The sequence below is a fragment of the Lithobates pipiens genome, unplaced genomic scaffold (genome assembly GCF_037356315.1).
Source record: "Lithobates pipiens isolate NorthernLeopardFrog02 unplaced genomic scaffold, aLitPip1_a1.2 Scaffold_13, whole genome shotgun sequence".
NCBI classification, from domain to species: domain Eukaryota; kingdom Metazoa; phylum Chordata; class Amphibia; order Anura; family Ranidae; genus Lithobates; species Lithobates pipiens.
Window position 1 is genome coordinate 123,354,122 of NW_027507718.1, and position 72,089 is coordinate 123,426,210.

Sequence of the window (72,089 nt, forward strand, 5' to 3'; positions counted from 1 at the left end):
GCCATGTATCAGGAAGTAAAGGCGGGGTGCCTGGGTCAACACCAAATCGGGGTGAAGTTGAACACCTCTGCGTAGAAGAGCTCGCCTTTAGGCAGGATGCATAGAGAGTCCAGCCGAAGAGGTGCGGTGTTTGCGGTTCGCCTTACGCCATTGAGCCTCGAGGTTGTCCACCACGAGTGGGAGAAACTCCTGCCAACCTGGGAGGTCCGGTTGGGATATGTTCAGGGACGCACAGAACTTCTCCAGGTCCTCCGGGAACCTAAGGACAATCGACCTGCCGTCTACGGTCGCGATTAAAGCTGCAGGGAAACCCCACCGATACTTGATAGATGCAGCTCGTAACAGGTCAGTGAGTGGACGCAGGGCCCTGCGCCTGTCCAATGTTTCCCTGGCCAGATCCGGGAAAAAGGAAAGCATAGCACCATCAAAGTCCAATGGGGATGCCACTCTGGCCTTCTGCATAATAAGCTCCTTATCAGGAAATTGATGGACCCTGCGCATATAACGCCTCGGGGAGCGTCTGTTCCAAGGTTGCGGGGACGGAGAGCCCTGTGGACTCTATCGATTTTCAGAGTATCACCCGCCGGGCGGCCAAGCAGGGTATTGAAAATACCTGTAATGGATGGGAGTAGGTCTTCATCCCCCGTTGCCTCGGGCAGGCCTCTGATCCGAATGTTATGGCGTCGATTACGGTTTTCTTGGTCCTCGAGTTTGTATAACGCCATCCGGTGTGCTACGGCAAGTTGGTGTGTGGTTGTCTGCAGTGCTCTAATGGAGGATGCGTGGCGATCAAGCCGGTGCTCAGTTTCCTCTACCCTGAGCAGGACCTGCGATAAGTCCGAACGGACCGCAGACACCTCCTTCTTAATAACTTTCTCGAGGTTCAGAAGCATAGCAGCCAAGTCTGCTTTAGTCGGCAGATCACTCACCAACGATGCCACACCTGTGTGTTCAGGATCTCCATCCTCTCCCTCTGAGCCACCCGAGGAATTCGGCGAGCAATGTCGGCGTTTGGATCTGGACTTGAAGGAGGGGCCTACCCCAGCCGGCGTGCCACGCGGCGAGCGGCCTAGGCCGTCCTGATTCGCAGACTCGGCCGGTTCAGCGGACATGTACCGCTTAATCTAGCTGCCAGCGTCCACTTTCCTGGACAGGGGTCTTCCCGATCTCTTCCCCATCATCAGCGGAGGTCGTTGTTCATTTCGGTAGTCTGTAAATGCCGTTTAGAAAATGCTGGCGGCGGAGCTCACACGGAACACGTCCGCTCTAGTGCATCGCCGAGACCACGCCCCATATCAGAAAGTATTCTAAGAAACGGATGGATAGATATGACAATCAGACCATCTTCATCCTTTTGGCAGTGTGTGAAAGTGAGTTATTGGATTTCAGTCTGAGTTTTTCCATTCAGATTTTTCGATTTTAGAAATTGTAGTGTAGTTTTGAGGCTTTTTTTTTTTTTTTTTAAACCAACACAAAATGGCCTTCTCCTCATTCTTCTCCCATTTTATACCCAGAAAGCCATCACATTAAATTGGAAAAAGCCCTCTGATCCCAACTATTCCTTTTTGGAAGCTCTTGGTGAATTCTGCTTTACCGTTTTTGCCAAGAAACCTACAGAAATGGCAGTTGCCCAAAAAAAGTCAAAGTTTGTGCAGTTTGGTTTGAGGACCCCTCTACAGCTACTCTACCTTATGTTCAATTACACCTTTAGCTGTGATTGAGTGTGATTACCATGTGGTCACTGTATGCATTGTCAGTCTTGCATTTGCATTATCTTACCAATTTTATGTGAGCCATGCACCAGTTTTTTTGCATTTTATGATTTACTATGCTTGCTTTTTGATGTTTCTTGGCAACAGGATCTTCGCTTTGCGCCCTGCCCTTGTGAGAGGCAGGGTGTACAGATTTTTTGCTAGTTCTTCAAAATCACAAAAAAAAAAAAAAAAAAAAAAAAAAAAGGAGTTGAGGGTTTTTCTTTTGTATTTTGGCAGAAGATTGCCCGGCCATTCACAGCGCAGCTCGCGCATGTCTGGCAGCCATTAGCCCACAGTAAGAATGCCAGCGCTGTGGAGAGTGGGGCTTTGTACACCCACATCGCTGGACCGTGGGACAGGTGAGTGTCAGATTATCAAAAGTCAGCAGCTACACTTTTCGTAGCTGCTGACTTTCATTTTTTTTTCAGCTTTAACAACTGCTCTTTCCTACAACTTTTTGCGATATCAAACATCTAGTGAAAAAAAGTGCATGCTTAAAATATGTAATTAGGTGAATACACAGATAGCTAGAGAAAAGTTGTCCACATACTGGTGCCTTTTCAGCTAGCATTACCTGAAAATGTGCCCGTTTAGGGAAAATAGGATTTTTGTACCGCAAAATCCTTTTCTCTAAAGTTCATTGACTGACACAGCACCTTTAATCTTGACCTTAGGGTTATTTTGCCACCTTTAGGAGAGAACGAGGCAGAACACATAAAAACAGAAAAGCTGTACAGTACCGCCCAGGGGGCGGTCCTACTAGCTATAACCCCTTACTCTGCTACCAGCAGCTCAGTTCATAAAAAGGCAGTACAAAAATAAATAGGAGGGGCGGGCGCTGTGTCCGTCAATGAAATTCAGAGAAAATAGGATTTTTTGTACTCACCGTAAAATCCTTTTCTTTGTAATTCACCGACTGACACAGCTCTTCTCTTTAGACCATTGGGTTGTTACTCCACCTTTAGGAGAGGACTAGGCATAACATGTTAACATGTAATAAAAAAAACTCAGAAGTTCTAGTTCCGCCCGAGGGGCGGTTCCTTAGGTAGCAACCCGTCAGCCTGCCATGCAGCTTCAGTACGTCAACAAGCAGTATAACAAAGAAAAATAGGAGGGGCGGGTGCTATGTCAGTCGATGAATTACAGAGAAATGGATTTTACGGCGAGTACAAAAAAATCCTATTTTCTCTTTTATTCACTGACTGACACAGCTCCTCTCTTTAGAACATTGCGGCGTCCCCAAGCAGTGCCAAAATGAGGGGTGGGAAAAAACAGCATAAAACTTCATCCATCGTGGCATGTGGGAACTAGTATAAACTTTACGCACAAAAAAAAACAGGGTGTTCCTCAACAGAGAGGCACTACCCTCAAACCGCACCAGAACTGCGATAACAGATGCAACAGTGCATTTACTTAATGGTACTGTGTTTTTTACCCCAAAAAAACAGCAAAAAATGTATGAGCAATTGCAATTATACAGCCGCCTGCAAAACATTGCGGCCAAAACAGGCATCAGCCGATGCACTGACATCTACCGTGTAGAATTTTGTAAGTGTGAACAGACGACCAAGTCCGGGCTTTACACACTTGAGCGACAGACGCTTGATGTCGAAAGGCCCAAGACATTTCGATTGCCCTTGTGGATTAGGCCATAACCGGAAAGGGGGGCACCCGCCCCTTCAAGGCGCAGGCCTGTATTACAATCTGTCTGATCCACCTGGAAACTGTGACCGAGACCGCCATGCCTTTTTTCGGACCAGCCACCGAAACAAACAAGGAGTCTGACTTCCAAAATGGAGCCGTTGCAGACAAATACACCCTCAGAGCCCGAACCACGTCCAGGGCATGAAGGGCCACTTCCTTAGGATGTGTCGGCTTAGGACACAGAGATGATAACACAATGTCTTCATTCATGTGGAATACCGAAACCACCTTCGGCAAAAAAGAAGGTTGCGGACACAACACCACCTTATCCCTGTGGATAACCAGATAGGGCGACTTGCAAGACAAGGCCGCCAGTTCTGAAACCCTCCTGGCCGATGTAATGGCCACTAGAAAGACCACTTTCTAGGAAAGAGTCAACAGGGGAATCTCTCTGATATTTTCAAGTGGCGGTTTTTGAAGCGCTGATAACCCCAGGTTCAGATCCCACAGGGGTAACGGTGGACGCACCGGAGGAACCACATGTCGGACCCCTTGAACAAAAGTGCTCACTAGAGAGTGAGACACCAGGGGTCCCTGAAAAAAGACAGCCAAAGCTGATATTTGTCCTTTGACCACTTGACCACTGGGCACTTTAACACCCTTAATAACCAGACCAATTTTCAGCTTTCGGTGCTCTCACATTTTGAATAATTACTCATGCAACACTGTACCCATATGAAATTTTTGTCCTTTTTTTCACACAAATAGAGCTTTCTTTTGGTGGTATTTAATCACCGCTGGGTTTTTAATTTTTTGTGCTATAAAAGAAAAAAGACCGAAAATTCTGTAAAAAAAAATTATTTTTCTTCGTTTGTTATAAAATTTAGCAGATTAGTAATTCTTCTTCATAAATTTTGGCCAAAATTTATACCACTACATATCTTTGGTAAAAATAAGTACAAATTGGTGGATATTATTTGGTCTTTGTGAAAGTTATAGAGTCCACAAGCTATGGTGCCAATATCTGAAAATTGATCACACCTGAAGTACTGACGGCCTATTTCAATTCTTGAGACCCTAACATGTCATAAAAGTACAAATACCCCCCAAATTACCCATTTTTGGAAAGAAGACATTCCAATGTATTTAGTAAGAGGTATGATTTTTTGAAGTTGTCATTTTTTTTCCCCACAATTCTTTGCAAAATCAAGATTTTTGTTTACTTTTTTTTTTTTTTCCACAAAATTGTCATATCAGTTTATTTCTCACACACAGCATATGCATACCACAAATTACACCACAAAACACATTCTGCTATTACTCCCAAGTATGGCGATACCACATGTGTGAGACTTTTACACAGCCTGGCCACATACAGAGGCCCAACATGCAGGGAGCACCATCAGGCGTTCTGGAGCACCCAGGACAATTCTGACATTTCTCTCCTACATGTAAAAATCATCATTTATTTGCTAGAAAATTACATAGAACCCCAAAACATTATATATGTTTTTTTTTAGCAAACACCCTAGAGAATACAATGGTGGTTGTTGCAACTTTTTATCTGGCACGGTATTTGTGCAGCAATTTTTCAAACGCCTTTTTTTGGAAAAAAAAAACTGTTTTGTGCTTTTAAAAAGCAGTAAAGTTAGCCCAATTTTTGCATAATGTGAAAGATGAAGTTATGCTGAGTAAATATATACCTAACATGTCACGCTTCAAAATTGCACATGCTCGTGGAATGGCGCCAAACATCGCTACTTAAAAATCCCCATAGGCGACGCTTTAATTTTTTTTTACTGGTTACATGTTTTGACTTACAGAGGACGTCTAGGGCTAGAATTATTGCTCTCGCTCTAACGTTCGCAACAATACCTCACATGTGTGGTTTGAACACCATTTTCATATGCGAGTGGGACTTGCGTATGCGTTCGCTTCTGCATGCGAGCACATGGGGACAGGGGCGCTTTACATTTTTTTTATTTTTACTGTTCATTTTACTTTATTTATTTTAGCTTGACATTTTTTTTCCCTAAAAATAATTTTTTTGATCACTTTTATTCCTATTACAAGGAATGTAAACATCCCTTGTAATAGGAATATGGCATGACAGGTCCTCTTTACAGTAAGATATGGGGTCAATAAGACCCCGGCATCTCACCTCTAGGCTGGGAAGCCTGAAATAAAAAGGGCGGCAGGAGGGGGACGTCTATGGCTGGGTATTGCAGGGTATCTCCGAGTATGGCTGGGTATGGCAATTTATGGCAGAGTATTGGCAGGGTATTGCAGAGTACTGGCTGGTATTGCAGAGTACTGGCTGGTATTGGCAGGGAATTGAGGGGTTAAATTCGGTGAGCAGCGATGTGGGCACTGCAGATGCAGCCCACAGCGCTGCTGACACCGATCTCTTCCCCCTCCGCTGTACCGATTGGTACAGAGAGGGGAGGGAGGAACCGACGTCATAACATGAAGCCGGTTTGTTTACAAGTGATCACTCCGTCATTTGATGGAGCGATCACATGGTAAACCGTGATGCGCCGGGTCCTGTGGACACGGCGGTCACGGCGGTCACGGATACTCTCGAGTGCGCGCCCCCTGGGGCACGCAAGAGCAGAATTCTGGGAGGATGTCATATGACGGCCTCTCAGAGTTAAGAAACCGCCCTGTAGCCGTCATTCAGCTATGGGGCGGTTGTTAAGTGGTTAATGGTGCCTAAGGCCAATTTCTGGTATACTCTTTGCTGTAGAAACAGCAGCATCCTGGATATATAAAAGGAGCGTCGATGCCATCCTTTCTCCTCACACATGGAGATGTAGGCCTTCCAGGTACGATGGTATATCTTCCGAGAAGAAGATTCCCATGTTCTCAGCATAGTTGGGATCACTGAGTCCGAAAGACCCCGGTTCCTCAACACCTGGCTCTCAATAGCCATGCCGTTAAAACCAGCGATGGTAAAGCAGGATGGAGAATCAGACCTTGAGACAGAAGGTCTTCTCTACGGCAGTCGCCAAGAGGCGTCTGCGTACCAGGGATGCTGGGGGCAATCACTGTTACTGGAATCCCCTCGGCCTCCACTCTGCGAAGCAGACGTGGTAACAGTTTCAGTGGAGGGAAGGCATAAATCAGCTGGTACCGATCCCACGGAGCCACCAGCGCGTCTGACGCGTCTGCCCAAGGATCTCTTGTCCTGGACACGAATCTCTGCACTTTCTGACGGCAGGCCAGAAGATCCACATCTGGTGTACCCCATCGCAAGCACAGCAGCCTGAACACCTCCAGATGAAATGCCCATTCTCCTAGGTCCAGCATCTGGCAACTTAGATAATCCGCCTGCCAGTTCCCCACTCCTGGGATGTAAAGGGCCGACAGGACCTGTACATGTTGCTCTGCAGATGTGAGTGACCTCTCGTGCGGCGGCCAAGCTTTTTTCCTCCTTGGCGATTGACTTATGTCACCGCCGTGGCGTTGTCTGACTGGATCCTGATCGAATGCCCTCGAAGTCTTATCGACCACGTGGAGAGGCATAGCCTGATCGCTCTCAGTTCGAGCAGATTGATCAGCAACTTGGATTCCTCCACTGACCAGAGGCCCTGGGTCAACTGATAAAAGCAAGGGGGTTTAGGTCGCGCTATGGATTGTGGTTCGGGTAAGAGCGGCCCCTATTTTAATTCCAACCCAATGAGGGTGGGAACAAAGATAAAGTAGGAGGGGAGAGAAATAGGCTTAGCGCTATACCCTTTAAAATGTAAAAAATTTGAAATTTGAAACTTAGGTACACAATTAGCAAGAAATTTCCAGCGTGCTGGATAATAAAATGAATTTGAATAAATGTGTGTGTGTCAGTAAGTGTCAACAAACAATTATTATATCCTTAAAGACCATAAGTGTCATAAAAAATCATAAATTCATAAACCATAAATCAATTGTAACAGCATGCAGTATGCAAATGCAAAATATAAAGTGCAAGGTGCTGGTGAACAAATTGCAATCACTGGTGTTGTGACAGAACTATATGAGTGGGAAGTAGAGCTCAATAGTATAAAGATTAAAATATATAGATATAAAAAAAAAAAAAAAAAAAAAATATATATATATATATATATATAAATAGTCCGTTTATCTGTTATATATATCGGGTCCTCACATAGTGCAACTATGGTAAAAGGTAAAGGTAAAGGTAAAACATACTACACCATGGATATGCCTCTTATTCATTACATATAACCGAGCACGGCATATGAACGGAGGAACGAGGGTCTCCCAGAACCGCAATAGAGGCAAGCCAGAGAGCAACACAGTGGCTGATACTGTGAAGGCTGATCCACCCCGGAAGGGGTCATATCTCTGGTGAGAGCAATTGCATAAGTGGTCACAGAGCACCGGGAGCAACAGTTGAAGCCACCTTCCCTCTTCACTCCACTTTCACCCAAGAGGACACCCCACTAATTTATCACCATTTTTTCTTTTTTGGACACTAATCTTTTTGGGACATTATTTACTATCTTTATCTTAATCCCTACCTCTACGTTTTATTTTTATTTTTACTTACATTTTTATATCGCCATATTTTTCTAGAAAATTTTACCACATTTTTTCACTTTTTTGTACCTTTAATTATTTAATATGCACCTTTTACCATAGTTGCACTATGTGAGGACCCAATATGTATAACAGATAAACTGACTATTTATATATATATATATATAATTTTTTTTTTTTTATTATTTCTATATCTATATATTTTAATCTTTATACTATTGAGCTCTACTTCCCACTCATATAGTTCTGTCACAACACCAGTGATTGCAATTTGTTCACCAGCACCTTGCACTTTATATTTTGCATTTGCATACTGCATGCTGTTACAATTGATTTATGGTTTATGAATTTATGATTTTTTATGACACTTATGGTCTTTAAGGATATAATAATTGTTTGTTGACGCTTACTGACACACACACATTTATTCAAATTCATTTCATTTTATTATCCAGCACGCTGGAAATTTCTTGCTAATTGTGTACCTAAGTTTCAAATTTCAAAATTTTTAAATTTTAAAGGGTATAGCGCCAAGCCTATTTCTCTCCCCCCTGGGTCAACTGAACTCCCATTACTCCACCCCATCCGGATAGGCTGGCGTCTGTTGTGATCACTGTCCACTTCAGGAGGTAGGAATGACTTCCCAGACCTAAGTGCCGGGGACCTCAGCCACCAGATCAGGGAATCCCTGACTAACTGGCTCACCTGAATCTGCCGATCCAGGGACAACGGAGATTTGTCCCATTTTGTCAAAATCTCCTTCTGCAGGACTCTGGTGTGAAACTGGGCATATGGTACTGCCTCGAAGGAGGCCACCACGAGTCCCAGGACTCGCATGCAGAAGCGTAGCGATGACCACCTGCAGTTCATCAACAGCTTTACCGCGGCTCTGAGAGTCTGAAGCTTGTCTGAAGGGAGAAACACTCTCGCTTCCATGGAGTCCAGCAGCAAGCCTAGGTACTCCAAATGCTGAGTGTGTACAATCACCGACTTTTTTAGGTTCAACAGCCACCCAAATTCTTGCAGGGTCTGCATGGTGATTGCCACATCCTCCTCTAACTCTGAGGTGGAAGAAGCTCTCAGGAGGAGATCGTCTAGGTATCCCATGGTCGCGATCCCCTTGATGGAGCGCAGCGACAACTGAGCGAACTGATTCCATTCTGAACCTCTGTACTTTCACAAAGTTATTGAGGGCTTTCAGGTCCAAGATTGGACGTACCCCTTCCTTTTTGGGGACTACAAACATGTTTGAGTAGAACCCTTGGAAACGTTACGATTCCGGAACCGGTACTGTCACCCCTACTCAGCAGGTCCCTTACCGCCCCCAAAAGGGCCTCCCGGCAAGCCAGGAGTACGGGTATGCTGGAGGGGAAGAATCTGTTTTGCAGCCAAGAGAGGAACTCTATCTTGTAGCCTGAGGAAATCAGATCGCAGACCCATTGGTGGGACAGCCGAGAGGTCCACCGGGCTGCAAATTCCCGAAGCCGACCCCCCACCCATGTTGCGGGCGGGGGCAAACCTTCATGCGGTAGCACTTTTGTTCACAGGCTTGTTCAGCTTGCGGTTCCAGGGACGCTTTGGTCCTTCAGAGGTCGTCCTGTTGGGTTGGGGACGCTTGGTCAAAGCCCCGGGCGGACGAAAAAGCAATTTGAGTGGAGAAAGAGGGCCCTTGCCTACGACGTGGCTCCTTAGCCTTCCTGGCCTGTGGGAGTAGTGTACTCATACCACCTGTGGCATTTTTAACAATGTCATCCAAAGAGGCTCCAAAGAGCCGGTCGCCAAGGAAGGGAAGAGCCGTCAGGGCTTTTTTGGATGCCTTAGCGCCAAAGCCGACACTGAAGCCCTGGACAACAGAGGAAGGGTATCCAGGGCTGCGTCACAAATGTACTTCAGGCATTGTACTAGTTGGTCTGCTAGTTCCACGCAGACAGGGCAAGCCTGTTCTCCCAATTCGCGGTGCAACAGTTTTGCCCACTCGGTTAGTGTCTGCAACACAAGTGCAGATGCCAGTACTGGTCGCATGGTTGACCTCACAACCGTAAACAAGGAACGAGCCACTGCCTCGGCCTTCCTGTCTGTGGGGTCCTTAAATGCAGGAGTCCCCTCTACCGGGATCATGGTTACTTTGTTTAACCTGGATACTGGGGGGTCCACGACTGGAGGAGCCAACTATTTTTGAGAAGGCTCTCCTCAAAGCGGTAAGGCACCGCCATGTATTTGGGGACCGAAAAGGTCCATTGCGGTCGACCCCATTCCTTGTAAATTAACTTATCAAAATAATTCAGATACGGGAACAGCTTAGGTGAACAGCCTGGCTTATGGGACCCAAAAGGGACCGCCACAGCAGAGGGATCTGCTGGCTCCTGAATCTTCAGAGTATCACGCACAGCTGTGATAAGTGCTCCAACAAGCGATTTGTCATGCATGGACCCGGACGGGGACTCATCCTTACTGTCTGAACGGTCCTGGTCAGCGTCATCTGAAACGACAGAGCAGGGCTCACCAGCCTCAGCAGCAGAGCTCTCTCCGGAGGACGGGGGGGGCAGGGGCCACTTTTTAGCACCTTTGCACCCACACACTGCCTCCATCTTGGCAACGAACGAATTGAGGACCACTGACAAAGTGCTCAGAGGCACTGCACAGTCTGCAGACGAACCGGTTGCAATTGCCTGGATTTAAGGGGAAGAAACACCAGTTTCTGAAGCCATGCTGACCCTACCCTGTCTGCCACCTGATGGGGACTTAAGACAGAGATGTCCCATCCTCCTAACTGCTGCTGGCTGAGAGGCTCTTTCCTGCAGGACTCACCACCCTGACTGGTTCTGCGCTGTCTAGCTAGTAGTGCCTGTGTCAGCACACAAGTGCATAGGAGAACCCACTGTGCTGTCCAGAGCTGCTGCAAATGGAACTGGAACTGATAAAAAAAACGTGCTCAGGCTTCAAGAAAATGGCCGCCGAGCGTCCAGTATAAATGACATAAAACACAGGGAAGATGGCCGCTGAGCTACAGGAAAACATGCTGCTCCTTGAAACTGACCAAAAACGTGTTCAGGCTTCAAGAAAATGGCCGCTGAACTTCCAGTATAAAGGACATATACACAGGGAAGATGGCCACCGTCAGGTACAGCCTCCAGACATCCCTAGGGAGAGATCCACACACATCCAGGGCACAGCCAGCCAGTGCAGTCCCCCGAAGAGCCCCTGCATATGACACACACCGCTCAGCAGCCTCATGCAGTATCCCCCACAGGGAGGTGGGGGGGGAAATGGGGACAGGGAGGGAAGTGAGGGACCCCCGAAATCGACTTCCCAGGGAATGCCCAGCTGCTCAGCCCCACCAAAGCAGGGAGAGCTGTACTTACCAGTCCTGCAGTGATGGGAGATATTCCATCACAGACCCCACTGTACGATCATTACGGGGTGGCTGCTGGCCTGGCACACTGATACAGACATCAGTAGCCTGGTCATATGTGTGCCCCGGAGCATTAACACTTAGCGACCACCTCTGGAGCGGAGGCCTGTTATGGCCGACCCAGCACATAGTTCTGGTCTGTACATGCTCGCTGCCCAGGCTGGGGAGACAAGGATAAGTGTATCCAGCCCATCACCCAGCCGGCTGTTGATAGCAGATCACAGGATCTTTAATCTTGCGCAAAAAGCAAAGCTTCTGCAGAAAAAAACATGGACCGATGGGACCTTCAGGGTTCCTAGGTCCTCCTTCACTAGGCAAAATAAAACTGAAGGTTCCTAGGGCCTCCCAACGAGCTGGCAGAAGGTTGGAGGGGGAAAAAAAAAATCTGGCGTACAAGAAAGAAACCCCTGTAGCCTGACAAAACCAGTTCGCAGACCCACTGGTCGGAAAGGAGAGTGGTTCATTGGACTATAAACTCCCGAAGGCGGCACCCCCACCCGAGAGTCGGGCAGGGGCAGACCTCCATGCGGCAACAGGTTTGCTAGCAGGCTTATTCGGCTTGCAAAACCATGGACGTTTTTGTCCCTCCGCGGGTACCTTGTCGGACTGGGAACACTTACCTGCCAACCCAGGCGGACAAAAAGGCCGATTTTAAACAGAAAACGGAGGGCCCCGGCCTACAGCGTGGCCCTTTACCCTTCCTGGACTGTGGGAGCAAAGTACTCTTTCCCCAGTAACATTCTTAACGTCCTCCAGCGAGGCTCCAAATAGCCTCTCCCCTTGGAAGAGCAAATCCACCAGTGCTTTTTTAGATGCCTGGTCCGCAGACCAGCACTTAAGCCAAATCAAGCGACGCAGCACCTCTGCGGATACTGAGGCTCTAGAAAGCAAAAGGGGCCGTATCCAGGGCCGCATCACAGACATATTTAAGGCCGTGCACCAATTGGTCTGCCAGTTCCACACAGACTGGGGAGACCTGTTCCTTTCCCAACTCGCAGTGCAACAACTAAGCCCATTCAGTAAGCGTTTGTGACACCAAGGCCGTGGCTAACGCCGGCCGCAATGCTGACCCCACCACCGTAAACATGGACCGGGCCACCACCTCGGCCCTTCTGTCTGCAGAGTCCTTGAAAGTAGGAGCACCCTTCCACTGGGATTGTGGTTACCTTATTTAACCTGGATACCGGAAAGGGGGGGGGGGAGGGGAGTTGGTCAACAACCGGAGGAGATGTCCATTTTTTTTCAGAAAACTCGCCTCAAAAGGGTAAGGCACCACCATTCGTCTCGGGACAGAAAAGGCCCGCTGCAGGCTTCCCCATTCCTTGTAAATTAACTTATCAAAATAAGTTAAATATGGTAACACCTTAGCAGTGCGGACTGGCTTGTGGGACCCAAAAGGGACCAACACCTCTGCAGATACCCCCGCTGTATCCTCTATCGTTAGGGTATACTGCACCGCTGTGATCCTACTAGCACGCTCCTGTCATCGCTTTTTCCTGCGCTGACCCAGACACCGAGTCATCCTCACTGTCCGAATGGTCCTGGTCCGCATCCTCTGAAACGTCAGAACAGGGGCCTCCTGTCATAGCGGGACCCGAGTCTGAATCAGAGCTTTCCCCCAGAAGACGGTGCCCCCTTGTGCCCGCACGCCGCTTCCACCCTGACAGCAAAAGACTCCAGGTCCAACAGAGAATCCATAGGCACCGCAGGTGCAGGGGAATCATTTGCTAGAACAGGGATGTCTGGGGAAGAAACGCCAGCTTCTGACGCCATGCTGACCCACTCCCGCCTGTCACCCCTAGGGACCTAATAGTAACAAAAAAATGCACACCCTCCTTGCTGCCACAGACTGAGGGGGCCCCCCCCACAGGGCTCACCACCCTGACTGCTCTGTGCTGCTGCTGTCCGCTCTCCCCTCTGCCTGCCACGAGGTGTTCCGTGTCAGTTTTGAGCTGTTCCAGGTTTAACCAGTGGCCCAGCGCTAGAGTATAACAGATCTGACAGCAGTTTCGTAGCTACGACTAAGGCTATTGCCGAAACGAGTCAGCTTTGTTTTACTGTCACTCTGATGTACCAATAAACGACACTTCAAGGATTAGTGTTGCCGGCTCTTCTTACTACTGTTGCATTGGAGTGTGTTGGGACACATTGAGCCTCGGCACCTGTGAGTGGACCTGATGTATGGATTGAGTTGTCCCTGCAGAGAGCGCTGTTACCCTTCTTTTCCATGCTATAACAGATCTGAGGCGACTAATAAAATTGCAGCCGACCTCAACAAAAACATCCAAAACCGGTGGGAAAATGGCCACGGTTAAGCACATGGCTGCGGCTACAAGAAAATGGCCACGGCCAGTCCCCACATGGCAGCACACAGACATCCCAAAAAGACACTAAAACAGGGAAAAAGCAAGCGGACCACGAACCGCCCAGCACAGCCCCCTGCCAGGACCCAGAGACCCCCCGGCCAGGTACGTGCTCTGCAACCCCTATGCCTAGTCACACAGCGGCTCCTTAGCATGGGGAGGAGGGAAAGGGACAGGGAGAGAAGAGGGAGAGACCCCTAGTCGACCTCCTAGGGTTATACTGTCATCTATAGCAAGATGCACAAGTAAAAATCAAAGGGGCCAGCTCTCTATAAGCTAGCTCTATATTAGCCAACACCCCACCACTACCAAGCATATTCAGTTTGGCTTAGCATCCCGAGGAGGATTGATGCTGCTCTCCAGCTTTTTTTTTTTTTTTTTTTTTAAATCAACATTTCGCGAGTGTATTTTGTTCAATTGAGCAGCAGCTGTTTGATTCAGGGCAATATCTGAAGTCCTGCAAGTTTCTTCAGTCAGTCAACCACAGGTCTTTCAAATGTTCCCCTGCAACAACCATGCTCACGTACTCTTAATGTCGCAGCAAATCATCATTTCTATTTTTCTATTCAGATTCATTATATATTTTCTGAAGGCTTGCCCATTGCTGTGTGTTCGTGCACCTAGTGGGGGGTGAGATTTGAGTAACTGAGGCAGCCCTTTTCTTTTATCTAGAAGCTCTGCATTACATATTTGTGGCACACAGGACATTTTTCTGCCCCTACTCCAAAGAGTTTGGTTGCGGGCTATAAGGAACTAGATTACATATATTTTTGATACGGTCATTGCCAGAGGCAGCGGATCCCAATAATTTGTCTCCACTTAAAATTGTTTTAAAAAGGCAGGTTTTCATCTTAATGCATTCTATGCATAAAGATAAAAAAAACCCTTGTGTGTAGCAGCCCCCCTAATACCTGAGCCCCATCTCTATCCAGGAATGTGCACGAGTGCCTCAGCCATCCGGGACTCTCCCTCCTGATTGGCTTAGCCACAGCAGCATGATTGGCTAATGGTCTTTGACATCAGCAGCCAATCAGGAGAGAGAGAGAGGGGCAGGGCTGAAACCGAATGGACACAGAGCTGCAGCTCGGGTACCCCCAAAGCAAACTGCTTGCTGCAGGGGTTAGCTTTGCCACCTCCTCCCTTTAAATCTAAACACATATGAATTACATAGGTTCTGAGACTAATTTAATGCAGATAAGGCACAGAGTTTAATTACAACCTTAATCAGCCACAGAACCTGTGTATTATGCGTTTGGTTTTAAAGAGATAAGGCGGCAACCCTAGTGGGGGCACTCAACAGGAGGGAGGGGCCAGGAGCACCGAAGGACCCAAGAAGAGGGTCTGCACAGAGCAGGTAAGTAGAACATTTTTTTAAATTTAAAAATAACACACTTTAGTATCACTTTAATGTTGGCTGCTGGGAGAGTATTTAGCTCCACTTCAAGTTTCCAGAGTGCCTCAATGTTTGTTCTACGAGTCCAAACCTCATGATTCTGCAGTTTTTTTTACTGGTTATCCTTCTTTTCTAACTGCACCCGTTCTTTTTTACTTGATATATTGTTGCAACTGCATGAACCTATTCCCTTTGTACCAAAATGTTTGCACTGGACCCCTTCCTAAACCCACCTTACCCACTGGCCATTGAAATGAATTAATGGTCATGTGCTTGACGTGCCCAACGTTACACGTTTACACACATCAAGCATTTTTTTTTTAATGCCAAAACACTGCTGCTCCTGGGTGCACAGCAGTTTTTTTTGTTCTACCTATAAACGCCTGTGTGCTTTGACACACAGGCTAGCAGAAGGGCATTAAGGCATAAAAAACAAAAAAACCCCAAAAAACACCAAAAAGTAGCGTTTTAACACTCCGTGTACATGAGGCCTAAGGATTTCATTACATTGCAACTATCTGCAGATGTTAGGAGCATCTACTTACAATGTAACAGTTTTAAATTTTAATTAGCTGCAACAAGCCTGTAAGTTTTTTAAAAATTAGATATATTTGCTATTTAACCCAGAACTTCGGTCTATTGCCACCATACCTTCTCCATTTGATCAAAATATACACATACATACAACCACTCTCCCCCCCCCCAAAAAAAAAATTCTTCCTGGTTCAGTGGCACCACAGGTCCTTCTCCCATCTCTGGTTTCACAGTACTGCAGGACACAAAACTTTGCTCATGTAATGACACGTGAGCAACATTCTATATTGCAGCATCGAAAGCCCAAGATAGAGTTATAATGCACAGTTCAGAGCTGTGCCCACGACAGCCTGGACTCTCAGAAGTGGGTTGAGGGCACTGTTGGTCATTCAGCCCAGAATAGGAGCGCTAATTAGTCGTGGAAATTAATTTAATGTGGGGGGAGAACACTGGACTCAAGGTGATTATTATAACCAAAGTGGTTCCCCTTTAATACTTAAACTGATACTAAAGTTTTCTTGCCAAAAACAAACATGTTATACCTTACCTGCTCTGTGTAGTGGTTTTGCACAGAGCAGCCCAGATCCTCTTCTTGGGTCCCTCTTCCGCTCCTTGGCCCACCCTCCTGTTGAGTTCCCCCACAGCAAGCAGCTTGCTATGGGGGCACCTAAGCTACAGCTCCCTGTGTCCTAGCCACTTTCTCTCATTGGCTGACTGACAACAGTGGGAGTCAATGGTGCCACGCTGCTGTCTCAAGGGAAGGGGAGGGAAGTCCCAGGCAGCGGAAGACACTCTGGCAACAACGCCGGATTGAGGTGGGGCTCGGGTAAGTATTAGGGGGGCTGCTGCACACAGGTGGTTTTTCTCTTAATGCATCAAGATAAAAACCTTCTGCCTTTACAATCACATTAATGGTCCCAATTAGCTACTTCCTTCCAAGCATATTTCAAAAGGTCCTGCAGAGCCAGAGGCTTTAAGCCATAGAGCCACACAGACCAGATCATGATGCGCAATCATGACTCCTATTCCATTTTCTGAACAATGCCCTGGAGACAGTATTGAAAAACACTGCAGGAGAAGTTTTAAATAACCTTTTTTTATTGTTCTTTTATTTTTTTTGTTGTAAAGGATACAACTCAAACAGACAAAAATGAGACAAATTCACAGTACATAAAGAGAAATCATCTAGTCCCATTTACTCCCAAATTATAATGTAATTAAAAAAATTATTTATACAGTACGAGATTAAAAATCTCATTGCAAAACACAAAAATTTTCACTAAAAGGCTTCATTCTTTTTAGAATGAGACATTTAATTATTGTATATACATAAACAGTAGCGCTTTTATTATATACACTCTGCCAATAAATATTATCATTCTTCAAATAAAGCCAGTGTTTTTACTTGATAAGGGCAAAGGAGGGAGAGCTATACAAGGAAGGTAGTGAATGGACGAAAGCAAACGTGCATAAATTACCTGCAGATAAGGTCTTAACAGTAAATTTCACCACCATGGGGGAAAAAAAAAAACAAAAAAAAAAAAAAATGTCATATTTGCAGGGATTTCACATCATTAAATGATGTGTAGTACAGAACTAAATGCTATCGATACTTGCTTTGATAATTCCGTGATTCTGATAAACTCGCTACAACAATCACAGTTTTAGGTTGCTTTGATATAGAGTGACGTGACAGTTTAGCACACTATTGTTTTACCTAGGAGGTGGGCTAGCATGAAATACTTATTATACTCATATTTTCATCCACAGTAGGAGGTGAACACTGAATACTTTCCCCTGCAGTGAGGAACATTGCTTCTGGACACCCAAAAAAATCTCAGATACCACTAGTGACCATAGAACTGCAACAGAGCAAAGATTGGCATTTCCATAGGCCAGAATGACAAGTATTAATTAACTTCTTTTACAAAGTGCTTGAAATTCAGGTTTTATACCCAAGCAATAAAGTCACTTTAAAGCACGCACCCAACTTCACCCTTATTCTCCAGTTAGGGAATATGTATAAAAGCAGCAAATCTGACATTTACGTTCTGAGGTTTGAATCCTCCAGGTCCATTGAGTTTTAAATGGCAGTGATTGATTCAACACCAGAGAGAGAATGTGTTGAAAGCCCCATTCACCGCTTTATAAAATAGACCCCATGTGTAAGCATTTTTTTCCCCAGTTTTGGATAGGATGGGGGAAGGGTTAGAAGGCAGATTCACCCCCATTTCTGTCTAGTGTCTATTGTGAGGAAACAAAAGGTAAAGGAAAGGCCTACATTTTAGAGCTAGGAGTGCTAGTGACAACTGTCCAAGCTGAAATTCCCCTTACTGTTGCGTCTAAGACTGTACAGCGTTTTAGATTTACCAAAACTATGCAATACAAGGACAAACCTAAACAATCCATTCAAATGTTAATTAGGCAGGTTCTTGCTTTGCATAGTTAAAGCGGAGCTCCACCCTAAAGTGGAACTTCCACTCATTGGAACCCTCCCCCCCTCCAGTGACACAATTGGCACCTTTCGGGGGGGGGGGGGGTGCAGATACCTGTATAATACAGGTATCTGCACCCACTTCTGGGCATAGATAGCTGCAGATTCTGCGGTTATTTACGCCACTTCCCGCCGGCCTCCCGCTGTCTGCTGGGAAACACATGGATCCCACAGACAGCAGGGACCATCCTTATTGCGCAGCACGACTCGCGCATGCGCAGTAGGGAACCAGGAAGTGAAGCCGCAAGGCTTCACTTCCTGATCCCCATACCGAAGATGGCGGCGGCTGCGGGCGCGCTGGGCGGGTAAGTGTCCTTATTTTAAAAGTCAGCAGCTGCAGTATTTGTAGCTGCTGACTTTTAAAAAAAAAAAAAAACAAAAAAAAAACGGCAGAACACCCGCTTTAATGGTAGATCAAGGAGATTTTACAATCAGATTGTACAGTGTATGATTAGCTTTAGATAGCAAATTAGGTGAAACTCCATAGCAGGAAACCGAAACAAAAAAAACAAAACAAAAAAAACAAAACAAAAAAAACAAAAACAAAAACAAAGAAGGATACAATGTTGGTACCCTTCCCCATTCTATCCAAAATAAAAAAAAATTACCATACATAAACTTGCTTTAATGACATCATATAAACATGATACACAATTATATGCAACAAAATATATGGGGCAGGCTCTGTATAGAGAGGCAAATTACATAGTCCCAAATGAAGTGCAAAGGGCATCTGTCTGTACAATCTTACAATTTTTGATTCATAATACAAGCTGTACCCAAGCCACACGCACACACATTGTGTGTGTATATATACACATATACAATAATTTACACATGTGCATCACTGGCATTACTGTCACTTTTAACAAAATTTATATATATATATATATATATATATATATATATATATATATATATATATATATATATATATATATAATGCATACCTTCTATGTATGAATACAAACTTTCAGAAGCTATACAACATACTGATTGGAAGTACAAATAAAATTGACCTGTACAATGAATTGCAAAGAAAAAATACCCATACTGCAGTGCAGTCCATGAATAGAATTTACATATAGGATACCAAGAATATATTGTATCAGGCATACAAAATTTGCAGCCACAACTTGCATTATCCATAAATTGCTTCCCAGGCACACTGTATTACATGTATTCAGATGAATCTACATTGCACCTGCAAACTTCTACCAGAAACTTAATTATGTTGCCCAGTGTCAAAGCTTTTCATGTTCTACGAAGGCAACCAGCACAAAAGTTATGATGCAAAGCTGGCAGCTACATTGCAACTACAGATATTCCATAGAACTTGTTCCACACAGTTTAAATGAGGGTTACCCATACTATTTAAAAACATGATGCATTATACTATTATTGCACAAGTATACTATTTAAAAAAGGAGAACATTTTGCTCTTCTCTACCATTTCTTAGGATTCATGGACAAAACGATCATGTGTCCCAGATGGTAAAAGGATAAGTTAATCTTTCAAAAAATAAATAAATGCACTTTTTTGTTCCATGTAAAAAAAAAATGCAATTGTATTTTTTGTTAGGACCCTGTAAAAGCATTGCACCCATGATCAGCATATTGTGGGTTTAATGCCACAATCCTGCAGACTGTCTGTGTAGCTCTGATGAGGGAAGGCAGATACACTCTTAGCCCCTGTACACACGGTCGGAGATTTCGACAACCAAATCAGTCGGATTTTGCCCATCGGATCTTGTCCAAAACTGTTGCATACACACGGTTGGACAAAGTTGTAGAAAAATCCGATCTTTCAGAACGTGATGACGTAATTTCGTTACGATGGGACTACATTCAGGCTAGTAGCCAATATCTTTGATGTAGGAATTTGATCTGAGCATGCGTGGCACTTGGTCCGATCAAAATTCTCTACACATGATTGGAGTATGTCCGATCGGCCCAGTTGGTCAGGAAATATTTCCAACAAGTTGGAAAATTGGGTCCGACGGATATTCCGATGGAATCAGTCCGATGCATACCACACACAGTCGGATTATCCGACAACACGGTCCGATAGGACACATTCCGACGGATTCTCCGACCGTGTGTACAAGGGCTTACAGGAAGACTCAAACTATCTAGAGTGCCGGTTCATACAGTGGCAGCTTCAAAGTCGTTCAAATTCTGAAGCCACCCTGCACAAACGACTTTTAATAGAAGTCAATGCAAGCCGCTCCGAAGTCATCCTAAAGTAGTACAGGAACCTTTTTCTGAATCTGAGCGACTCTAGTATCTTCTACTGAAAGCGTTCCATTGTACTGAATGGGGTGCGACTTAGGCTGACAGGTCACCCCTGTGTGAACCAGCACAAAGCAATCAACGGTGCTCTGATAGTTCATTGAGAACTACAAGCCGAGAGCCAAAAAAGGCTGCCTTTAATTGTAGTTTTTACATTCACAAAACACTAAGGACATGGCTGGGCGAAGCCCCGTATGGTAGTGTTAGATTGCGACAGCAAGCGGGAGGAAAAGATCCCTGATTCGCTGTCAAAAACAGGGAATCTAGGGGGTGTGGGGGCTGCTGCATCTGTAACATGTTACACCCTGAATGTGTGTGTGTGTAACACGTTAAAAAAAAAAAAGTGAACTTATCCTTTAACCAGTTCCGATTTGCATGTAAACATTCAAAATATAAGTCTGGCCCCTTGTTTAGTAAGGTAAAAGACCAAAGTACAGAATACAAAAAGGAACCAATCTGAAGTCATCTTTCTCTAGACTGTTTCTAAGCTCTGTGTATGGCATATACAGTGGCCATCAACCCTGTCCTCAAGGCCCACTAACAGGCCAGATTTTATGTATTACCTTGGGGAGATGCAGACTAGAATACTGCAATCACTGAGAAGCGAATGATATCACCTGTGATGTATTTCAGTTATCTTGCAAACCTGGCCTGTTAGTGGGCCCTGAGGACAGGGTTTATGACCACTGATATACAAGACACAATTCTGCAAAACTAGACTTGGATTACACTTTAAAAATAAAAGACATATTAATAGTCTAATCCAAACTGTAGTTGAATGCACAATAAAGAGAAGAAAAAAAAAAAGGACTTAATGGATGGGAAAAAGTGACAAGAATATTTTCAAATGTGTTAACTGGATAGCCACTCTGACAAACATACTGTACATAGTTATTCATGCCGATATGCAATTTAAACATTAATACGCAATAAAATACAACTGATGACCACATTCAAGCTTCTGATCTCTCAGACTATTAGACATTGTTCAAAATTATAAAAAAATATGACTAAGTTATCTCTATTATTTTTACTAATAAACCCAGGTTTACCCAAATTGTAATATTTTGAAGAAAATAAAAATAAAAATCTGCTACAGTTTGAAGGAGTTCTAAATTTGAATAAACCCAACACTCTTGTTGAGGTCTAGCTTAGCGATTGCCCCTACAATAAATAAAACTAAAATATGCACAAATGAGAAAAAAAATAAAATAATAATGTCCTAGAACAGCCCCATTCAGGTACATCTGATGAACAGAAGGGTTATGAAGAAAGATTGGTCTGAGGTGCCATTAGACAACAATTTGCTAGAACAAAGCTTTGGGAAATGATCTTTTATATAATATACATTTAACAGAGCTACATTTATACATTGTTAGAGCTATTGCACTGCACTTACCACACATGCATACATTTATGACTTGCTTAAATAATAGAAGGGCCATCATTTCCTTTTATGTATCTAGATCAGGACTTCTTTACATTAGGGTACTGTAATGTGCTTTTAAGGGGGATGTCACACTTTTCCATCAGCCAGTCATCCCTGATTGTCAAGATATGGGATGTCAAGATATGGGATATCCGGTCCAACAAAAAACAAAAAAAGTTGAGTTTACAGATTACTGGAACCTGAAATTGTGCCACTCTCCATGTACCCTTATATATTCACTCACCAGTGCTCAAAACGGATTTCTGTATTAAAAAAAAAAAAAAAAAAAAAAAAAAAAGAAGAAAGGTATCTCCATTCATTCAGATAGAGAACGGGAGAAGAAGGGGATGATATTGGGACACGGCAAAGTGAAATGAATCCTTAGCAAATACTGATCCATCTCCAGCAAGTCACTGAAGTAGTCACATAATTGTATTCACACACTGTTGTACCAAATAAGCATAACAGTGTACACATTCATCTCAATTCTGGTCACAGTTTAAATCACAAAAAAAACAACAAAACAGACTACCAGAAGCCGTTTAACATTTCGGTGGTAAGCAGCCTTCATCTATTCATTTGTTTTTGCATTTACGATTGCCGTGTGTGAGAACACCATAAGAGTTAGCTCAACACCACCAAAGCACCAGAGTGACCATTTGTCATTTGTTCTTTGAAAAAGTACTGGCTAGTTTATCACATGACTCATTTTGAAAGTGCTCCACAATGATATAAGCAAGTAAAACTAAGCACGAAGAACCTACCCACAGAAACAGATTTTTTTTAAAACAATTTAAACCCAACACCTGAAAAACGAAAACTCCTTCCTTGCATTGGGGCTGCAACTGCACTGCAGAGTTCACTGCTAATTTATATCTAGGGGATGGTTAAAATGGATCCTCTGCTCTCCCATGCTCCAGTGGTGGATTGTTCCCCAGCATCCTTATGTTCAGTGCAGAGATGGACCCTGCATCAGTTGCGATGTCAGAGAACCTTAGACTGCCAGAGTCCGGGGGGGGGGGGGGGGGGCTTTGAGAGGCTGCAGTATCCAGTCTACCCACTTGCTCGCCGTCTAGAATGTACATGGAGTGCGCAAATGCTGCTAAAAGCTGGCTGAATATTTTGCAAATGTTTGGTAAATGCTTCCTGTACAAAACTAGTGTTTATAGGCTGAAGAACATGCAAACTAGACCTTAATGATACCTTAAGTCAATTAGTCATTAACCCTGTACTCAGGGCCCACTAACAGGTCAGGTTTTATGAACTACCTTGGTAAGATGCAGACTAGAATAGTGCAATCACTGAGCAGCAAATGATATCACCTGTGATGTATTTCCGTTATCTTGCAAACCTGGCCTGTTAGTGGGCCCTGAGGACAGGGATGATGACCACTGCTTTAGTCAACCTCTGCTTAAGTTCCTCTTCTGTTTCCTTTTGTCAGAATCAAGCGTCAGCCTCTTATCGTGGGATAAGAAATATCCCAATGTAGAGTGAAAAACAGCAGCTAAGGCAGAAAATAAAGAAACTCAATATAAACGTGGGAGGCAAAAATACACACACACACATCTATTTGCCCCCCAGTCAAAGGAAGTCAGTTTATCTTTAGTGATCCCTGTTAAAATTAGGACAGCGTCTAAGACAGACACTGTTGACAGTTTTGAAACCTTGGACATCAAAATATGATTTTTGTACAAATCTTCCAACGCTTTTCATCAATTCTCTTGAGGGACACAGGAATTGAGAAATAGTTGAGCTATATTGCCAGCTACAAAGTCAAGACACTAGAAAACAGAAAAAGTTATAAGCCAGCTTCCATAAAACCCCTCCACTACTTAGCTTCACTTGGTTTGTCAAATAAGCTGTATACAAGGTCAGTAAAAGAGTGACACTTAATGCACTCAAAGCAATAGATTTTAGGGTAAACACAAAAATCCTATTTTGTCCAGGACACAAGAAAAAGTGGGATGTTCTGAAGCAGTTCAGCTGAGTGGGCATTAGCCACTGACAGAACCAAGAAGGAACTGGGAACACAGGACAAATACCTGAATTTGGACCAGATAAAAATGAAGTCTCATGCAAAACAGGGGAGGCTGCCGGCCACCTTGGTAGACTATGGAGGATAAACCTGATGCTCAGACCTTGACAAAAGGAATAACAAAGACGAATACGTCCCCTGGAAAGAACAATGAGCGTACACCAACAGGAAGCTGTGACTAAAATCACTACCAACAGGCAGAACATGGCATTTGTCTGAAAAGATAACAGATCATAACATGGTCAACAAAAATTGAGCTCTGTCTAAATCCCAAGAAAAAAGTCCAAGAGAAGCGTGGAAGAGAATTCCACAGGAGACCAGCCAGGCAAGGAAGGTCACAAGACCGGAATGAGTTTGCCCAGCCAGACAACCCATATCACATGATATACTGAAGGAAAAGTGGAAATCCTCAATATATAATATTTCAAAGAGTAGCCAAATAGGTTCCTAAGGTAACAACCAGGGCATTCCAGCTGTGAAGTTGGTGTGACCAATTAAGGGAAGTTGATGGTAAGCAAGAGTTACCAACACCAGACACGTGCAAATTCTCATGTGGCAGGAGCTTACAGGTGTCAGGCTCTGCTGAAGTCTTCTGATTGCAAGAATTCCTGAAGACTATCTTTTTTTTATGATAAAGTTTTCCAAGTACTCCACAACAGTGGTGACAGAAATGAGCACTAGGTTGGATAAACGGGCCAATGTCAAAAAAAATAGCAGGTGCCTTCTAAAAACACTGAATATTCACGTGGTTGATAAAGAAGGGATCAGCAAGATCTGATCCCACCTGACCTGGCAAGTCAAGGGGCCCCCACAACTTATGGAGAAAGCAAGCTGAGAGATACCAACAATGGCAAGGGACACAGTAGCATCTGTGGGTGCAAACCTTTCCTGAATACAGGAGTGAAATTTCAAATGGGAAACTTCATAAACCATGTTCGGACCTGCATGGAAACAAACTGCTAGGATGTTGCAGACCTGGGAAGACACTGCCAAGTGCAGTAAACACATGGAGGGAGATGAGAAGCTGTAGGAAGCGCAGAATTTACAAAAACCCTTCCAAAAGGGAAAATGCTCTGCCACAATTTCAGGTGGGGTTCTGGGCATTTCCATTCTGCAGAAAGTAATGCCCAAAAAGCAGGTGAAGTGAAAAGGTCTTTGCAACTTAAAAAAAAAAAAAAAAAAGACCCAAAGCTTATAGTTCCAGATTATTAGGCATTGTTTCATTGTAGGGAAAGGTCTCCAAAACCATTAGGGGGGAATGGGCTGAGGCCACCTGTGGCCACGGAACTATCCTCTGTAGGTTGTTGTGAAAACGTGTTGCACTGTGTAACAGTAATAAACCAGCCCCGGTGTCAGTACTTGTAACCTTGCCTCAGAAACCTGGGCTGCTGTTGATTAGGAGTGTCTCAAGTGGCCAGGTCACTGTAGGGGGGGCAGTGGAATTAGACTAGAGTGTCACGTGATCAGCCAGATGCCACTTCCTCCAGGCTACATGACAGGAAAGCAAGCACAGAGCACGCTTACAGCATTCCAGGATTACATCAGTGATTGACCCCTCAAGCATTAGCCCTTATTGCAATAAAATTGGCAGCCAAAAATCTGAAGAAGACACTCAGAGGTACAAACAGTGGGGTAACGCCCAGTCCTTCAGGTCAACTGGCCCAAGTCTTCAGATTCCAGGTCACACCTGGGGTTGTGCCATGGCTCTGGACCCGGAAAGCTCTGAATAGATAACTAAGGCAGTACAGAAATGTAAAGCACTTCAATGTAGAGTTTAGTGCTGAAAGGTCAAATTCCAAGCTAGCCCCACATGCCCAGCCAAATAGCATGAACAAGTAATGGGAAAATGCTGATCTGGATAGTAGCTATACAGAGATCAGCTCAGGCAGATGTGCAGGGATCTTGACTGAAATCTCACCTAAATTTGGAAGGGTTAGGGTAAAATTTAGAAGAAAGGGTATCCAGCCTCTTAGGACCCTAGAGGAAGGAGAAAAAAAAACAAAAAAAAAAAAAAACTGGCTTATAAATTCTCTTACAGTGTCCCAATCTCTTGTATGCAGTAGCACAACCCAAACATTTCTGAATTCCTGTTTCCCTCTATGATGGACATGGTCAGTTTTTCAGCATAACTAAGCTACAGCTAAAGTAGTTTTTACCACCACAACCCAACCACCCTCATCTCATTGTGTAGCTTAAAAAAACATTTCCAATCAATGTCACCCCTTTTATATTGTCTCTATTTAAAAAAACATACTTGATCTATAAACATAAGATAGGACATGAACAAAAGTTACACAGGTAATCATTAAAAGGTTCTTTGCATATAAAAAAAGGGCTTGCCTCTATTTGCTAAAGTTCACTTGAAGAAGGTTTTCCTTTTGGGTGTTATGGACAACACATGATTAAGATTTACCATTAACATCCCTGAGGGTGTTTAAAGATGATGATATCATGCATTGTTAAAAATACATGCTAATACCTGCTTTACCTTTACCAGAACTATGTGCATATAGCTGCACTATGCTATCTCTGGAAATCCTAACGCACAAGAATATACAGTATATAAAGAAAAAATTGGCTATACTTTATTTTTGAATTTTCTTTGCTTGGTTGACTTTCAAAAGCCAGACATCAGATTATAAAGATGGGTCTTTGACAGAAAGCATGCTACAAATCTAGTGGGTGTATGTACAGGGTACATATTGTACACTGCAGAGTAACTATATGAGCTGCTACACAGTACTTTATAACATTTCACCTCCAAAGCAGCTTTAAAAAAGTGGTGCACATGCTCCACGCACAGGGGCTATCTACACAGTTAATACAAGTTATAACTGTTCCACAATGCCACAAAGGCAAACCTAATACAAGGAAGAACAATTTTAATGTAGAACCATTAAAACCAACATAGGATTGGTCACATAACTGTGCTGACTTAATTACAGAACCTCCTGTGGACCGTTTCTGCAGTCTTAAAGGGGAAGTTTTTTTTTTTTTTTTTTTTTAACGTGTACCTACAGGTAAGCCTATAATAAGGCTTACCTGTAGGTACAGTGAATATCTCCTAAACTTGCACCATTTTGGAGATATTCACACTGCATGCAGCCGGGGGCATCACCTTCGCATGCACTCTGAAGGGATAGTAAACCTGTGCTGCTTTGTTTTTTGTAAAGGCTGCGGTTTACTACCGCTTTAAAACTGCAAAACCTGTGCTAGTCTACATTTAAAACAAATGGAAATATGCAAAAACAGATAATGGATACTTGGGTGGGTAGAACCTGACAATTTCTACATTTTACTGGAAAATTTAGCTAGTAACAGATTAAAAGGAAAAACCTTTTTCAGATACCTGCACAGAAACAATTTGTTACACCAAGATCTGGATGCCTTCCATAATAACCAGATTCATGTGAGTAAAATATAGGGATATTATAACCACCTTTCATTCCAAACATACATTTTTATAGTCCAAACACTGGCCCATTTCTTATGGGTTATGTGCATATTGCAGTGTGCGGTTTCCAGGAGTAGACAAGACAGAAGATAGTGCTCTTAGAAAGGCTGAAGACTCATTTGCATGCAGCAGTCTGAGGGATCCAATACTTCTGCGAATGTGGGGATAGAGGAAATGCACAACCAAAAGGAGCTGAAGGTGGCGCAATTAAGTCTAAAATCCTATACTGCCACACATCTTATAGTCTAGATGCAGAAGAATTGGGGCTGAACAAAAAGACAAAGCTTTGCTCATGCCCTACACTGCATCTGGGTAAGCCTACCCATGCATCTCCGCTTCCAATGGACAAGCAACAAATCATACTGTAACCAATGATCAGTAAGGGTATGAAATGTTTGGCCTTTTCTTGATGAAGTGTGATGTGAAGCAAGTGGAGTAGGGGGGAACGCCATGGGATGATGCTTCAAACATCGTATCGGTTGTGTGCATTTGGGTGGTTCTGTCGACTATACTGAAAATGATCAGTCAGTATATTTGTCCGACTATACTGATAGTCTCTTCCAGGAGTGAAGGCAGCAATGCCATTCTGGAGCTTTTCTGGATGTTCATGGTGGTGATCCAAGCCTTGAATCTCCCCAGTGGAAATAGGAAGTAATTGCTTTTTTGCTTCCTGGTTAGTATCATATTTGGCCTGAAAAATAATAAACAGTAGTCATGCAAGAGCAAATAAGCAGATATGGGAAAAGAAATCACCAGTTCAACATTTAAACTGTTACTTTTGAATACATTTCTGGCACAGTTTAATTACTGCCTGCATATAGTGACTAAAACATAACATTTCTCATTGACAGCATAGATTGTTTTAGAAATGGCTGTAAACAATGATTCTTGTAAATTGGTTTGCAGACCATGTATGACGATTGTGTCACCATAATCCACCACCAGGGAGACGACTTTATTAGGCTGCACACCCTGAAAACAGGGGGTAGACACCATGTCCTCCACTCTTGAGTTAATGTGCTGCCATCATTAGCACGCAGACACTGAAAACACCACAAAGACCCCAAAAGGGTTTACTAATTACTAATAAAACCTTAACTATAACCTATTACTGTTATGTATTTGCAATGAGTACAGTTCCCTTCAAAAAGAAGCAGCTATGCATTATTGACAAGTGCACATCTCCCAGTTTTGTACTTATGTTCTGTTGAAAGTAATATTGTGCAGCTTAGTCTGAATCAAACTCCAATGCATCTTCTCACTGCGCTCACATTGTAGCACAGCAGGGCACTGCTGAAAATGCAGCACATACATTTTGGGTGCATTGGGCTGCCCATTCCAATTGACTGCCTTAAAACAAATTAGTGTGTGTGCTAATGCAGCATGAACCCAGCCTTGGTTTGAGGGTGGAGGGTTGGGGAATATGACTTGGTTTCCCGTTACACCCCAGATATGTGTATTAAATAAAACATGCTCTCAAAAGTAAACCATTAACTAGGTCAGCATTTTGTACTGCAGTAGGTGTGAGCTTATTTTGGTGTTGTGGCGCTGACTGAGGGCTATTCTGTAAAACTGGGTGGCTGTACTCTGCACAAAGTGAACCTGGCAGCGCTCAGCTTTTAGAGTTTCTGAATTCACAACTGTCAGAATCCTGTCCAGAAAGCCAGGTGCATAGCAGATCAAGCAGTCTTGGCTGAAGTGGAAGGCAGCATACAACACCAATTCCAAAAAAGTTTGGACGTTGTGTAAAATCCCAGAAACACATTTTATTCACAATAGAAAAGATTTCAAATATTTAAACTGAGAAAATGTACCATTTCAAGAAATAACGTAATTTTGAAGTTGATGGCAGCAACACATTTAAAGTTGGGAAAGCACAACAAAAAGCTGGCAAAGTATGTGGTACTAACAAGTAAATTGTATTGTGAATTAAATATGGGTTTAGGAGATTTTCAAATCTTTTTTTGTAGATTTTACACAGCATCCTAACCTTAGAATTGGGGTTGTAGATATATTGCGTGCAAGATAGAGTGGGAGCAATAATTCTAGGTACTTCATTTATAGTTAACGCTAAATCGATGAGCTGTAAAGGCATTTAAAGCATCACCGAATTGATGTGATAGGTTTAAGTACCATCATTTTTATGTCAACTCAAGAGTGCCCAGTTTTAGGGTTGGACTTATGTGGTACCTATTTGCTTGACATAATGTCATTTTTATGGGGTATACAAAAAAAATGGAGATTAAACTTATGTGCATTAAAGTTAATTTTAGCGTATTTTTCCCTGAAAATATATATTTGATAAATCGCTATACAAATTTCTTGCAACATAAAATTACAACCATCTTATTTTTTTTATTTTTTTTAAAAGACCTCTGCCTTCAGAAAATATATAATGTTCTGGGAGTTTTAAGTAATTTTATAGATAAAAATGCTGGTTTAAACGTGTGCAAAAAATGAAAACCAAAATTATCTAGAAGATAAGTGATTAAATGAGAACTCCAGTGAAAATCTGGACAGAATCTGGAAAAACTGACAGGAATATTGAACTCAAAAGTGTATATAAAGGAAAACTTTTTTAAACTCTTGGCTAAACTTATGTAGAAGCATTAAAATCCGATTGGGTAGATTTATCCATATTATTGGTCTTAAAGACTACTGCCTCTGGTACAGAAGGGGATGGGGAATCAAAACTTTGAGCTGTCACAAAAACATAAGAAAAAGGAAAATTTAGGCTTTACAGACAATTTAACCTGACAATTTTCACATATATCTAAAGTCTACAGATCCCATTTAACCAACAAAAACAAAGGCTTATTAGGGCACTACTCACCTTGTTATAAAGAAAAACTCCAAGAATTGCAGTCAACATGCCTAAAACATTAGTGCCAGTCACAGGATTGCGAAGCATGAAAAGAGAGACTGTAATAACCATGATCCTTTTTGTGGCATTGGCTACAGAATAACTTAGAGGGCTTATAAGATTAAGGATGCTGAAGGCAATCAAGTTCTGGGCAAAGTTACAAGTCCCGCTGATTACCAGGAGGAGAAGTGTCCATGACCATTGAGAGATGGAGCTCTGGAGGGGATGACAAGCAGAGGGATGAAGTGCAAGAAATTACCCCAAAAACAAATAGAAAAAAAAAAGACAATCCATTTAAACATTTATATATAGTATTATCAAGTGACTGAGATGAATTTGCCTTAAACTGATATTTCAGTTTTTGGTAGATGCTGGGAAATGTAATCTAGCAATGGAACCATTTAATTCTTAAAGAGGAAGTAAACCCTGATGGGTTTACTTCCTCTTTTTTTCCCTGCAAAGGTAAAGCATAATGGACTACTATGCATCGCATAGTAGCTCATTATGTGTCACTTACCTGACACAGGAGCCAGCGAAGTCGCCGCTGTCACCTGTAGTCCGCCGCATCCATCTTGGTTGTGGCGTCTCTCGCAGCTCCGACGAATGACAGCGGAGAAGCCGCGATGACGTCACTCCCGCGCATGCGCACGGGAGTCGCGTCTCGGAGCTCCGACGCTGCCATTCGGCGGAGCCGCGATGACGTCACTCCCGCGCATGCGCACGGGAGTCGACAAATTAGGCAAATCCATTCTTGGACTTGCCGCATTTAGTGCGCCTGCGCGCCGCTGTCTACGGCGCATGCGCCGTAGACAGCGGTGCCCATTTTCGGGCAAATATCTCCTAAACCATATAGGTTTAGGAGATATTACTTGGACCTACAGGTAAGCCTTAATCTAGGCTTACCTGTAGGTCAAAGTTGTTTGGAAGGGTTTACTTCCATTTTAAGAAATCCATTGGAACAATGTACCCATCTTAATACCTGGCAATGCACTCCATCTAATGCATTCAATGGAACATACACGTTAAAAATCCAAAAGGATACATTAGGCCCTTGGAAATAGACAAAGCAGGTGATTCGTTCTGGGAACATAAGCACACAGATCAGAGGGACCAAAGAAGACTGCTTGAGTCATCTTGCTAACACCTAATAGCTTTGGCAAGAGAAACCCTTCCTAAAATAATAGCCTATGAACTCTGAAAAGGCTAGTTACCTGGCTGTTATGCTGACCCCATCTATAGCTTCAATACTCCCAATTCCCTAACCTTGGACAAGTATGCAGATCAGGTAACTCAGAGAAAAAAGTACGGTAAATGAATAATCATCTGCATCTGAGCTAGCTAACCTATACAGAATGAGATGCCAGTGATGGGAGCCTCCAAAATTCTTGCAGGAAAGATTTCCTTAAATCAGTAAAAAAATGTTTTTGTTAAGACTTCATGGGACACAACATTGGAATGACCTCTGTCCAACTTAAAATTCATGAGTGAATACATATTGTAGTATTTGTCCACACCCTTCCATAGGATAACCATTCAATTACAGAATCCATTTATAGAATTTTAAGTCCCACTTATTGCTTGCATCAAATGATACAACAGCATCAACCTATTTTCTATCCGGGTGTAATTAAGGACATTGGTTATAACCGGTTCTTAATGAGCTGAAATTACTGGATCCAATTCAATTAATCTTTACTGTGTCACAGGCTAAATTAATAGGTTTAAACCTGTAAAGACTACACCGGGGAATTATTACACATGTCAAAGATATGAAGGATGTTATTTCTCACCTCTCTGAATATGCTACCTGCCTGGTTATCCTGACGATGCTTTAGGTTCACTACTTTCTGACCTACCAACCCACAATATGCATATAGATAAAGCCAATTTTTGGGACACGTGACCTAGACCACACCCCCGAAGAGTGGTCAGAAAAGTTGCTGGTGATGCATAAGATCTACCAAAATGTAGCAGCATTAGAAACATCCTATAAACTACTGTGCAGATGATATTTGGTACTACATCGGATAGCAAAATATTTTCCGGGGTATCTACCCGTTTCAGGGGTTGCGGGGAGCACAAATTCAAAAAACGCAGCAGGACTTGACCCCTGCAAAACAGACCATCACCAGATCGTGGGAAGGCGTCGGCTCTACTGTTGCTACTAAAAACAAAGTCACTTGGAGCGATGAAGTTAAAACTGAGGCAACACTCCAGGACAAGGTGAGGCAGTATACTAAATTTGGCAGCCGTGGATTGACAAATACTTGCCTCCTGATTTTGAACACCTCTCCTGGAGCCTTTTTGCCCCTATCCGGTTAGTTTGCCTCTGCAAGACCACCATTACTGTAACCTTTGGGACCCCCACCCATAATTTTTTTCATTCTGCTCTCTATTTTCAGACATACAGTTGTGCTCAGATATTGTGAAATGCTGGCATTAATATTGAAAATGACTGATCATGCCAAAAAACTATTTAGAGAAAGCAATCACAAGAAGTCATCACATAGATTTTTGGATCCTTTTTAAATCATAACAGAAATCACCCAAATGGCCTTGTTAAAAAATTTACATACCCTGGAATGTTTGGCCTTGGTACAGACACAAAAAGTGACACACACACACACAGTGTCTAGCCTACTTAGTGCATCCATGTGAGAGCTAACAAACTCATTAACTATTTATACACAGACATTAATTGTGATTTAAAAAGCCACAAATGTGGGAAATTTACCTTTAATTGCCATTTTAATCTGTGTGCCACCTTCTGTGTCTGTATTAAGGCCAAACATTCCAGGGTATGTAAACTTTATCAGAGCTATTTGGGTGATTTCTGTTATTACGATTTAAAAAGGATGCAAAAAAACAATGCGACAATAAATTGCTTCATGTGATTGCTATCCCTAAATAGAATACAGTTTTTTTGGCATGATCAGTCATATTTTCAATATTAATGCCAAAATTTCACAATTTCTGCCAGGGTATGCAAACTTTTGAGCACAACTGTATACAGCACACTCTCCCACCACTGGTATCTTATACCTCCCTGAGTTATGGCTGGGGTGGACCAAATGAGTTGCCATTTTATCATCTTTATTTCACAGCACTTTAAATGTTGTTGATGCCATTATCTTGCAGATTCAGGTCAACCTTGATCTGCCTACAACCCTCAGAGGGGATTTTATGATGTTATTTATGCACTGCACATTGTAAATTCCAATGAGACACTGCCTAGATGGTAATTAAACGAGCTGATGTTTGAAGCCGATTGGTTACTTTGCACAGCTGCACCAGATTCTGCGTGCCGCCGGGAGCCATGCGATGCGGGAACCCGCCGCGGATTCGCGGCGTTCCCGCATCGCTGCAGTGTGAACCCAGCCTAAGGTCAGTTCACACCAGATGAAAGTTCCGGGCAGTTTTGTGTGCTTTTTTTTCTGCACAAAACGAATGCACAGCGTTTTCCATGTATTCCAATGGCTCTAGTTCACATCAGTGCAGTCAGTGTGGTCAGTTTCTGCACCGGAAACTGACTGCATGGTGTGAACTAGAGACATTGAAAAACATGGAAAACACTGTGCATTCGTTTTGTGCAGAAAAAAAGAACACGGAACTACATCTGGTGTGAACTAGCACTTAGTGATCATCTGCTTTTTTTTTTACTATAAAGGGCCAGTTTACACCAGATGCAGTTCCATTATTTCTGCACCAATACAGTCAGTTCCGGTCAGCTTCTGAACCAGAAACTGACTGCATGGTGTGAACTAGAGCCATTGGAATACATGCATTTTTAGTGAAAAAAAGCGCACGGAACCGAACTGTCTGGTGTGAACTGGCCCGTAAGGGCTCATTTTAGTCTTTTTAATCCCATTATGTTACTAAATGTCTTAGACCTGGTTCACATTTATACGTTTATTGGTGCTTTTTGCAGAAACGCACTACAGTTCATTTACATGGTTTCTTATGGGACTTGTTCATATTTGTGCTTTTTTTTCAGCCGTTGCGTATTTGGAAAGGGTCAGGGACTTTTAAACGCAAAACGGTGCTTCTTTGGTTCAATATACTTCAATGGAGAAGCTGCAGAAAAGCATGTAATGCGTTTTTGAAGCAATTTGCCTTTTTTTGCAGTAAAATCATGTGCACAGCAAAAAGCACTGCAGAAACAGATCAAAAGCAAACTGCATAGGTGGGTACCGGGCCTTATGTTGGTCACACAGATCAATTTTCAGATGAGAATATTCAGACGAAAAATCTTTGTACATTCGCTGAATGAAAGAATTTTGTTTGAGATTTTCACTTGTTTTTATCATTCTGTTTTTAAAATGAATGTAATTTCTGAACGAAAACCACATACACTGTCTGAAAATTCCTTTGACCAAGCAGTTTTCTATTTCCAAATTTTCCCGTCACTGTGGTTGAAAATGAACGTCAATTTGACCCAGTTTTTTTAAGGTTATTAACCGATTAATCAAAATAAATCGGCCAACTAATCGATTATGAAAATAATCTTTAGTTACAGCACTATAATGCATCATGTAAATATTATGTAAATTCTATTTAAAGGATGACTACACTTTAGTTATAACGGATTTAACAAACACGCATTTATATTTATACACACACAGGCCTTTTTTCTAACTTAGTTTTACTAACCTTGAACTACTTAAAATGTCAGTCAGCTATGACTTTCTAAATGCTTAAAACGTGGCTTCTTTGTTGGAGGGGCGGGGGGGGGGGGGGGGGGGGGGAAGCTCTCTGTATGCACTTAAACATTTGCTGCCCATATGATTGGCTGCTCGTTGTTCCTCATCAGCTATCCTCTTGTTACAATACTGACTGATCAGGCCACTGGGACTGGCTATGTGGCTACAGCAAGAAGACCCGCCCTACTCAACATTTAGGAGCAGGAACTGGATGCAGGAGGTAAGAAGGGACTGTAAGTTTATACAAAATTGCAGCAATTAGGACAATAAGGTTTGCAAAAATTCTAGCAATGTATAAAAAAACAAAAAAAAAACAAAGATGTTTTTTTCCTTCATTCTCACAGCAAATTTCCACTTTGAGTACACAAAATTTTCTCGCATGCATTTTTATGAAATTAACAAAATAAGGTTTATTTTAATATTTCTGGGACATTTTCAGGCAAAATTGCTGAAGGCTACTTACCACCTTCAATAAACATTACTGCAATCAGATTGTCCCAAAAGGCATAACTTTGGGCTAAGATCACAGCAGGTCTTAAATGCATTGCGGTGTCATTCTTTCTAAATGGCAGTCCAACACAGTAAAGCAATGCATCTGTGCTGGAGCACACCATGCATAAAGTAAAAAAAAATTTAAAAAAGGTTCGGTGTTTTGGCTACACTAGAATGCAATGGCAGCACATTCTAAATAATGCAATACACAGGTGTGACTCCTGACTTGCCAGCAACAAATGAGTAACAATTTACATCAAGAAAATTAGGAAGAGGTCAATTTACCAGATCACTCTCCACTAAGAAGGATGAAAGATCCAGTAACACCCATGTAGGTATCATGAAAAATACAGCATGACATCCCAGAAGGTTCAGTAATCTTAGATGATGGATTCGGGAATCACGAAGCACCTATTGAGTTAAAACATGTTACTTATGCCATTTTAACAATTTTAAAGTACACTTATTGTGGTAATTAAGACAGACAAATTGGACAGACATGATGAGATATGAAGCACAGAAAAGCATGAGATACTTACATTAAAAAAAAAAAAAAAAAAAAAAAAAAAAAAAACACGACTACTATTCTGATTTCTATTAAGTAAATTCCAACTCCATGCAGTTTTTTTCACTGCTAGAACTGGACTTCTTTTGCAGCCCTGACCAAAAAATGTTTGGTATGTAATGAAGATTGTCCTCTGGACACCTGTATAACAAGCTGAAATATAGGTCATCCCGACACACCCTTAAGTGTGGTGTTAGAGCGGTATAGCCAAAGCTTGTTTTGCTGTACTTTTACGGATCACAGGAGTGTAATTCGTTTTGCACTCCTGTGACCTGTTTTCTGAAGTCCTGAAGTCCACTCTCTGCAGACATCACCAGGCACAGCATTATCCGTCCACGGAGTCTGGATCTGCCAGGTGCCTGAACTGACACCCGGCTCATCCTCTCAGCAAGCCACTGAGGAGGGAGAAGAGCAGATTGGCGAGAGGCTTGGGTCTCAGCGTACAGGCACTGGGGGACAGATGCTGCATCCACCTAGGCAAGTATGGGGGGTGGATTCCCTTACTTCTCTTTGAAAATTGTAGATATTACATGGTTTCCATTTTCTATCCTTCAAATATCCATGTTAAATATTAAACAAGGTTTTATAGACTTACTACTTTACTTAAGAATGTGTTTTTTTTTTTTTTATTAAACCTTGTTGGAGATCATACAGCTAAAGTGGAGTGGAACGTCCGCTCATTTGCCACCTTTCAAGGAGGGATACCTTGTTGGACAGGTATCCTGTCCCCACTTCCGGGAGACTGGGGCCGTGGAAAATTACTGGTAAGTCAGTGGCTCGGCTCTCATCCTCTCTCCTCCTTCCCCGGCTACCGGGACAGTAGGAGAACACAGCATGCGCAGTAGGGACCTGGCCTGATGCCGTAATGCTGCACTTCCCGGGTTCCCTTACCCGCAATGGAGGCACCAGACAGCTGATGTAAACATCAGCTGCAGTGCCAACATAGCTGGACTCCAGAACAGGCAAGCGTCCTTTTAATTTTTATTTTTGCAGGGGTGGGCACATCTCTGCTTTAAATACATAGCGATCATGAATGCTGCGGTTTAAAATATAGAATAATCTGTCAATTTCGACACTCTAGGAACCTCCCTTAGTATAGGTTCATATTGTGTGTTGAAAACAATTTCACATGTTTTTCCGACATGCAGAGAAACACTCTACCACAAAGTTGTATGCAAAAGTTTAGGAACCCCCTCTCAATTTCCAATATTGTCCTTTATAAATATTTGGGTGTTTGGATTTGCAATTTCATATTGATCAAATAACTAAGGACACAGTAATATTTCAGTAGTGAAATTAGGTTTATTGGATTAACAGAAAATGCGCAATATGCACCAAACAAAATTAGACAGGTGCATAAATTTGGACACCCATATTTTGTTGATTTGAATACCTGTAACTACTTAGAACTGATTAATTGGAACACACAATCGGTTTAGTTAGCTCATTAAGCCTTGAACTTCATAGACAGGTGCATCCAATCATGAGAAAAGGTATTTAAGGTGGCCAATTGCACGTTCTCTTTGGCTCTCCTCTGAAGAGTGGCAACATGGGGGCCTCAAAACAACTCTCAAATGAGCTGAAAACAAAGATTGTTCTACATTATGGTTTTAGGGGAAGGCTACAAAAAGTTATTGCAGAGATATAAGCTGTCAGTGTCCACTGTGAGGAACATAGTGAAGAAATGGAAGACCACAGGCACAGTTCTTGTTAAGGCCAGAAGTGGCAAGCCACATAAAATATTGGAGAGGCGTAGGATGGTGAGAACGGTCAAAAACAGCCCACGGACCACCTCCAAAGACCTACATCATCAACTTGCTGCAGATGGTGTCAATGTTAACAATTCAGCGCACTTTGCACAGGAAGAAGCTGTATGGGAGAGTGATGCGAAAGAAGCCTTTTCTGCACACAAACGGAGTTGCTTGAGGTATGCAAATGAACATTTGAACAAACCAGTTTCATATTGGAATAAGGTGCTGTGAACTGATGAAGCAAAGATTGAGTTATTTAGTCGTAACAAGGGGCGTTATGCATGGCAGCAAAAGGAACACAGCATTCCAAAAAAAAAAAAAAAAAATTGCTACCCACAGTAAAATTTGGTGGAGGTTCCATCTTGCTGTGGGGCCAGTGCCGGTACTAGGAATCTGGTAAAATTGAGCTTCGCATGGGTTCCACTCAATAACAGAAGATTCTTGAGAATAATGTTGAGGAATCAGTCACAAAGTTGAAGTTACGCCAAGGCTGGATATTTAAAAAAAAAGACAATGACCCAAAACACTGCTCGTTATCTACTCGAGCATTTATGCAGAGGAACAAGTACAGTGTTCTGGAATGGCCATCCCAGTCCCCAGACATGAATATCATTGAACATCTGTGGGATGATCTGAAGTGGGCTGTCCATCCTCGGCAACCATCAAACCTAACTGAACTGGAGATGTTTTGTAAGGAGGAATGGTCCAAAATACATTCATCCAGACACTCATTACAGGCTATAGGAAGCGTCTGGAGGCTGTTATTTGCTAAAGGAGGCTCTACTAAATATTGGAGGTGATTTTAGCACCTGTCTAATTTAGTTTTGATGTATATTGCGTATTTTCTGCTAATCCAAAAAAAACGAATTTCACTACTGAAATATTACTGTGTCCTTCAATTATTTGATTGAATCAGCAATTTCATTTATTTCAAATATTTATAAATGGCAATCATGGAAATGGTCAGGGGATCCTAAACATACATACAACAGTAGCATGTTTCTTACGCAATCTTTTGGTCACTTACAATGTTTCTTATGCAGCTAATCAATGGGCTGCCCTACACATAACGTGCAGATGTGTGAGCACCTGCAGTAGTGTGAACCAAGCCTTACAGGCAGAGTGACAGGTAAAAATGTAAAAAGGGCTGGAACTGCCAATTACCATTTTAACAGTTATTTCTGTCTCATTACCTACCCCCCCCCAAACTAAACAAGCTGGGTAGGGTTGCTGACATCTACACACTTACCTTCTTGGAAAAGATGTTTTGCAGAGAAAAACACAGAGTGGCAGCAAGAGCGCTGATCAGGCCCCACATGTCAAAGGAGATTTCAGTAACAGTTGCCAGAAGAACTCCTCCAATAATTGGAATCAAAGATAAATACACCTAGGTGGACATGAAAAACACTTTTAGGAAACATCATGGAGACTCAATTTGTAAGTTGCCCTACATGCGCGTACGGATGCACTATTATACCTTTCTTGAGACACCAACTTCTGTCTCCTCCCTGCTGTCTTAACATTTCTCTCCCCCCCCCCCTAAATTAGGGGGCACATTTTGATAATACAGTCCCCACCTTGACAAGTTTTTGTAAAGTTATTATTGGTTACATGCCAACATATGGGACATCCAACTGTTCCGAATGTCTACACTTGTTATATAGTTTCCTGTGATCCGAGGTTTCCCTTACTCTACATGAAAACTTGATAATTTACTGAAGAGAACACACATCATGGAGGCTATCCCATAGGAGCCAAGACTGAATGTGACTGGTGCTCCACACTCACCTTTGTGGTCTGCTTTTCCTTCATTATTATTCGAGACAACAGCACCACCCAAATTGGCATTGTGGCCTTCACTGAAAAATAAAGAGTAAATTACAATACTTCAAAGCATAGCCAATACAAAGAGCTCAATTGTGTTGCTCATAGCATCTAATATCCTGGTATGGGTCAGACAAGGAAGAAATAAATCACATTTTAGGATAGAGTTACAATTAAGATACAGGTGCACGAACAAAGCATTTATTTTAAAAATAAACATCAGACAACAAGCAGAGGGGATTAACAAGTCCTACAGACTCCTGTTCTATGCTCACATCTGATGACGCCTTGGTTACTGTGGGTTTCTGCACAACAGCAACTGCTCTTTGACTTGTTAGGAAAATCAAATTGATTTAAGCCATGGTTCACACCATTGCAGCTTTAAAATCGTGCTACTTCAGCGGGACTTCAAAGCCGCACATCAGTACGATTTGCACTGCCAATTTCATTGCAGCTTGCGACTTCATTTAACAGAAGTCTATGCACGTCACAATGAAATTGGTAAAAAGTAGTGCAGGAGCCTTTTTCATAATCACTGAAACATTGTTATGAACAGTTCCATTGCCAGCGAGGGGGTGCAACTTGTCATGCGATTTGACAGTTCGAAATTGCACGACAAGTTGCAACAGTGTGAATGGGGACTAAATGATGCTTCAAACTAAAGCTGCATTGGGTTGCAAATTGCAGAGCAACTCAGCCCTACAGTAGTTATAGGTCAGCCATAGATGGGTCGAATCCCCATGTAGGGGCAAGTTGGTTTTATCAAAGTCAATCCATTGTTCGACTAGGGTAAACCAGCCCGCCAGATCTTTTACAAGCGATTACTTCTGATGGCTATAGCCACTAGCAGTAATTGTGTTCTGTGGCCAGGAAGGTTCCCTGCAATCAGAACACAATAGTGCTGCAGAAGAGATTCCACCAATAACACAGATTGTGCTGATGTGGGGATCTAGCGATTTTCTTTCCTTCCACCCGTGGTGACGAAAGAAAATCTAATAAATGACGGTCTCGCCTTTTAGTAGCCTCACAACTCCTTTTTACACAAGCATCCCCGCAGCTTGGCTGAGTTCCCAGAGAGGGTCTCTTACCTTCCAGTTGGCAGTGGAAAAGTCCTTTACTGTTCACACATCACATGGTGTGTGCATGGCATTTATCACTGAGGTTGTGCTTGCCACATCTTGTCAGTAAGATCTCATATCTACAATGAACACATCTGACTTACTGTATAGAATGGTTGCAGAGACTTTAGGAAACACATCCCATACATTGCATAAAGCATACACAACTCAGCCAACTTGCTCAAAAGGCAAAGACACCAAAGAGGTCTACCTCATTCTTAAGCAAGCTAGGAGCGAGGCAAGAGGTGAGCACAATGTAAAAAGGATATTTTCTTAAGACGCGATTAGAAAATAGTCAACTGATTCCAGCAACAAAGTCAATAAGTTGCAACCAGGATTGCGATATCTAACATCATTAACCACATGACAACTGGGCACTTAAACCTCCCGCGTGACCAGACCAATTTTCAGCTTTCGGGGCTCTCACACTTTGAATGACAATTACTCAGTCATGTAACACTGTACCCAAATTAATTTTTTGTCCTTTTTTCATACAAATAGAACTTTCTTTTGGTGGTATTTGATCACCTCTGGGGTTTATTTTTTCGCTATAAATGAAAAAAGACCGAATTTTTAATTTATTTTTTTTATATATATTTTTTATTGGAATTTAATACAATATAGTATCGTTGAATACAAAAAGACCGAAAATTGTGAAAAAAAAAAAAAAAAAAACATTTTTAGTTTCTGTGATAAAATTTTGCAAATTATAAATTTTTCTTCATAAATTTTGGCCACAATTTATACTGCTACATATCTTTGATAATAACTCAAATTAGTGGATATTATTTGGTCTTTGTGAAAGTTAGAGAGTCTACAAGCTGTGGTGCGAATCGCACAAAATTGATCACGAGGACAATGACACGTGGCAGTGACATTGTGGGCACTTTATTGTATGTTTTTTTTTTTTTTGTTTGAGGCCTTCTGTGGTCCTATGCTTCCTCTGAAATCTGGTGCCCTCTTGTGACAACCAGCAATGCTAATGGAGCTTTCCCTGCCTGTTTTCACTGCCCGCCCATCTCCTTCTCTTTACTTAGAACCCCTAAACATTATATATTTTATTAGAACACCCTAGAGAATAAAATGGCGGTCGTTGCAATACTGTCTGTCACACCGTATTTGCGCAACGGTCTTACAAGCGCACTTTTTTGGGGACAAGTTAATTTAAAAATAAAACGGTAAAGTTAGCCCAATTTTTTTTATATTGTGAAAGATAATGTTACGCCGAGTAAATTGACACCCAACATGTCACGCTTCAAAACTGCGTCCGCTCGTGGAATGGCGACAAACTTTTACCCTTTAAAATCTCCATAGGAGATGTTAAAAAAATTCTACAAGTTTTGAGTTACAGAGGTGGTCTAGAATTATTGCTCTCGCTCTACCGATCAATGCGATACCTCACCATGTGTGGTTTGAACACCGCTTTCATACGCGGGCGCTACTCACGTATGCATTAGCTTTTGCACGCGAGCCTGGCGGGACAGGGCACGTTTAAAATTATTTTTTTTTTCTTTATTTTAAACTTTTAGTTTTAATTTTTTCCACTGCTCTTTAACCACTACAATACAGGGCACTTCCCCCCCTTCCTTCCCAGCCCAATTTTCAGCTTTCATCGCTCTAGCACTTTCAGTGACAATTGCGCGGTCATGCTACACTGTACCCAAATGAAATTGTTATCATTTTGTTCGCACAAATAGAGCTTTATTTTGGTGTTATTTATTCACGATACAAGCGCAAAAAAAGCGGAAATTTGGAAAAAGCGCAATATTTTCTTTTTTCTATTTTAAAAGAAATCCAATAAAATCAAATTTTGTCATAAATTTAAGCCAAAATGTCTTCTGCTACATGTTTTTGGTAAAAAAAATTCCGTTAAGTGTATAATAATTGGTTTGTGTGATCACGGACATATGTACGCAAATGATCATGTACATGTGTGCAGGTGATCACGTACATATGTGTGCAGATAATCATTGGGACATGTGATTTTAGTGGGACATATGTGGGGGACATGTTTTTATTATTAGGGACATGTGTTTTTATTATTTGGGGACATGTATGTTTTGGGGACATGTGTGGGGACTGTGTTTACACTGTGTTGTGTGTTGACACTAGACTGGTGATCAGTGAGTAAAAAGCTGTAAAAAACAGCTCATACCCCCTGATCATCAGCCGGCTGCAGCGTTCTGCTCTCAGAGTGAGGAGAGGAGAGCCGATTGCCTAGCAACCGGCTGTTTGTTTACATCACATGACGGCCGTGATTGGACACGGCTGTCATGTGATCAGGAGGGCCAATCACAGAGCCCTCCTGCCGATCTGAGATGTGCCGTGTCCGGGTGACACGAGCACATCGGGATCGCGCCGCTGCGCGGGCACGCGATCCCGCTACTTCTGAAGGACGTTCCTGAACGTCCTATCAGAAGTAGACGGCTCCCACCCGGCCGTATATATGCATTGGCTGGGTGGGAAGTGGTTAAAAAATGGTGTCACTTTTATGCATATTACAAGGAATGTAAAAATCCCTTGTAATAGAAAAAAAGCTTGACAGGCCCTCTTAAATATGAGATCTGGGGTCAGATGGACCTCAGATCTCATATTTTACACTAAAATGCAATTAAAAACAAAATGTCATTTGAAAAAAAATAAAAATAAATAAAATGTCCCTCTAAGAGCGATGGACCATCTTCCCCTCACTTGTCTCTATGTCAGGCCAGGGACAGGTGCATATCGCCGTTACCGACCTGGCCCCTAACTTTTTTAGCTGGCTCCTAGATTCCAAGCAAATTTGTCAAGCCCTGGTCTAAAGTATGTGGCAATAAATAATTTTATGCTAGGTTCACACTTAAAAAAGCACCTCTAATTTTTTTCAAGGAGATATGGAGGAGAGACGCAAAGGTGTGAACAGACGCTATACAAAATAATGGTAATCTAAGTGCAAAATTGCACAGGTTTGAACAAGGACTTAACCACTTGACATAAAGCATACTAGCTCATTATGTAATACTCACCTGAGATTGAAGCCCTTGCTGCGGTGTCTGTACACAGTACAGGCCGGCGACATCACTCCCGGGGGTTACTTTCGGGTATCAAGGCTCCAGCCGCAATGACGTCACTCACGAGCATGCTCACGGTAACGGCACACATGTGCCACTGCTTCAGTTTGTGTCAGTGTGCATGCAAATACAGGGGCTATCTAGCTAGCCTTATTATAGGCTTACCTGTAACACAAAGTGGTCTGTAAGGGTTTACAACCACTTTAAAGCGTGATATGTTTGGTATCCATTTACTCGGCATAAAACTGTTTATATTTTGGCAAACAATTGGGTATTATACTGTGCTTATGTGCACTGAAATTTAACAGTGTAATTATCGCCCCACAAAAATTGCGTAAATACCGCGTGACAAAAAAAAACAAAAACACACACAACAACACACCATTTTATTCTCTAGGGCTTTACAAAAATAACGTTTGGAGGTTTTAAATGATCTTCTAGCCAAAAATACTGACTTTACATGTAAACAAAGAATCAGAAAAGGCCTGGTGTTTAAGCCTTTTAAGCTACTCTGTTTAAGCTACCTGGCTCACTGGATAGGTCTAGCCTTATGTTACATAATCTGCAACCAGAGGCAAATGGCATGCTTTATATTTTTTACCCTTTTTCCTGTATTTGTTGAACACTGAAAAAATGCCATAACACAGCACAGGCATTTGTTTGCAGAGGGAGTAGTCATTCCTCCCATGTGTCAGAAATGTAACCGCACGGAAACTGGGATTAATAAAAGTCATCACAGTCATCGGGCAGGATTTCAGAAGGTCATCGTTTCATAATGTAGGGTGCCACAGCTCACTCTGGATATCTGACAGCAGCAGTGCCATACATATTAATGCAACAGTGTACTTATAAATAGGTGAAAAAAACTGAACAGAAGAAAATCATAACTCACTGAAGTTGATCACATTTTGCAGCAAAATTCTAAGTTGCTGAGTGACCACCGCAAATCATTTTGCTCTGTATTAAAAAAAAATGTCATATGACCTGTAAAGAACCACACAAATTGCTAGGCCTATTCATAACATTGTCAAATAAACATAGCATTACCAGTTAGACATCATGCACACAAGACATTTTGCGTTGCCTATAAACTTCCTTCAATGTTAGCCTGCGTGTCCAAGCACACAGACACACATTTACAGGCATTTAGAGGCAGGAAAAATCCCCAGGGCCAGCACACTCAGGAAAGAGTATTCCAAACACTTGACAAGCGTCTAAACACACTTTGAGTGAATGAATGTCCAAGCGATTGATGCACTAAATTCCCAGAACAAATATTCTGCCCAATAGAATGAAAGAATTCCCAAATGCTTGATGGGGCTAAACAGGTTTCTGATGCTTTTCTTCCCCCTGAAGCATAGGTGCCTAGTCGAGCAAAAAAAAATAAAAAATCCTGCATGCATGGGGCCTAAGGTTTAATTAGCATTTGACAACACAAAATACTTGTCTGAGGAGCTTCCAAAGGATCTGGATCCCTTTGTTTACTATAACGAAAATGTCTTGTAGTGGTAAAGACCTGATTTTGCGGTTATCTGAAGGAAGGTACACCTAGATGCGTTCTCCTCAACCTCGGCATCTCTCCCTAAAGCACAAGATCCATTATCCTTCCTCGTATCCCACCTATTTGATAACAAGTAGTTTAAAGGTTGTCAATAGACTATATTAGAACTTCTAGGACTGCTACAATGTATGTTTAAGCCGGGGTATACCCAGAAGCTTTATTATGCAAGCCTTATTTTCAATAAAAAATTTTTTTTTTTTTTTTTTTTTTTTTTTAAAGGAATCATCCCCAGACCCCGAGGTTGCATAGTGGACCAGGTATACGGCAGTAAGGAACAGCTTTTCTTTTGCTGATGTTGTGACATTTACAAATTCTGCATCACCCTGAATTGTTGCTGCTACATACCGTATATACTCGAGTATAAGCCGAGATTTTCAGCCTCTTTTTTGAGGCTGAAAGTGCCCCCCTCGGCTTATACTCGAGTCATCGCTGTCTGCCCGCTCGATCAGCGTGTCGAGCAGACAGACAGCGGCCATTCTATAGTTCAAAAGCCGCGCCTCCGGCTCCGCCTTCGCCTGTGATAGGCGGAACACTGAATTTCCCAGCAGCCTGTGTTCCGCCTATCACGGACATCGTATCATCCTCGTACTACGGACGAGGATGATACGATGTACGTGATAGGCGGAACACAGGCTGCTGGGAAATTCAGTGTTCCGCCTATCACAGGCGAAGGCGGCGGCGCAGCTTTTGAATTTTACAATGGCCGCCGAGGCGCCGACGAACGAAGAGGGCACGGGACGGAGGCAAGGCAAGGCACGGCACGGGACGGGACGGGACGGGACGGAGGCAAGGCACGGCGGCGAGGCACGGAGGCAAGGAGGCTCGGCACGGGACGGAGGCTCGGGACAAAGGCTCGGGACACAGGTAGGCTGGACACACACACACACACACACACACACACACACACGGATGGATACACACACACACACACGGATGGATACACACACACACACAGGGATGGATGGATGGAGACACACACACACAGGGATGGATGGATGGATGGACACACACACACAGGGATGGATGGATGGATGGACACACACACACAGGGATGGATGGATGGATGGACACACACACACAGGGATGGATGGATGGATGGACACACACACACAGGGATGGATGGATGGACACACACAGGGATGGACGGACACACAGGGATGGACGGACACACAGGGATGGACGGACACACAGGGATGGACGGACACACAGGGATGGACGGACACACAGGGATGGACGGACACACAGGGATGGACGGACACACACACAGGGATGGACAGGCATGTCTTACCCTCGGCTTATACACGAGTCAATAAGTTTGCCAGTTTTTTTGGGGGTAAATTGGGGGCCTCGGCTTATATTCGGGTCGGCCTATACTCGAGTATATACGGTATTTATTTTCTTTGTATTCCTGAAACATTTAGAATTTGGCACTCTGATTATTAATAATTACAATACTTTGTGTTTGATTTTATGCTTACATAATCTCTCTTTGACTTGATTTTATTGTTCACCAATTACCTAATTTAGGACGACATAAAAAGTTTCCTTATTTATATCTATGCTTCACAACTTGAATAAGACTTAGATCGCGGGATGGACCATTTCATCTGAAGCTTCAAAAGCCGGCTATACACTAACAGACTATCAAAATGTAAATTTGTCCAAAAATTCCTAGTACAGTAAAACCTTGGTTTGAGAGCATTTTGCAAGACCAGCAACATTTTTACATTTTGACTTGATATACAAGCGATGTCTTGATATACAATTAGCCATGTCACAACTAAGTATAAAAGAGAAGAGAGGCGCCTCCAAGTGTAGCAATATGGTTACATTTAATGAAGGAACAACAAAATATTGTATTGTAGTCAGGCCAGGGACCTAGGCCAAAGGAATTTGAGCAACATTGAACGTGTGGACTCGAAAATAGGCGGGGAACTTGGAACATTATAGTTTGGAAGACGTATAGAAATCTGGGAATTATGTACCTTTAAGTCCTTGTACACACGGTCAGAGATTCCGACAATGAAATGCGTCAGATTTTGTCCAAAACTGTTGCATACACACGGTCGGACAAAGCATCCGACGTGATGATGTTATTTCATTACGACGGGACCACACACAGTCGTAATATCCGACAAAACGGTCCGATCGGACATGTACAAGGGCTAAGAGCTTTTTTTTCTAGGTACACGCTGACAAGTTAAATTGCAGAAGCGTTTCTATTAGTTTACATCAGGGTGGATAAAAATAATTTTTGGTAAACTCATTCAATAAATCCAAGCTCTGCAAACTGAGATAACATGCACTGCATTGATGCACCCACACAATGTCACAGTAGCCATGAGATAAAACAAAGTTCAGGAATATTCCTTTATCCCATTGTTTTGCAAATCCATGTACACTACAAACTGTATGACTGAATCGGTTCTGATATTGCAGTTTTACCAATTTATTCTAAATAGGAAAACTATTTTGTTTGCAAATATTAAGATTCTAAATACCAGCAAGAATAAGTCCTTACATTTAAAGAGCACCTATCATTTCGGATCCATCGTGGCAGTGCCTGTTGGCGGGCATCCATTTACCTGCTGCCGCCACGTCCCTCACCTTGTTGTGTCACTTCCACATTCACCAGCCATCCCATTAAAGTGAAAGGGACCTGTGTGTCATCAGAGGAGGAGCTGCTGTGGGACAGAGATTACAGTTGCCCTTTAAAAATTCTAATTTAAATTTGAGTTGATTTAATAAAGTCTTAATACCGGTGATTTAAAACTACTTGATTTTAATCATATCCACCCTGGTTTGCATAGACTTAAGCACCACCAGTGCCCTGCCTAAATCTACATCCTCTCAGCAGCCCTCCCACACGCTTCTGGGATCACTGATCCTAAAATGCAGTGCTCCTTATGCCGCGTACACACGATCGGGCTACCTGGCGGACCTGGTCCAGTGGACCAGAGTCCGCCGAACAATCCGCCCGTGTGTGGCCTCCGGCGGACTTTTTTCCCCCCCAAAAGTCCAGCGGACTTAGAAAGAAGTTTTGACTCAAAATTGTCCGCCGGACTCTGCAGTCGGCAGACAACCCGGCCGCCTGTGCGCTAGTCCGCCGAACTTTTGAAATGAATGGACTTGCCCACACTCCATGAAAGTCCGTTCATTTTGAACGCGGCTCCAGGTACACGGGACTAGAGATGGAAGTCAATGTCGCCGCCTCCTGCGGCGAGATTGACACCTCGCCGGCCCCATCACCTGGTATGGACTTAAAGGGGAAGCTTTACGCTGAAACCCCCCCCCCCCCAGGTCCATATCACACCCTTATCCGAGCACGCAACCCGGCCGGTCAGGAAAGGGGGTGGGGACGAGCAAGCACCCCCCCCCCCTCCTGAGCTGTACCAGGCTGTGTGCCCTCAACATGGGGGGGGGTGCTTTGGGGAAGGGGCCGACATCACCCAGTGACCCCGCCCATTGTCCCTATATAAGTCGCCGTGCAACAAGTCCCTGTCGTTACGGCCAGAGACAGCGTCAAATCAACAATCTCAAGGAAGAAGAGAAGGTGGCGACAGAAGACCGGGCCACCGCTAGTAAAAGAGATGGAAGAAGAAAGCGGAGAGCCGGCAAGAAGAACCGAAGAAGGGGGCAAGAACCCCGAAGTCGGAAAAAGAGGCGGCGGCGACAGAAGACCGGGCCACCGCTAGTAAAAGAGCTAGGAGAAGAAAGCGGTTGCCCGGCAAGAAGAACCGCTGAGGGGGACAAGGCCCCCAAAGTCGGAAGAAGACCCCCGGGCGGTGACGAAGAAGAAGGTCGGGCTCCTCCGCTAGTAAAAGAGCTAGCAGAAGAAAGCGGAGAATTCCGACGAGAAGACCCCCCTCCCCCCCAAGATGGAAGACCACTGGAGCTTTTTTCACCAGGTGAATGGGTAGGGGTAAATTGTACCCCATACTCATTCACATAGGGTGGGGGGCTGGTATCTGGGGCATATGAAAGGGGGCTCCCGGATTCCGATAAGCCCCCCGCCTGCAGACCGCCGAGGTGTCAATCTCGCCGCCGAAGGCAGTGACACTGACTTCCTTCGCTAGTCCCATCTACCTGGAGCCACGTTCGAAATGAACAGACTTTCCTCCGTGTGTGGGCAAGTCTGTTCATTTCAAAAGTCCGGCGGTTTGCCTGCCGCACCTAGTCTGCCGGAAAAGTCTGGTCGTGTGTGGGCAGGTCCACTCGTTTTGAAGTCCGGCAGACATCCACTTCAAAGTCCGGAGGCAAGTCCACCGGATAGTCCGATCGTGTGTACGCAGCATTAGGTGAACACATGAACTTGCCTATTTTGTCAAGCACAGTGGAATGCATTTGAGTAGGAACCATTCCTTCTGGGGATTCACACTAGCCTTTGCAAAACCACCAAGCACATTGCCACTGCAGCCCCCAGTCAGCCTTTGCCTAAAACAAACTTTCACTCCTTTTCTTTAATATTGCGCCATCCCCTCCTCCTTTTGAGAAATTATACCTTTTTTGGGGGGGGGGTGCAGCTTGTGCTTTTGCCTTAAATAACCAGTTGCCTAAAGCCAACTGAGATACTCTCCTCATGCATTCCAGAAAGCTTTGGGGCAATTTAGCAGATGCTGTATGTCAGACTAACCCAGCAAAGCAGATGATAGGGGAAAGAAAAAAAAAATTATAGCGGAGGGGTGAGGTTAATTTTAGGTGTCCATATATACACCTTTCCACACTTAGACTGAACGTAGAATTTCAGCATTAACCTAGTCTTAAAAATGTCCCCTCTTAGCAAATATGCTGACTAACCTATGCAAAAATTATGCATTAACTTTTTTTTTCAGCCTGCTCTAGTCCACTCATGTGATCTCCTCTGTTAGCCAGTGAAGGCTGCAGGGTAGAGGAAAGAATGCTCAATGGCTAGTAAATGCAGGAGCAGTGATGCCACCCATAAGCCCCTCGGCTCATTCTTTCTTGGCACGCCCTGCTGCCGCTGACTGACAAAGGGGAGCTGGATCATGTGACCAAACTGGATTGGGCTAAAAATAGGGAAGTAAATAAATCTCTTACACAGGTTATAGAAAGGTTTCTTCACAGTAAGCTGTGAAAATGTGGAATAGACTCCCTGCAGAGGTGATTCTGGCCTGCTCAGTGGATTGCTTTATGGATTATTTCCTAAGTGTACATAAAATAACTGGGTAATAACATTTATAGGTAAAGTTGATTTGGGGAAAATCCGATTGCCTCTCGGAGTATCAGGAAGGGTTTTTCCCCTGCTGTAGCAAATTGGATCATGCTGGGGTTTTTCACCTTCCTCTGGATCGACTGTGGGTATAGAATTGGGTATATGGGATTGTATGATGATTTTTTTATTTTTATTTTGTGTGGTTGAACTGGATGGACTTGTGTCTTTTTTTCAACCTGAATAACTATGTAACAGGTTAATTAGTATAAGTGTTAGGAGGGAGTCCTTTAAATAGGTTTATACTGGTATTCTACTTTAAGTGGAGACATCTCTAAGCTTGAATTGCCAGGTTTACATTCCTTCCCAGTTTGGAGAAACTTCTGTTCACATTTATATTATGGGAAATGCAGACATGGGCTATGGTAAAGAGTTCTTGCCACTAAGTATCCAGTGATACAAGCGATTTTGGACACCAGCTAGTTATCCAGCTCAGATATTCTCTTTTTTTTTTGGTGTGTCAACCATTTAACTTGTTTCTAAGCTTTAACCAGCCAGCGCGAAGCAACTGGATCACTTAACCCCTCCCCAAGCTGCATATACTTACCCTGTCTTTGCCCCCGCTTCCCACTCTCCTGTTCAATGGCTGTATTTTCAAGTGTGTGTGTGTGTGTGTGTTGAAACCAATTTCCCATTTTTCCCCACATGATAGTGCTGCTGCTTGCAGACTGGCTGCTCAGACACCCAACCAAGGCGGTCAATCGGGTTCAGAGAGAACATCCTCAGACCTCCTCCATGTTATCTTATCAGTACATGTACACAGGGTCGTTTATAGTCGTTTCAAGGCAGTTTAGAAGCTTTTTTTGGAATGCAAAAAAAAAAAAAAAATGGGTTCAGACAGATGTTCAGAGGCATTTGAAATGCCTGTAAGCTTGTAAACGCTGCTAAACGTGGTAACTTGTGTTTACCAGCGTTTCGTTTGCAGTCGTTTTTCATTTTAACACAAAATATATATATTTTTTTTACAAATGTTGATAGATGCAAGCGCGGCATGTAAACGGACATTTTTAGACGCCGGTTTCTAGCTGCCAATTTAAATCATTTAGCAGCGGTTAAACAATGTCCCGTGTACATGAAGCCTAAAGAGTAAAAAGAGGCTGAGGAATGTGCTGCTGGGCTGGGCGGTGGTTAAGTGCAACTATACATTTGTCCTGTATGGCCAAAGGACATCTTCACATTAAAGTTTCATAACATGCCCCCTTCTGTGCTTGGAGCACCCCAATGCTACTGAACACTATTTAATATACAATATCTGCAGCAGAAAACACAATTTTCCATTTAATTCTTATGTGGGAAGATAACAATGGTATACCAGGTGCACTACAGCATCACCAGATCTAGCAAGGAAAACAAACCATGTGCTGATTCAAGGCTAGTTTTCCTTCTCCTGCTCACGATTGCTTAACCCATTCCCGCCTAAGGGTAAAACAAATCTTAAAGCCCAAGCACAATTTTGTAACTCTGACATGAGTTTGTCAAACCATACATATCACAACTACTTTGTGCATCCAGGTGGATTATACTGGGGTTTTTTTTCAAGATAAATTGGGCTTTCATTTGGCGTTAAAAATAGTAATGCATATCTCCCGTTTTTATCATAACCTACCACTAAAGAATAACCTAAAATAAATTCTCCAGCTCCTAACGATCACAGTGATTAGCCTGGGCAGGAAGGCTGTGAAAGTACCTGGTGAGCAAGTGGTGCTAAAGTCAAATAGTTTTTATCTTAATGCATTTCCTAAAAATATCCCAGTAATTGTATCACCTATTAAAAGGCTATTAGCATGTATAATTTGCCCAATCGCATTCCTTATCCATGTTGCAGATTAAATGAGTGATTGGACGGATGTTTTTTCCCCCCCCCTTTCCATAGCGTGTGGAATCATCACAGGGCTACAACACCTCTATGGCTAGCCAGAGCTGGTGGAGGAATGTGTGGCAGAAGTAACACAAGACTTCCAAAGTTTGTCATGGCAGGTGTTATTGGCATTGTGGAGGAGCGTTTTCACTGTTGACAATTGTAAAACTAGCACTCCTATCTGCATAGTGGACCATATATGGTATGTCATTTGTTCCTGAAGTAGGACCCAAAACAATAGTGCACATTTTTCTTTTTTATCCTACCTAAAACACACCGACGTTCATTTAAAAACAAATCCTGCCCAAAATGTGCTGACCTTGACCTTTGACCCCGAACTTTGGCCCTTACTTGACCCAAACACTAACCTTGGCACTGACCTAGATAAAACCTTGATCTAGGCATTTCATTTTTTTTATACAAAGTTTCTCTCTGCAAGAAAAGATACAAAGTATCTTTCCTCTCCAATCACAGAGAGAGAAACACAGGGGCAGGCTTCACAGTGACCGATCACTGCAATAGTCAATCGGAGGCTATCACAGCAATTAGGTGACCATGTCCTGATCTTTAGTACAGGACCCTGGGTTCCCGGTGAGATCCGGGACTCCGTGCTGGGAGCATGCTATGTAGCATGCTCCCAGCACAAAGAAAGATATGCATATATGCAGCCCCACTGGAAAAAAGCCCAGTCCAGTGAGGCCACCATATGCGTACTGTCAGAGTGAAGGGGTTAATGGATACAATACTAATTTTAAACAATCCAGCCTTGTCAACATGGGCTTCAGCTTGTACAAGAGATGTGTGTACAGCAAGTTTTTAGCAACTTTTTCTCAGACCTGTAATCTTCCATCCAAAATCTAGTTCCACTAGTTGTAGTGAGTTGAGTCACAGTCACCTAGCCTTGTTCTTTAATATTGAAGAGGTTTAGTAGCTTATCCAAACCACTCATTTCTAGCGAGCATCAGGAAGATCTTCATGGCCTGGATAAAAGACAACCAGCACAAACAGTCTACCTTAACTATTCTACATAAAAAAGAAATTAAAGTAGAACTAATGTCATTAAAAAAAATAAAATAAAAAACAGTGAAACAATGAGAGAAATCAAAGTGCATAATTAAAAAAATCGCCCATCTGTAAAAAATATCCACTGAACCTGCCAGTTACTGGACTTCCTTAATATGACAATGCAGATTTACCTGCAGTGAAACCATTGCATTGTAGTCATCCTGGTCCACTATGCAGGTAGAGAAGGGCTAGTCTCACAATTGTCAACCATGAGAACGTTCCTCCACAATGCCAATAACACCTGCCATGACAAGCATTGGAAGTTTTGTGTTACTTCTGCCACACATTCCTCCACCAGCTCTGGCTAGCCATAGAGGTGTTGTAGCCCTGTGATGATGCCACACGGCTATGGAAGGGGGGGGGGGGGGGGGGGGGAAGCGGCCACTCATTCAATCTGCTACATGGATAAGGAATGTGATTGGGCAAATCATACATGCTAATAGCCTTCCAATAGGTGATACAACTATTGGGACATTTTTTAGGAAATGCATTAAGATAAAAACAATTTGACTTTAGAACCACTTGCCTACCAGGTACTTTCATAGTGCTTGTGCAGCGTAACATGCTTTAACTGGTTACAGACCGCCCCCCACAGTTGTACTGCAGCAAGTTGGCTCCCCTGCGTAAATCGGCGTCATTGTACGTTGGGCAGGTACACAGTGATTTGTTGGCACGTGTGAGCGAGGGAGCCAACCAGCGGACTCGATGTCCGCCGGCCACCCACAATCGCTCCAGAGACAAGCAGAATGGGGATGCCAGTGTAAACAAACAGATCCCCCTTCTGTCAGGGGAGTACAGAGAGAGATCGTCTGTTCCTAGTGATTAGGAACAATGATCATTCTCCTCCTCCAGTGAGCACAGCCCCCCATACAGTTAGCAACACCTCCCATGAAACACTTAACCCCTTCCCTGCCAGTGACATTTATACAGTGATCAGTGGCTATTTTTAGCTCTGTATAAACGTCAATGGTCCCAAAAAAATAAAAAAATTATATTATATACACACACACACACACACACTTTGTTTTGGTATAGCTTTGCATGACTGCAATTGTCAGTTACAGCAATGTAGTGCCATATTGCAAAAAACAGCCTGGTCATTAAGGGTGGAAATCTTCCAGTCCTTAAGTGGTTAAAGGACTAGGATTTTTTTTTGATTTTTTTTAAGGGTTACAACCACTAACTTTCTCTAGGTGTTGCAAATAAAATAAAAAGTGGGCAGTAGGGGCTGTATATTGAAAAACGTGTATGGAAGGAGATAGCAATGAGTGTGTAGAAGAGAAGCAATGGTGGTGATGTGATGAGGATTTCCTGAGGGTGTTATCAGCAACATTGATAAGCAGAGCTCAGACCACAAAGGGCTTATCTTCGTCGTTGTGGTGAGCCCGTGTAGCGAGCAACCCATGTATCTGCGAGCAGCCCGCATGCCGCGAGCCCCGCGTGTAGCGAGCAGCCCGCGTACCATGAAGCGAGCCCATGTATCGCGAGCAGCCCGCGTACCATGAAGCGAGCCCATGTATCGCGAGCAGCCCGCGTACCATGAAGCGAGCCCATGTATCGCGAGCAGCCCGCGTACCATGAAGCGAGCCCATGTATCGCGAGCAGCCCGCGTACCATGAAGCGAGCCCATGTATCGCGAGCAGCCCGCGTACCATGAAGCGAGCCCATGTATCGCGAGCAGCCCGCGTACCATGAAGCGAGCCCATGTATCGCGAGCAGCCCGCGTACCATGAAGCGAGCCCATGTATCGCGAGCAGCCCGCGTACCATGAAGCGAGCCCATGTATCGCGAGCAGCCCGCGTACCATGAAGCGAGCCCATGTATCGCGAGCCCATGTATCGCGAGCAGTCCGCGTACCATGAAGCGAGCCCATGTATCGCGAGCAGCCCGCGTACCAGCGTGCCCATGTATCAGGAGCAGACCATGTAGCGGATGTCCTCCCTCCCCCCGGGCACTACATGACAGGCCAGCCTGCACTTACCTGTGTGTGCATAGGAGACAGGCACCTTCCAGATGCTGAAGTGAGCGGACACCGAGGCGAAGTACTTCCCGAAGGCCAGCGGGATGATGTACCAGCGGTAGTACCTGGCGGGTAGCTGGGTGTGAGGAACCCCCCAGGCTCGGAGCATAGGAGGGAGGAAGCAGCAGATGGCTAGGATATGGAAGAGGGACACCGTCACCGGGTACGGGAAGCTGTTCAGGATGATTTTGTTCACCACGTTCCCACCTGAGCTCACCGAGTACCACAGCATACAAAGCATGGCGACCCGAGCCCCTTCCTTCACACCGGCCCCAGCTGGGGGGCCGGAACCCCCCGTGCCGGACACAGCAGCCATGACCCGGACCCTCCTCCACTACGGGGAAGCCGCACTCCACACCGGGACACACACACTAGAGACGTGGAAGTGGAGACGTCAAGAAAAGGGGCGGGGATAGAGTCCTTTCACAATTCCGTCACATCCCGTGGGAAGCGCCAAGAAAATGGTTTCGTCACTTCCTGTGTAGACGGCGGCGTTCGCTTAGGCGTGGTTGGTATCTTAGTTACTGCTTCCCTAAAAGGGAGGCTCAGCCGTGTAGGTGTTCTTAGGTTACCGCAATCTAGTGACGAGTTATAATTAGATTTTATTAGATAATCCACAATCACAGTAACCTCATAGTTGCTAACGTTTATTTTTATTTTTTTGCAGAAAGCTACTGCGGACGGAGCAGTATGTTAATTAGGGGCGGAGCATTCATTTTTTATGGGCGTGTCTGGTGTTGAGAAAAATTACAAAGCGCCAACAGCGAAAATGGGTGTGGTTTAAAGTATGCTAAATCCTGAGTGTGGCTTAAAGGGGGTGTGGTTAAATAGAGTCTGTTTACATTTGCCTGTCCATAGGGATGCATGGATCTTCCCATCAGGTTCACCTGAAAAACTGTGCAAAAGGAGCCTTAGTGATGGTGTCAGCCAAGAGTGACTGTGAGAAAAACTTTACCTTTAAAGCGGAGGTCCACCCTAAAGTGGACCTTCCGCTCATTGGAATCCTCCCCCCCTCCGGCGCCACAATTGGCACCTTTCAGGGGGGAGGGAGGTGCAGGTACCTGTACAGTACAGGTATCTGCACCCACTTCCGGGATCGCTCTCTGCGGAAAGGGGCGTAGATTATGCCCCTTTCCGAAAGTCCCCCGCTGCCTGCTGGGAAACACACAGATCCCAGAGGCAGCGGGTCCATCCTTATTGCGCAGCGCGACTCGCGCATGCGCAGTAGGGAACCGGGAAATGAAGCCGAAAGGCTCCACTTCCTGATTCCCATACCCAAGATGGCGGCGGCAGCACCCGAGAGACGATCGAGAGATCGGCTTCAGGTGCCGACATCGCAGGCGCGCTGGACAGGTAAGTGTCACTATTTTAAAAGTCAGCAGCTGCAGTATTTGTAGCTGCTGGCTTTAAAAAAAAAAAAAAAAAAAAAAAAAACGCGGACTCCCGCTTTAAAGTCCCCCTGTAACATCAGAGCCCCTTTACCGTTAGTGCAGTCTCTTTAGTGCAGTCTCTTTAGTGCAGCCTCATCAGAGCAGTGTCACCAGTGCAGCCTCATCAGAGCAGTGTCACCAGTGCAGCCTCATCAGAGCAGTCTCCCCAGTGCAGCCTCATCAGAGCAGTCTCCCCAGTGCAGCCTCATCAGAGCAGTCTCCCCAGTGCAGCCTCATCAGAGCAGTCTCCCCAGTGCAGCCTCATCAGAGCAGTCTTCCCAGTGCAGCCTCATCAGAGCAGTCTTCCCAGTGCAGCCTCATTAGAGCAGTCTCCCCAGTGCAGCCTCATCAGTGCATCCTCATCAGAGCAGCCTCACCAGTGCGGCCTCATCAGAGCAGTCTCAGTGCAGCCTCATCAGTATTACCTAGTGAGAAGGGCCTACCTGGTCCTAGCCACACCAGCCAAGCTCCACTCACCATTTTCAGAATCGCCAAGCAGTGCTGCCAGCTCCCACCCTGACATGATCGGGGCTGCCTCCCCAGGTGCTCCTGCTCACGCAAATGACCTATCACGGCCTGATGTCTGTGAAAGAGGTGGATTTTCATGATTTTGCCCAGGACAGGCTCAGACCAGGATATATGTCTGATTTCCAGGAATGTACCATGCCAATCAGGACTGTGGGCAACTATGTAACCTATGTACACACCAATTGTTCATAACATTCACTCCCTATAACCCCTTGAGACATGGACACCACTACAGTTCTGAGGTATGCTGTGATATCTGGTACCAAGCCATCAGTAGCAGATCCTTTAAACTGGAGCGCCACCCCAAAAGCTGAAGTTCCGCTTTAAAGTGATTTCAAGGGTTCAGTTTAAAAAACAAAACATGTTATACTTACCTAGTCTGTGCAGTGGTTTGCACAGAGCAGTCCCAATCCTCTTCTTCTCCGGTCCCCGCCAGAGCTTCTCCCCCTTGACCAGTGGCCCTCGACGCAAGCCACTTGCTATGTAGGCACTGGTGAGTGCTCGCTCCTAAATCCCACTCTATGCATCCATAAGACACATAGAGCCCCGACTCGGCCTGCCCCGCTTTCTCCTCATTGGCTCACTGGCTGTGATTGACAGCAGTGGGAGCCAATGGGGGGAGCGGACGCCTGGTTTTGACAGGTACCCGCTCCCACTCCTGCTCAGATTGCTTAAGCAAAGTTATCCTCTCCCCCTCCCTCCCATCATCTGGGACACATCAAAGGCCCCAGATGAATGTAGGACCATTCACAATGCACAGCATGTGTGTAAAGTCACCCTCGTATCAACCAGGATTTTTTCATCATGAGTCTCTTGGAATATTATTGCACATATGCACTTTAATATTCGTGGATTTGAAGATTTTTGAGGACAAAGTATCTTTGCACACTTGTTACCTTTTCAAAGATTTTTTTTCACTGTGAACTTGATTGTTAGACAATTTCTTTCTTTATTGTATTTTATATCACGTATTATTGATGTTATTGCTCTAGTATCCTTATAATATTGAGGATATTATTGCACAACGCTGCATATTCTTTGTTATTTTTATATATGGTTTCACACAGCATGAGGATTGTGATTGATGCATAGCAGCTGTGAATTGGCATGTTTGCTCTTTCTTGTATTTACCACACCTGATGTTATTTGTAGCTAGGGGGTATTTTAGGGTAGCTCGCAGAATTCTTATACATTTACAAAGTCAGTTAGCCAATCAGGAGAGAGAGGGGGCAGGGCTGAATCACAGCTCCATGTCTGAATGGACACACAGAGCTGCAGCTCAGCTTGGGTTCCCCCATAGCAAGCTCCTTGCTGTGGGGGCACTCAATAGGAGAGAGGGGCCAGGGGCACAGAAGATGCACCTGAGAAAGGGAGGATCGGAGCTGCTGTGTGCAAATCCACTGCAACAGAGCAAGTAAGTATAACATTTCTTTTTTTTAAAGAAAAATAACAAACAATACTTTACAATCACTTTAAGTCCTGTAAGATGCAAGGTAGGGCCTCCACGGATCTGATTTGTTTTTCCAGCACATCCCACAGATGCTTCATCGGATTGAGATCAGGAGAATTTGGATTCAGGTCAACAAATCAAACTCATTGCTGTGTTCCTCAAACCATTCTTGAATTCATCAGACCAGGCCAACTTCTTCCATTGCGATGTGGTCCAGGTCTGATGTTCAAGTGCTTATTGTAGGTGCTTTTGGCTGTGAACACAGGTCAGCATGGGCACTCTGACCAGTCTGTGGCTATGCAGCCTCATACACAACAAACTGTGATGCACACCTTTCCATCAGGACCAACTTTTTTTTCAGTAATTTGAATGACAGTAGCTCTTCTATAGGCTCAGATTGCACAGGCCAGCCTTTGCTCCCCACATGCATCAAGGAACCTTAGCTGCTCATGATCCTGGTGCTGGTTTTCTTTTTTTGGATGACTTTTGTTAGGTCCTAACCATTGCAGAACGGGAATATGCCATAGGAGCTGCAGTTTTGGAGATGCACTGACGCAGTTGTCTGGTCATTACAATTTGGCCCTTGTCAAAGTTGTTCACATCCTTACGCTTGCCCTTTTTCTCTACTTTCAACACCTCAACTTCAGGGACATGTTTATTTGCTTCCTAATATATGCTACCCATTTTCAGATGCCACTGTAACAAGGTTCACTTACCTGCCAGTGGTCATAACATTATGGCTAATCAGTGTATGGTGACACACACACACACACACACACACACACACACACAGCTTTTTTGTGTGTGTGTTTTGCACACAAAACAGTGTTTTTAACGTGGTTTGTGCTTATTTCCAGGGCTGGGCAAGAGAAGAACAGGTCTTCAGCCTAGGTCCACATTGGAGCGATTTGGCATGCGATTTGACATGCCAAATTGGCAGCAATTGCCAGCAATGACACCGATTCCCAAAAGTAGTTTCTATTACTACTTTTGGCGACTTTGGGTTGAGATTTCCATAGACCTCTCTGCAGTAACCCACACTGATGTCTCTGAAATCACCCCTGAAGGCGGAACAGACATGCGGGAATGAAACCGCTGCGAGTTCAGCTGAGGCCACATGATTTCAATCCCGCTCTCACTGTGAAACTGGGTTTAAAGTGGAGTTCCACCCATGTAAAAGTCAGCAGCTACAAAATGTTTTGCTACTGACTTTTAATAAACAGACACCCACATGTCACACAGTCCAGTGATGCAGGCACATGAAGCATCTTTCCCCCTCCTCTCCACAGCGCTAGCATTGTAACTGTGGGCACCTGGCTTCACAGCCAGGCGCGCCCTGTGCATGCCCATGCCTTCGCTGCGTGTTGTGAATGGCCAGGCAATCTTCTGGGACCTGTGATGTGTCTCAGAAGATTGCAGGGAGGGAGGGGGGAGAGATTAACTTCCTCCTGGCGCCACGACACGAGGGGGGGAAGTAGAAGCTGGGTGCCTGTCAAAACTGGGTACCCGCTCCCCCCAAAAAAATGACATGCCAAATGTAGCATGTTAGGGGGTCACCAGTACTTAAAGTGGAAGTTCCATTTTTGGGGGGAACTCCACTTAGACATGAAAAGTATTGTGTGTTTCTCGTTTACAGTCACCCCCATTGAAGTCTATAGCAGTGGTCATCAACCCTGCCCTCAGAGCCCACTAACAGGCCAGGTTTTATGTATTACCTTGGGGAGATGCAGACTAGAATACTGCAATCATTGAGCAGCAAATTATATCACCTTTGATGTAGTTCAGTTGTCTTGCAAACCTGGCCTGTTAGTGGGCCCTGAGGACAGGGTTGATGACCACTGGTCTATAGCATCAAAAACACCTGGTTGAAATAAAAAAAACAGCTCCTGTATTTCTTTGAGTGTAGAGCATCAATTGTTGAAATGTAAACAGGCACAACTAACACACACATTGAGGCCAGGTTCACACCTATGCTTTTTTTAGTACGTTTTCAGTTTTGCAGAAACACACTTCAGTTCATTCAACATGGTTTCCTATGGGTTAGGTTCACACCTGTGCATTTTATGCAAAGGGCCAGGGACCAGCAGGTTGTGTTGTTGGTTCCATAGACTTCAATGAATCAAAAATGTGTATTAAAAACACAAAATGCACCTGGAATATGCACAAACTGCAACCTGCATAGGTGTGAACCAGGCCTCAGTGTAAACTAACACACTACAAAATGTTCAGGTGTGAATGAGGGCACAGGGTACAATTGCAGACTACACATAGACCTTGAGCTAAGATCTGCATGGGTTGTTTATGTAAACTGGCATGCAAACCACAAGACAATTCTAGTAAGAGATCCTTTAGCTCAGTGGTCTCCACATCAACAATGGGGCACTATTCCTTCCATTGACAACAACGTTGGGGCACCGTTCCCTCCACTCACACCAACAATAGGGCACTATTCCTCCCATTGACAACGAGTCACTATTCCTTCCTCTGACACCGATGAGTTACTATTTCTTTCACTGACACCAATGATAGAGCATTGTTCCTCCCACTGACATTAATGAGTCCCTAATTCCTTCCACTGACCTCAACGAGTCCCTAATTCCTTCCACTGACATCAACGATGAGTCACTAATTCCTTTGGCTGATACCTATGATGGGGCACTATTCCTTCCACTGACACCAACAAGGCACTATTCTTCCCAATGTAGCACCCTCTACCGATCGGTAGGTGCTAGTAATACATTTTTGCTAGTAAGACTGTCAGCACAGGTACATTTAGGCAGGATTATGCTGCAAGCTAGGTCTGTCTGTTTTGATCTGGGGCTGGGAATGGTTAGTGTAGCAGTGGGTATGACCACCTGTGCTCCAGTTCTGAGCCCCTCCCCTGTTCCAGGGAGAATGTTCTGGAAGAGGGGCTGGGCCTGGAACTGGAGTGGCACGCAGATCATGTGGGAGCCCTGACCAATCCCCAAGTAGAATTGCCAGGGGACGGGCCTCCTATATAAGCTGAGGTAACATGCCACTCAGGGTGGTTGTCAGCTGAGTGAAGTGAAGGATGGAATACTAGACAGCAGCAGGAGGGCGGGGGGGGGTGGTGGTGCGCCGAATGCAGGGGGAGGACCAGGAGAGCTGTGTAGGAACTTTGTCAGTACACGGTCATTGGCAATGTCTTTACCATTACACGGTCATTGGTAAAGAACTCCTGGAGCAGAGGGGCAAGTGAAGCTGTGGGAACGTATGGTCCGTTCATGTTCTCCATCAAGGACTCAGGGCAGAGAGTCGGTGAGTGTACCACAGTGGAGGACTGCATGTGCCAGGAAGTCTGTGAGGGAACTTTGCTTTTACATGGTCATCAGCAAAGTCTTCATCATTACACAGTCAAAGATGGGGAGCCCTAGATCAGAGGAGAGACTGTTGGGATATGCGTCAAATTGATGTGGCCTGAGGGCACAGGATTTGCAAGCTGGTCTGGCTGGGAACAGTAGTCCATCATCCAACATGCGCTTTAAAAACTACTAGGTCACCGGGGAGAGATGCTGCAGGCCTCTGGCCTAGTAGCAGCGAGCAATCAGAGCCAGCTTGGGGATTTATTCAGAGTGGGTCCCTCTTGCTTACAGAAGAAGATGTGACATTACTTTACTGCACGATAAGCTTTGTGCAGGAGGCGAGGAGTTCTGGGAACAACACCCTTAAACGTTCACGAGTGATGCCCTCATTCCTTACACGGTAATGGATGAGGAATGCCTGGAAGCAATAGTCTGCGGGAGTTAAGCAGAGGAGGAGCAACAGTCTGCATGGTGATGCAAGAGGAAGATCATAGCAATTAATATATGCACATCAACTGTTCTGGCTCTAACTATGTGCTAGTGAGTGAAATCTTTGAAGTATAATGGCAAATTAACTATCCTTATGGGCATCCCATATACCTACCCTTTTCCCCAACCAAGTTGCACCCCCCCCCCCCCCCATAGACAAAAACAAAACCAGCAAAAGATGGTTCATTGTCTCTGCAAGTGATGTTTGGGAGTCTGGCAGAAGGGTGAATTGGTGGATGTTTGTTACTAGTGGCAACTACAGCGCTACACCACTGATCACTAAATCCAGGACATTTTTTACTCCCATTACCAATTACACTGGCCACAGTCCAGCCATCATCTGGAATAGTGATGGCCGAACGGTTCGCCCGGCGGTCGTTTCGCGGCGAATTTCCGACTTTCGCCGTCCGCGGGTTCGAACGCCTTTTTCCGTCGTTCGCCCCGGCGGACTTACGTGTTTAATGTATACAAGAACTTTAACCTTTCGTGACACGTTTATCATGTGTTACAGGACAACCAATTGAGACATGACAGCTCATGGACACTTGGACATTCCCCCTAACCTATAAATACACCCGATCCGGTGGCCATTTTACATTCTTTCTTCTGTCACTGTAGGGAAAGGATCCTGTGTGGAGTAGGGACAGAGAAAACGCTAGCTATTTGGTACACAAAAGTTCTTTTCAGGACTGGTATAGGTGTTAGGTCAGCAGCCTGAGTTTCTTTTGTCAGTTTAGATAAAGGGACAGAGCGCTGTATGCTGCTATTTTAGGGACAGCTCAGCCAGATTAGTCTTTCTTCATCATCATCATCATCATCATCATTAGCTGTTACTATCAGGTCCACAAAAGAGCTGTTCCAGCTAATCGTTCCAGCCTACTCTTTTTTGCCAATTTGTATAGGGACAGGCAGGAAGCAGTGTGTCAGGCAGTGAGGATAATTTTAAAGACTTGCTGTTACTATTAGTTCCACAAAGGTTCTTTTCAGGACTGGTATCAGTGGTACGGTAATAGGCTTGTACACGTATAATATTCTTTCTTCCAAATATAGAAAGAATATTATACTTGACTGCTGCCCTTCTGCTGCAGTCTGCTAATCATTCACAACTCACTTGTTCCACAAAGCTCTTTATCAGGACTGGTAACTTGGTCTGTCTAGGGTGCTACGGTACATAGGCTTGGGTGCGGTACAGTCTGCTGTTCTGTAAGGACCGCTATCGGTCCACAATACATAGGGTTGCCGTGCACTACTGCTGACCGCTGCCCTATACTGCAGCAGTCCTTCAGCGGTATAGGGACTGACGCACAGTCTGCTAAACACTAATACACAACCTGCTTGGTCCACAAAAGTTCTTATAAGGACTGGTAACTTGGTATAGGGTGCTACGGTACATAGGCCTGAGTGCAGTACAGTCTGCTGTTCTGTAAGGACCGCTATCGGTCCACAATACATAGGGTTGCCGTGCACTACTGCTGACCGCTGCCCTATACTGCAGCAGTCCTTCATTGGTATAGGGACTGACGTACAGTCTGCTAATCACTAACACACAACCTGCTTGGTCCACAAAAGTTCTTATAAGGACTGGTAACTTGGTATAGGGTGCTACGGTACATAGGCCTGAGTGCAGTACAGTCTGCTGTTCTGTAAGGACCGCTATCGGTCCACAATACATAGGGTTGCCGTGCACTACTGCTGACCGCTGCCCTATACTGCAGCAGTCCTTCATTGGTATAGGGACTGACGTACAGTCTGCTAATCACTAACACACAACCTGCTTGGTCCACAAAAGTTCTTATAAGGACTGGTAACTTGGTATAGGGTGCTACGGTACATAGGCCTGAGTGCGTTACAGTCTGCTGTTCTGTAAGGACCGCTATCGGTCCACAATACATAGGGTTGCCGTGCACTACTGCTGACCGCTGCCCTATACTGCAGCAGTCCTTCAGCGGTATAGGGACTGACGCACAGTCTGCTAAACACTAACACACAACCTGCTTGGTCCACAAAAGTTTTTATAAGGACTGGTAACTTGGTATAGGGTGCTACGGTACATAGGCCTGAGTGCAGTACAGTCTGCTGTTCTGTAAGGACCGCTATCGGTCCACAATACATAGGGTTGCCGTGCACTACTGCTGACCGCTGCCCTATACTGCAGCAGTCCTTCATTGGTATAGGGACTGACGTACAGTCTGCTAATCACTAACACACAACCTGCTTGGTCCACAAAAGTTCTTATAAGGACTGGTAACTTGGTATAGGGTGCTACGGTACATAGGCCTGAGTGCGTTACAGTCTGCTGTTCTGTAAGGACCGCTATCGGTCCACAATACATAGGGTTGCCGTGCACTACTGCTGACCGCTGCCCTATACTGCAGCAGTCCTTCATTGGTATAGGGACTGACGTACAGTCTGCTAATCACTAACACACAACCTGCTTGGTCCACAAAAGTTCTTATAAGGACTGGTAACTTGGTATAGGGTGCTACGGTACATAGGCCTGAGTGCGTTACAGTCTGCTGTTCTGTAAGGACCGCTATCGGTCCACAATACATAGGGTTGCCGTGCACTACTGCTGACCGCTGCCCTATACTGCAGCAGTCCTTCATTGGTATAGGGACTGACGTACAGTCTGCTAATCACTAACACACAACCTGCTTGGTCCACAAAAGTTCTTATAAGGACTGGTAACTTGGTATAGGGTGCTACGGTACATAGGCCTGAGTGCGTTACAGTCTGCTGTTCTGTAAGGACCGCTATCGGTCCACAATACATAGGGTTGCCGTGCACTACTGCTGACCGCTGCCCTATACTGCAGCAGTCCTTCAGCGGTATAGGGACTGACGCACAGTCTGCTAAACACTAACACACAACCTGCTTGGTCCACAAAAGTTTTTATAAGGACTGGTAACTTGGTATAGGGTGCTACGGTACATAGGCCTGAGTGCAGTACAGTCTGCTGTTCTGTAAGGACCGCTATCGGTCCACAATACATAGGGTTGCCGTGCACTACTGCTGACCGCTGCCCTATACTGCAGCAGTCCTTCATTGGTATAGGGACTGACGTACAGTCTGCTAATCACTAACACACAACCTGCTTGGTCCACAAAAGTTCTTATAAGGACTGGTAACTTGGTATAGGGTGCTACGGTACATAGGCCTGAGTGCGTTACAGTCTGCTGTTCTGTAAGGACCGCTATCGGTCCACAATACATAGGGTTGCCGTGCACTACTGCTGACCGCTGCCCTATACTGCAGCAGTCCTTCATTGGTATAGGGACTGACGTACAGTCTGCTAATCACTAACACACAACCTGCTTGTTCCACAAAAGTTCTTATAAGGACTGGTAACTTGGTATAGGGTGCTACGGTACATAGGCTTGAGTGCGGTACAGTCTGCTGTTCTGTAAGGACCGCTATCGGTCCACAATAGATAGGGTTGACGTGCACCACTGCTGACCGCTGCCCTATACTGCAGCAGTCCTTCAGCGGTATAGGGACTGACGTACAGTCTGCTAATCACTAACACACAACCTGCTTGTTCCACAAAAGTTCTTATAAGGACTGGTAACTTGGTATAGGGTGCTACGGTACATAGGCTTGAGTGCGGTACAGTCTGCTGTTCTGTAAGGACCGCTATCGGTCCACAATAGATAGGGTTGACGTGCACCACTGCTGACCGCTGCCCTATACTGCAGCAGTCCTTCAGCGGTATAGGGACTGACGTACAGTCTGCTAAACACTAATACACAACCTGCTTGGTCCACAAAAGTTCTTATAAGGACTGGTAACTTGGTATAGGGTGCTACGGTACATAGGCTTGAGTGCGGTACAGTCTGCTGTTCTGTAAGGACCGCTATCGGTCCACAATAGATAGGGTTGACGTGCACCACTGCTGACCGCTGCCCTATACTGCAGCAGTCCTTCAGCGGTATAGGGACTGACGTACAGTCTGCTAAACACTAATACACAACCTGCTTGGTCCACAAAAGTTCTTATAAGGACTGGTAACTTGGTATAGGGTGCTACGGTACATAGGCTTGAGTGCGGTACAGTCTGCTGTTCTGTAAGGACCGCTATCGGTCCACAATAGATAGGGTTGACGTGCACCACTGCTGACCGCTGCCCTATACTGCAGCAGTCCTTCAGCGGTATAGGGACTGACGTACAGTCTGCTAAACACTAATACACAACCTGCTTGGTCCACAAAAGTTCTTATAAGGACTGGTAACTTGGTATAGGGTGCTACGGTACATAGGCTTGAGTGCGGTACAGTCTGCTGTTCTGTAAGGACCGCTATCGGTCCACAATAGATAGGGTTGACGTGCACCACTGCTGACCGCTGCCCTATACTGCAGCAGTCCTTCAGCGGTATAGGGACTGACGTACAGTCTGCTAAACACTAATACACAACCTGCTTGGTCCACAAAAGTTCTTATAAGGACTGGTAACTTGGTATAGGGTGCTACGGTACATAGGCTTGAGTGCGGTACAGTCTGCTGTTCTGTAAGGACCGCTATCGGTCCACAATAGATAGGGTTGACGTGCACCACTGCTGACCGCTGCCCTATACTGCAGCAGTCCTTCAGCGGTATAGGGACTGACGTACAGTCTGCTAAACACTAATACACAACCTGCTTGGTCCACAAAAGTTCTTATAAGGACTGGTAACTTGGTATAGGGTGCTACGGTACATAGGCTTGAGTGCGGTACAGTCTGCTGTTCTGTAAGGACCGCTATCGGTCCACAATAGATAGGGTTGACGTGCACCACTGCTGACCGCTGCCCTATACTGCAGCAGTCCTTCAGCGGTATAGGGACTGACGTACAGTCTGCTAAACACTAATACACAACCTGCTTGGTCCACAAAAGTTCTTATAAGGACTGGTAACTTGGTATAGGGTGCTACGGTACATAGGCTTGAGTGCGGTACAGTCTGCTGTTCTGTAAGGACCGCTATCGGTCCACAATAGATAGGGTTGACGTGCACCACTGCTGACCGCTGCCCTATACTGCAGCAGTCCTTCAGCGGTATAGGGACTGACGTACAGTCTGCTAAACACTAATACACAACCTGCTTGGTCCACAAAAGTTCTTATAAGGACTGGTAACTTGGTATAGGGTGCTACGGTACATAGGCTTGAGTGCGGTACAGTCTGCTGTTCTGTAAGGACCGCTATAGGTCCACAATAGATAGGGTTGACGTGCACCACTGCTGACCGCTCACCTATACTGCAGCAGTCCTTCAGCGGTATAGGGACTAAGAGTTTTGTCACAGGGTCATTTAAAAAATGACATGCAGAGGAAGAGGCAGGCCCTTCCGCAGGGGTGGTAGGGGTAGGGCAGGAGCAACAGGCTTGAGCCAAAGTGGGAAGTTGCAGAAGGTGCGTTCAATTACTTTAAAGGATGCACCAGACTTGGTTGAGTGGCTCGCTCAGCCTTACTCTTCTGCACCCTCCTCATCCTCTCGATCTGCACCCTCTTCTTCACTCTCTGCTATGTGCACCCCCAAAGACACTACCACCAACAACACGACCACCACCACCACCACCACATACCTTCCGCTTGAGTCACTGGAATTATTTTCCGATCCATATCAAGAGGACATTTCTGATGCGCAGCCACTCTTGGTATTGGATCAGGAAGAGGAGGTAGCAACAAGCGCTACTCAGCAGTCTGACGCCAGTACCCAGATCAGCCCAAGGAGGAGGTTGGTCCCCGGTGTTGCTGCCTACTCTACTTATAGCGGTGGGGAAGGTGACGTTGATGATGACGTGTCTAGTGATGTCACGTGGGTGCCCACAAGAGAGGAAGAGGAGGGGAGTTCAGAGGGAGATATGGACCAGCAGATAGGGAGGAGAAGCAGCAATGACTTACATTGCACAGCAGGGACAAAGCAGACTGCAAATGTATCAGGAGCGAGTCATCGACCATGTACGGTCACATCTGGCGCTCCCAGGACACCGGCACATGGCTCCGCAGTGTGGGCTTTTTTTAACGTGTCCGCTGCTGACAATAGCGTTGCCATCTGCAATCTTTGCAGTCAACGCGTTAGTCGCGGTAAGCCCAATACTCACCTAGGGACGACCGCCTTAAGAAGGCACATGAGCAGCCATCACCGAGCCCAGTGGGAGCAACGGAACACACAAAGCCACACTGCAGGCTCTCACCGTCCAGCCTCGTCTTCTACTTCTCCTTCTCCTCTCTCCTCACAATTGTCCTCCACTCCACCTTCCATCACGCCAAGCTCACATTTTTCTGCAAAAAGGCAGGCTTCCGTGGGCCTAATGTTTGAGCGTAAAAAAATGATGACGCCGGATAACCCTCTTGCCCAACGGTTGGCGGCTGGCTTGTCAGAACTCATAGCCCGCCAACTACTGCCATATAAACTGGTGGACTCGGAGGCCTTTCGCAAATTTGTGGCCATTGGAACACCACAATGGAAGGTCCCAGGAAGGAAGTATTTCTCAGAGAAGGGCATCCCAGAGCTATATGGCCATGTTCAGCGGCAAGTGAATGTATCTCTGGCACACAGTGTCGGTGCCAAGATACATCTGACCACAGACACGTGGTCTAGCAAACACGGGCAGGGAAGGTATATCAGTTTTACTGCCCACTGGGTGAACCTTCTGACGGCCGTCAAGCATGTAACCCGTGGCACCCGTGTAGATTTGGTTTTACCGCCACGGATTGCATGCAGGCCTGACTCTTCTTCTCCTCCTCCTACTCCATCCTCCTCCCTCTCCTCCTCAGCTGCCTCCTCCTTTTCCGCTGCTAGCGTCTCTTCCACTGCACCGCCCAAGCTCCCCAGAACCTATTCCACATGCCAGGTGAGACGTTGCCATGCCGTGCTGCGTCTGTTGTGCCTGGAAGCAAAGAGCCACACTGGCCCGGCACTCCTTTCAGCTTTGCGTTCACAGGCAGATGAGTGGCTAACACCGCTCAATTTGACAGTTGGTAAAGTGGTGTGTGACAACGGTGCCAATCTGCTTAGCGCATTGAAACAGGGCAAAATCACGCACGTGCCGTGCATGGCACACGTCTTAAACTTGGTCGTGCAGCGATTCCTTGTCAAATACCCTGGGGTCCAGGACATCTTGCGGCAGGCAAGGAAAATCTCGGCCCATTTCAGAAGATCTTACACGGCCATGGCTCGCCTTGCTGACATTCAGCGGCGACACCATCTGCCGGTCAGACGTCTTATTTGCGATTGCCCGACGCGATGGAACTCAACCTTCTATATGCTTGATAGGCTGCTCCAGCAGAAACGTGCAGTTAACGTCTACCTGTATGAACTCTGCGAAAGAAACGGTTCTGGGGAGCTGGGTTTTTTTTCACCGCGCCAGTGGCTGCTCATGCGCGACACATGCAGACTTCTGCGGCCATTTGAGGAGATCACCAAACTGGTCAGTCGCAGCCATGGCGCCATCAGTGACATGGTACCTTATGCCTTCTTTCTGGAGCGTGCATTGCGTCGTGTCATTGATCAGGCTGTGGAGGAGCAGGAGCGGGAAGATGAGGAAGTCGCAATGCTGGATGAATTCCCAGGGGGGGCTACTCTATCTGAGACAAGTCAACAACAGGAGTCTGATGAGGAGTCAGAGGAGGATGGTGCCGGGGCGGATGAGCAGGAGCAAGAAGAGCATGCTTTAAACCTTTCTGGGATCCCTGTTGTGCGAGGATGGGGAGAGGAGAATGAAGAGGACGACATTATCCTGGATGATGAGCAGGAGCCAGGCCACCACACCGCTTCCACTTTAGTGCAAATGGGGGCCTTCATGCTCCAGTGTTTTAATAGGGACCCCCGTATAAAAAGCATGAGGGTCAAGGACCAGTACTGGGTGGCAACGTACTTAGACCCCCGGTACAAACACAAAATGGCGGAAATGTTACCGCCGTCGCAGAGGGCTGTCAGAATGCAGCACTTCCAGGCCTTGCTTCGAGAAATGCTGCATTCTGCTTTTGCGTGCGCTGGCAGAGGAGCAATTCCCACTCCCAGAGAAGGATTTGCGGGTACCAATCCAACAGCGCCTGCAAGAAGAGGCCGGTTTGAAGATGTGTTGGTGACTTCGGATATGAGGTCATTCTTTCAGCCGACCCATCGACAGGTGTCATCCGGATCCAGCATCAGGGAACGCCTAGACCGTCAGGTGTCCGACTACATTGGGTTAACGGCCGATGTGGACGCTCTGAGGAGTGATGAACCCCTAGACTACTGGGTGGGCAGGCTTGACCTCTGGCCAGAGCTTGCCCAATTTGCAATCGAACTGTTGGCTTGCCCCTCATCCAGTGTCCTGTCCGAAAGGACGTTCAGCGCAGCAGGGGGGATTGTGACCGATAAGCGTACTCGCCTAGCTCACCACAGTGTTAACTACCTCACATTTCTAAAAATGAATGAGGCATGGATCTCGGAGGAATTCAACACATGTGATCAGTAGACCATGTATATGTCTATAAACAATTTTTGGAATCAAGCACACAGACCTTCTTAATTCATTTGGCTCACTTCCCTGACCCAAAAAAGCACACCGTACTATATGCCCCTACCCTCCTCTTTGAAGAGGTTGAGCGGTGTCATATTTCTACTGGGGCTGCTTATTATGAGGGGTTCCCACCATCCCTGTGCTGTGCTGACTTCCTCCTGGGTGTTCTTATTATGAGGGGCTCCCACCATCCCTGTGCTGTGCTGACTTCCTCCTGGGGGTTCTTATTATGAGGGGATCACACCATCCCTGTGCTGTGCTGACTTCCTCCTGGGGCTGCTTATGGTGCTGCTGTCAGCGCTGTATGTCACGGAGCTGCTGTCAGCGCTGTATGTCACGGAGCTGCTGTCAGCGCTGTATGTCACGGAGCTGCTGTCAGCGCTGTATGTCACGGAGCTGCTGTCAGCGCTGTATGTCACGGAGCTGCTGTCAGCGCTGTATGTCACGGAGCTGCTGTCAGCGCTGTATGTCACGGAGCTGCTGTCAGCGCTGTATGTCACGGAGCTGCTGTCAGCGCTGTATGTCACGGAGCTGCTGTCAGCGCTGTATGTCACGGAGCTGCTGTCAGCGCTGTATGTCACGGTGCTGCTGTCAGCGCTGTATGTCACGGAGCTGCTGTCAGCGCTGTATGTCACGGAGCTGCTGTCAGCGCTGTATGTCACGGAGCTGCTGTCAGCGCTGTATGTCACGGAGCTGCTGTCAGCGCTGTATGTCACGGAGCTGCTGTCAGCGCTGTATGTCACGGTGCTGCTGTCAGCGCTGTATGTCACGGAGCTGCTGTCAGCGCTGTATGTCACGGAGCTGCTGTCAGCGCTGTATGTCACGGAGCTGCTGTCAGCGCTGTATGTCACGGAGCTGCTGTCAGCGCTGTATGTCACGGAGCTGCTGTCAGCGCTGTATGTCACGGTGCTGATGTCAGTGCTCTGTATTACGGTGCTGCTGTCAGTGC

At 44.8% G+C, this 72,089-nt stretch overlaps 1 protein-coding gene across 1 annotated transcript; it reads right to left on the minus strand.

Annotated features, from left to right (window-relative positions):
* Positions 1-18,737: 18,737 nt before the first annotated feature.
* Positions 18,738-55,843, minus strand: SLC35E1 (solute carrier family 35 member E1). The gene is made up of 6 exons (XM_077475500.1): positions 55,402-55,843; positions 39,503-39,573; positions 38,964-39,101; positions 35,684-35,809; positions 30,177-30,422; positions 18,738-28,034 (listed from the first exon to the last, which is right to left on the minus strand). The coding sequence occupies exons 1-6, from the start codon at positions 55,754-55,756 to the stop codon at positions 27,807-27,809; spliced, it is 1,164 nt and encodes a 387-aa protein (XP_077331626.1). The 5' UTR covers positions 55,757-55,843; the 3' UTR covers positions 18,738-27,806.
* Between the last annotated feature and the right edge of the window lie 16,246 nt (positions 55,844-72,089).

Bases quoted from the DNA above. Each gene is read 5' to 3' on its own strand.
- SLC35E1 (XM_077475500.1), bottom strand. From the start codon at position 55,756: ATGGCTGCTGTGTCCGGCACGGGGGGTTCCGGCCCCCCAGCTGGGGCC. The intron at 39,574-55,401 runs GTAAGTGCAGGC...TTTATTTTTCAG, and splicing joins TGTCTCCTATGCACACACAG to TGAAGGCCACAATGCCAATT. The intron at 39,102-39,502 runs GTGAGTGTGGAG...ATGTCCACCTAG, and splicing joins AGGAAAAGCAGACCACAAAG to GTGTATTTATCTTTGATTCC.